At 33.6% G+C, this 72,089-nt stretch overlaps 1 protein-coding gene across 1 annotated transcript; it reads right to left on the minus strand.

Moving 5' to 3' along the window:
- Positions 1-2,824: 2,824 nt before the first annotated feature.
- LOC110101781 (protein decapping 5) lies at positions 2,825-34,998 on the minus strand. Its single transcript, XM_020829843.2, has 8 exons — positions 34,730-34,998; positions 27,242-27,342; positions 23,838-23,906; positions 22,727-23,767; positions 13,378-13,443; positions 3,662-3,847; positions 3,413-3,520; positions 2,825-3,240 (listed from the first exon to the last, which is right to left on the minus strand). The coding sequence occupies exons 1-8, from the start codon at positions 34,872-34,874 to the stop codon at positions 3,094-3,096; spliced, it is 1,863 nt and encodes a 620-aa protein (XP_020685502.1). The 5' UTR covers positions 34,875-34,998; the 3' UTR covers positions 2,825-3,093.
- Positions 34,999-72,089: the final 37,091 nt, after the last annotated feature.

A 72,089-nucleotide genomic window follows, 5' to 3' on the forward strand; every position in this document is an offset into this window, starting at 1 on the left:
TTTTTTTTTCTTATTGTGCAAGTAGAAACGCATATATAATCCTCAGATTTTAATGCACAAAAGAAATATTTTAAGCATTTAAAATTGAGTTATGTTGATTCCATTCATTAGAACATGATTCACTAAATGGAAGTTCAATCTTTATCCCATTTTCTACCATATACGGTGGTGTGTGTCCTATCTATACTAGGTTTCACATCCTATAGCCAAATGATTGTATGAAGATTGTCATTAACACTTTTAAAAGTGAAAAGCAATGATATTGAATAGTGGCGATCAAGTGATTGAATATCATTCCAACTATTCCAAATTTCATAATGTATCATAGTTGGAATCTACTTGAAATGTTTAACCCTATATAGAAAGCAACTGCTCTGATACCAATTAAAAATTTATGCCACACCCAAGAGAGGGCTGAATTAGAGTGTCTTTAAAATTATAATTATTTTATGAAAGCTTAAACACTAATCTTAAGTCTCTTGAGAAAAATAAATAAAACAAAATTTTCTTTTGAATAAAATATATCATTTTTTCCAAGAATTATGCTTAAGGAATTAATTATGATTTGTCTTTTAAAATTAATTATAATTTTTCTTTTAAAATGATTCTTTTTGACACCAATTAAAAATTTTCTAGTGAGTCACAAATTTTCATCAGAATCATAATATCATAACAAAAAAGAGATTTCCACACGTTAAAGTGGTTCTGCAATGAATAAAAATAAAAAGAAAAAGAAACATAAATTGATTTATAGTGGTTGGAACTAACCGCCTACATCCACTTCCCGAGCCCTCTACTAAACCTTTTTTCTCCTTCAAAGGGAAATGAAGAAATCTTTTATACCACTCTCTCATTCTACTTCTGGCATGGTGGAGACACATCTCTCCTTTACGAGTAATGGAGACACCATTTACACCACTTTCCTCTTCAAAAAATATACAATCATTAGGTACTCCAACTAGTTCCATAAGATACAAAGGTCTCCACTATTTCTACAACAAGACTCAGGAAACTCTCTGCCAAGAGCTTCAAAATCTCAAATTAGAGGAAAATAATGATGTGATTTAAAAATATCCAAATTATAGCCTCACGCATAAATTTCTTCAAATGATTGAAATCTCAAAAGATAGAAAATTTCATACTAGTCTCACAAAAATCTCTTGAAAGTCTAAGAAAATCTCTCCAAGGTTTCTTAGATAAAAATATTTATAAGTGCTTCTTTAGAAACCCTAGAAAAGTTGTTCATAAAGATTATCTATAGTCTGATCCGTACTTTCGAATCCACAAATAATGCAGTACAATTAGTACAACCAGCCTGAAAAACATAAAAACCTCTTTCTACTCAATCAGATTGTATGATGTTAATCGTACAAAATGATTAATTATTTACCACTTCTATGACATACAATCAATATGTAAAGTTTTGGATCCTATTAGCATAATCCTTGTTTGTTTAAACTGTATAATATGGGTCGTACAATATGATATTTTCTTTATTTGATTTTAAGTGTTGTCCTAGATTCTTGACTCTTTGAATTTAACTAGTTAAGGAAAGAACATATACATGTTTATTTGATCTTGATTATAAATGATCATATGGTTCGACCATAGCCATACAATACGATTAATTTTACAAATTTAATTATATTTCTTGTTAATTAATGCATCTTGATTTTTCAAATTTGCTAAAAATACCATGCTTATTATAGAGTATGATCCAAGTCACATAGTATGATCTGCCATAAATTAATTATGTTAACTAACTCCAAATTTCTTCATTTTAATCTCTATGTACTTGGTTGTTTCATAAACCACATACTTAGCACAATGCAAGATGACTCAAACAAAAAAAAAATAAAAATAAAAACTAGTTGGTGACAGTTGACAAATAAAAAGCATTAATAGAGCTCGACTAATGATTATTATTAAAACCTAAAGTAACTAAGGGTTTAGCATTGCATTAGTGCCATTTTCACAATATAAGAGAAATATGCTAACCTCATTAACTTGCTAATAATGATATTGATCATAAACAAATAAATTAAAAACATAGAATGTGAACCAAACTTATTACCCAAAAAGAAAGGCTTCCACCTTTCATAGCCACCTATAGATCTCTGTATCTCTAAGTCTAAGAAAATATATGAAAGCTGTCTTTCCCAAACAATTGATAAGAATAATCTTCAAAGAGATCAATTGCCTTATAATATCCTAACAATCATAATTTTTATTATATATTCGCATACATCAAGGTTATATTATATAAATTTTTGCAAATTTATACGAAAAATTAAAAAGTTTTCAGTTCAAATCTGCTAACCATTCCACATTTTTAAATTAATAGCTTAAGATTTTATTTGGGACTACTTTTTACAATTTTTTAAAAGAAATTTTTAATACAAAATTTGTTTGAATTAAAAATTTTTATATTAAAAAACTGGTTTAAAAAGCATTAGAAAAGCCGCCCAAACGAAGCCTAAATTTCACCATTTTGGCTCTAATGAAAGCTAAAAGCTGAATATTTGTATAATACCCATCGCTACTACTTATACATGAAACGAACCAAAAACATAACAACTTAGCTGAAATAAAAGAAAAAGGCAGAGTTAACGTCTCGCATTTGAATAAGCTTTACATTTTTTTTTATGCGGTCAAAAAGTTGCTGATAGAAAATTATTTAAGCAAGCAGTCAATACCATTCCATCACAATTTTTTAATGGCTGCTCCTTTAAATAAAGATATCTCACTAAACAAAACTTTGTACTGAAAAACCTCAGCGATACCACCCAGCAAAGGAAAATTTATATACTTTTTACCAATCATAAAGCAAAAGAAAAATAAACACCATAAACTAATTCAAATATATTAACGTTTGACGAAGACATTCCACCAAATAGACCAAATTTGCAATAGAAATGCAAATCACAAACACAAATATACTCTCAGGCTTTTCTGATGAGATAGCCATGGCTAGCATTTATTTCAGACAAACATCTTAGTTATTTTGCTTATTTCCCAGTAATAAGATTAGAAATAGCACTTCAACCACTACTGAATAACAGGAAAGCTAACATAGAACCTGCAGTTAAGTTGCTAGTAGTCTCGGCTCGTACCAGCATGCCCCCTTCCCCTCCCAGAGTAGCCGTAGCCCCTACCATAGTAAGAGCCCCTCCCCCGGCCACCCCGAACACCTCGCCCTCCTCTGTATGCAGATCGGTTCCTCGAAAAGTTACCGAAAGTCTGAAATGGAAAATAAAAATATTTGATATTTGAGACAAATTGTTAATGCGGGGTGGGTAAAAGAGTGTAGGAGGAACACAGCTTGGGTTTGTTTGGGATGGATTTTTTACTGCTTCTTAAAGCTACTTTAAGAAGCAATAAAAAAGCCGTCTCAAAGGAAGCGTTAATGTACCTCTGCGTCAATCTTCAGCTGCTCAGAGAACTTGATCCTCCCATTGTTCGTTTGGTCGTTGCTGTTGGAAGAAAGGGTGTCGAAGAAGTCATCCTTCACATAAACAGGCTGCATCAATAAAACAAGAAAGCATTAATGGAAGAAAAGGATTCATAGTATCAGGCTTGAAAGAACTTCAAGCGCATACATAGGGAGAGAGGGGGACAAGGGAGTGACTAGGTTTGACTGCGTGAGAAAGGAAAGCATTACCTTGATATCTAGTTCTGAAGACTGCCCATTTTCTTCCTCGAAGCCATAAGCTTCATCATCTTCTTCATTGTTGCTCGAGTGGGGTCTGCTTTTGCCCAAATGGCCCCAAACTTCATCCTTGTTAAACTTTTCATTCATTGCTGTGAAATCAAAGTCTTCAGTGAACGTGGTCTGTGTGCGTGGATACTGCAAGTGATGAAACAAATGGATAAATCATTTCTATCTTAGTTATTTTGCATGTAGGAATAAATTTAGAATTGTCAATTTTGCATTGGTAATTATTTCAAGCAATTAATTAACTAAAGAGGTGGTTTATGCTGTTCAGTAGATCCAAGAGATGCTTCAAGAAAATCAAAACACAGAATCTGGATAAATTGGAGAAAAGATATAGCAAAAAAAACTAGCGCAATAAAGAGTCCATATTTCCCTATAATGTATTATATGAATGCAAGTGTGGTGACTATGAAGCACAAGCTCGATAAATATGACACAATGCATGAACAAGACATACTTAGAAACCCTCCTACATACCAAAATAGCTCAATGTAGTGATTTGGAAGAAGTTGAGGCCGAGTTCTCGCGGTAAGTTTAGATAGATATCTGAGGGTTCACATTCATCTCAAGCATAAACCTGGTGCATTATGATGGCAAATTAGTAATTTGATGATTTATGGATTGTTTTATTTTCTGCTGACATTTAAATTTGAAGTTAATTAGAAAGTGATTATGATTATGTTATCCACTAAGAACAGGATGTATTTGATACATAACTATATGTTCCCTTGGTTCGGTTAGATTGATTCAGGTTGCTAGAATTTTCAAAATTAATTAATGATTTATGCTGTTAGGATTATTTGTTTATGGCTCACAAGTTGTAGCTAAATTGGATCAATCATTAGTTCACGATTAGGATGTCATATAAACAGTAAATTTCAAGGCCAATAAAAATTGCTTTTGATCAATAAAGTATTAGATTCATATTTTCAATCTTGTATGGTTTTGTGAGATTTTGGATTCCTTCAAGTGACTACAAATATGATAGACAACTTTTAGATAGAGAGATTTCCTTGTATCGATATGGCACACAAATTGTCTCCACTGAGGTGACTTCTAAATCCTTTTTCTTTTCCCGTATTTGTTATTAGTATTGTGAGTCTATTCTTTGTCAAATTTGTCATAATTGCTTTCAAGTGAGGAAAAAACTTGCCGGCCCTGCGTAGTCAGATAATGGCTTGTTGTTGTTGTTGAACTTTTGTCTTTCAAATTTCTAGTCATTTTTTTATTTATTTAATCAATCATTTCATTTATTTTTTTGGTTCAATTTATCATATTTTTAAATATATAACCAACAGAAAGTGGATTCTGTTTATTTAGTGATATTTAGTCAAAGAACTTTCCTTTGTGCGATTTAAATCCAGTGCAACATCCTAGCAGCATTAGTAACTCTAAACCCTTGAGCATCCTACATCAATTTGACAGTAGAACTTATGGTTGCATCAACATGTTAACAAGAAATAAGGCACAACTGAATCAATAAAAAAGTAATAAATGATTCCAATAAAACAAAATCAAGTTAAAGTTCTAAACTAGTGTTCTTTAGACTACAAATCATAAGTTATTTTGTTTCCATTAACTATTATGATCTAAAGGATGATTTGCTTATGTCTATCCCTAAGTTGATATTTGATATAACCTTATCATACAATATGTTATCAATTTGCTTTTAGAGCTTATGGTTGCACCAAAATATTAACTAGAAATAAACCATATTAATTGAATCAATAAAAAATTAATAAATGATTCCCATTAAATAGAATCAAGTTATAGTTTTAGAGTCGTGGTCTTTATTTTATGAATCGTTTTTTTTTTTATGTGGTTTGTTTCATTAGGAACACTAGACCGTTAAGTGTCCTAAATCAATTTGATATCATAACGTGTGTTTGCATCAAAATATTACCTCGAAATAGGGCATGATAACTTTTTAAAAAACTAATAAATGATTCAACTTAAACAAAATCAATAAATTAAAGTTCTGAACAAATGCATTGTAATTATTGTGAAGTTCAAAATTGTACTCTTATATTTGATTGATGGTATGATTGTAGAAAATTTTAAAATTTGATCAATAATTTAAAAGATCATTTTGAAAAACATTTGATTACCAATGAGTTGAATCTTTAAAATCGAAACTAATAAATATGCAAAATCATTTTGGCAAGGTGTTCTTAATAAATCATCATGAGTTAATATAAAACATAAACTTCAAAGATAATACTTATCATTTCATGAGTATAAACATCTGTTAAATGACAAATTTGATGCGTTTGAATAATCTACAATGTTTCCAAACCTTGTAGCTAAATGTCACTTATATTTAGAATATTATACTGTGATTATTTATTTTATAAAAGGTCTTAAGCAAGAAATTAAATACAACAAAGCTATAATTCACCAAGGAATTACATAATGCCTTGTGCATATCCTTAGATATTGAAGAATATTATAATTATTTTCATAGAACTATCAAACATATGATTAATGTCCCTATAGAAAAATCAAATCATCTCCTCTAAAGCATATCACTTGGACATCAATACAAGAATCATGTATAGCAAAATCTAATCATATGGACAAAATTGTAGTTCATGAATATTCATTTTTAGAATATTTTAGACGCAAAAGATGATTTGCAATTATTATATGAATATATACAGTTGATGATGAATCTAAATTTCCATCTACATTGGAAGAGATTCATGAATTTGATCTACATGTAAATAGTAGAGTTGAAATTTTGAGTCTCAAATTAAAACTGGCATAAGATCAAATCTACTTGTGAACTTTCAATAGAAATTAAACTATGAGTGAACAAAAAAACTGAAAAAATCATATCTACTTTAGTTGATGAACTGAAAGAGCAATCCATTATTACAACCATTGATAAATTATCTTACAATATTGTTCGTATAAAAATTTATCCTATTTAAATTAACATCATTTTTTTGTTCATGATTCCATGATGCACTAATTCATAAAAAACAAAAAATATTACGCAGAGATAAGTTGCCTCAATACTTTAAAAATTTTGTTAATGATGAATGTCTTAAACAAAATGTGCAATTTAAAACTACATCATTTGGCCAATTCTAAAGGAACAAAATTTATCAAAATTAATATTTAAATTATTTGAATTAATTTTCTTCAAAAAAGATCCATAAATAACCTTTTAAAAAATTAAATGGAAGAAAGGCAAGGTCATTTAAAATATTTGAGTGCATTGAAACTCTGAGAGGGAACAATATAAGAAACAATAAAGAATTTGCTGAAATAAGAATTTCAACAATCTCGCCAATCATATTCTAAAGATTTAGTGGAGGAAAATCCAACAAAACACTCTTGATTTAATAGTAAAAAGAAGAAATTAACAAGATACAAGTGATCCTTAATCGAGAGGAGGATCTATCTTCTTAAAATCTCTAGACATCGCTAGAGCCCAAAACCTAAGAGAGATCTCAAATTTAAGCCAAATTCAAGATGCCCTAACCCTAGCAGAGCATACTAATACATAAAATTCAAAAGGAAATCTCTAAATAGCCCCTACTTTGAAATTTCCCTCCTAAATCCCTCCAAAAACTTTCCCAATTCCTGCTGCCAACTGAACAGAGTGTGCGGCTCTTCTGTGTCCGCCTTTATTACATGAGTTGGTTCTGTATGGACTGGCTAGACCTGTCCAGGGACCGGTCTAACAATACCCACCTCCCAAAGACCCACCTTATCCACAAGGTGGAAAGATGTCATGCACCTCAGCTTCCTCGTCATCACCAACAGTGAGAACCAGAAGAGTTCGGTTCTTAGATCTACGCCCCAGTGTACACCTCTCCTCAAATTTGAAATAGAGCCCCTTTGATATCTTCTTCTATAACTCAATCTTTGTGAGCTTCTTGATGTTGTTCCGGGGTCTTCCACCTACAATCTTCCCCTTTTGAGTCTCCCGAAGAGTATCCGGTGTCGGCTCCTTAGGTGTCAAAAAGGTGGTGGTCATCCTGTACGAGCTTCCAGAGTTGTTGTCTTTTGCTCCTCTCTAGGTGTCTATGTTACTCCAAAAATGAGCTAGCTCAATAACCTTTCCTAAGTCAGGTGGCCTCATCACTCTAAGCGTTGCTCAGATCTCTAATTTCAGTCCCTTCATGAAGTTCCCCTCTAGCATGGTCTCATGAAGGCGGTCCAACTGGATAGCAAGGTACTCGAACCTATCCTGATACTCTATCACTGACCCATCCTATGTCAAGGCGAAGAACTGCTCATAGAAGTCTCCTCCCCTGCCGGTTCGAAACTGTTACAAGAAGCAATCCTTGAACTCCCTCCAGCTCCGTATGGTTCGTCGCATATACCTCCATTGATACCAAGCCAAAGCCTTCCCTTCCAACCATAGGCCAGCTGTCGTCAGTCTCTCCTCCGTCAACCCATTGATGAATAAATATCTCTCTACCTTGTAGATCAACCCGTGTGCATCCTCCCCCTGAAAGATTGGCATCTTCTATTTTCTCACCCTCATATCTCCTCCATCACCCCTATTTCCTCCAAAGTTTATCATTCCCAAAGGGAGTGGTTCCCCCCAGTTGTGCCAATCATCCCTTCTCCTCTCGCACCCAAATCTTTCATCGCAAGCCCACCTCTCTTCAAATTCAGCACCCCTTCAATCATATTATATATGCCCCTCCTTTCAAATTCAACACCCTTCCATTCATGCCTCCCCACATACCCTCTACCCGACTCCTCCCTAAGAATAGGCCCAACGGGAGGCATTTTTTATGTTCCCTCCAAAATCTCCACCTCTTAATCTTCCCTTCGTCAGATTGCCTTAGGATTTTCCCCACTTCCCTGGCTGTCGGCGCCTTCCCTCACCTCCAACGGTGATATTTTGAATTGTCCCTCAAGCATTTTCTTCAACATCTCCTCCAGGACAAAAAAATTTGAATCAATCTTTATCATGGATGACTAAAATATCCTTTTTTTTAATCTGAAACTTGAATTTTGAGATTTGAAATTTAAGATTTCATTTGTCCGATCTCCTCTTCTAATACTTCTACCTTTCTTCCCGTCATAAGTCCCCGGATCTTTATTAGGCTCGACCACCACAAAAATAGCAAAAATTACAGCCTGAAATATATTTTAAAAAAATTGCTATAGGAATTCTCCTAAAAAAGCCCAAAAACAGTCTGAAAACCGCTCTGATATCAATTTGATAAGGAATAATAGAAGAAATAGTAAAGAATTGCTTGAATCAAAATTTCAACAATCTTGCCAAGCAGATTCCGAAGATTTAGTGGAGGAAAATCCAACAAAACACTCTTGATTTAGTAGTAGAAGGAAGAAAATAACAAGATACAAGTGATCCTTAATTCGAAAGGAGGATCTATCTCTCCCAAATCTCTAGACGCCGCTAGAGCTCAAAAACTAAGATAAATCTCAAATTTAGCCAAATTCATGATGCTCTAATCCTAGTAAAACATACTACTTAATACATAAAATTCAAAAGAAAATCTCTAAACAGCCCCAACTTTTAAATTTCCTTCCTAAATCCCTCCAAAAACTTTCCAATTCCTGCTGCCAACTGGACAGAGCGTGCAGCTCTTCTATGTTCGCCTCTATTACGTGAGACGGTCCCATATGTACAAGTTGGATTGGTCCAATGACCTGCCTAACAAACTCAAGCATACAAATTACAAATTCTAGAAAATTCTAACATTAATCCAAGTTTCAATGTGCTTTATTTAAACTTGTTTCATTTATCTACTATCAATTTCTTGAATTATTCTCTTTTTCCATATCCTAATGAGTTCAAACCCAATACTTCGCTAGACAATTTTACACTGCTTGTTTCTAAAATTATATTAGATTACAAAATTGTGTCCACTATTAATGATAGATTCTAAAGAAAAAAAATGTCTGACTAACATAATAGATGTATTTATGCTGATTCTCGGAATACAATACAAGAAACACAATATTTATGTCATGATTTGCATGAAGAACATTAAAGATCAATTCATCAGAGTTGAATTCTTTCCAAGTTTGCCATATTTGAATTATATTTGAAGTTTTACGCATACCACAAAAGTGAATCTAGTGTGTTGAGATGAATAATAATAATTTGATGATTTAAAGACTATTTTTTTCTTTTGAAATTTAAATTTTCAACTTGTTTAGTGCATGCCTATGATGATGCTATCTACAAGAATGAGATGTGTTCTTTACGTTTGAAGTCATAGTGGTTTGTTTGGATTTATTCAAGTTGCTGGAATTTCCCTAGGTCCATCGATGGTTTTTGCTTGTTAGTTCATGAGCTATTGGCATACAAGTTTAATTGTTGGTTTATGATTTGGATGATTCACGCTGTTGTATTTTTTTTCCTTTCTCTCCCACCGGTGCTATGTTCTCGTTGCCAGTTTCTTCAGCGTTGGTACAATCCTTGCCATGCTCTCATTCTGGTTTCCATTGATTCTATATTATCTACCTGGAACCTCAAATGTAAACTTTTTTTGGAATCTCTATCGTGCCTATGTATCGAACTTCATGCAGAGCTTCGACGAAATTTCAACAATTGTTTCAACCAAATTTCAACAAATGTCGATCTTAGTGTTTGATGCCTTATAAATAATAAATTCTGAAACATGTAAAAACCGTCTTTGATTAATAAAACTTTAGATCATTGTTTTTAATTTTATGTGGCTGTTTAATGGAGATTCCTTCGAGTTCGATTAGAGTGGGATTAAACAATTAGGAGAAAATATATCTTGCATCGATGTGAGACATGAATTTTCTCCACTTTGAAGACTTATTATATTTTCTTCTAAAACATTTGTTATCGATATTACACCAATCCTAATTTAATCAATTCATGACAACTAAAATATTTGTTATCGATATTACATCAAATGCCTATGTTAAGAAAAGTAGAGATGAACCTAAAAAGGCTTGGCAAGAAAATATTAGAAATGATCTTTTTATTAAATTTAAATAAAATTTGACTCTTAACAGAATACAATGGAGAGAAAGGATTCATATAGCTAATGATCCCACGTAGTTGGATAAAGCTTGATATTAATGTGTGACAAAAAATCAATTACTCGTTAAATTTTATATTTCAAATTTAATATTGATTTCTTCAAATTTTACTGATTGGTGCATTGTCTTTTTCTATCAAATTTATTATATTTCTTTTAAATTTAAACATGAAAAGTTTTTTTTTTTTTTTGCATAAATCAATAAATCATAATTTCTTTTATATGATCTGCCATCTATTGCATCATCCTAGGTGCAATAGTAACTCTAGACTCCTAGATATCCAGAATTAGAATTTCATTGAATTGAGTTTTAATGATATTCGTTTGTTTTGCAAACGTGCAAACGTCTCACACATTCGCCCAGATAGTAGTAGGACTCATTTGAACCCATTCCAAACAATTTAGAAATTATTTTTTTATTATTTTTATAAGGGGAAAGAAAAGCATTCCAACTCTTTCTAATTTCAATTTTATGTTATTTTATCAAGAATTAGAAAGCAAAAAACGAGAACTAAAACATCTAGCTTTAGCGAGGCAAAGCATAAGCCTCAAAGTGAATTGAGGCATAAACATCAAAACAAAAACATATAAAACTCATAAAATTAAAATAATTCATAAATATGACATGTTGACATATTTACTTAGTTCATCATTATAACGACATAAACAACAAATCTCAATTTTAAATGTTAACACAACTTATCGCTCTCAATCAAATCCCGATATTAATATAAAACCACAATACCAGGCCAAATTTTCAACAAGATGAAGATCCAAATAAAGAAATAAGAGAAAACCTAAAAAAAAATAAACTTACCTAAACAAAGAGACTCCTGATTGAATTTCCTCCCACTGTAGATCGACTCAAATACTCTTGCACTTAGCTCGACCTCTCTTTCCTGCAAGAGACTCTCGATAAGCTCATACATGCTCGGATAAGATGAAAAGTATGACTCGCTCTCTTTGCCAAAGTCCTCACAACCCTAACATCGAGCAGATATATGATACGCCAAGGGGGGCCACAGCTAGGCTGGGGGAGCTATTATTTATTATGTAAGGAATTAAGGGGGAGTTGTTTAGGAAGGTTCCTAATCAAGAGGGAGTTGTTTAGGAAGATTCCTAATTAAGGGGGAATGTTTAGGAAGGTCCCCTAATCAAGAGGTAGTTGTTTAGAAAAATTTCCTAATTACGTTTATGCTATTTATAAAGTGTTTAATTGTTTAGGAAGATTTCCTAAATTATGTTTAATTGTTTAGGAAGATTTCCTAAATTATATTTAATTGTTTAGGAAGATTTCCTAAATCATATTTAATTGTTATAAAAACAAAACTGAAAAAGGATTTCAAGCCTGAATAATTGAAAAGTTTGGAGCACACTTATCACCTTCATGGAGGGAGTTCCAAACACTCATTGATTTTCAGCAAAACAAATACTTGAACACAATTCCAAACATAACTTTCAACCACTTTCACAAGCATACTCAAGAAAAGGCATAAAGTGCACCTAATTTTTGATCCAGCATAGGGGAAAAGCAGAAAAAAAAACGCAATAAAGCAAAATGAGCACAAGAGAATAAAAATGTTGCAATTATGAGACAATAAATAGAGATGCAATAGATGGAAACAACAAGCCAACATGTAGAAACCCAAAAAACGTATGGAAAAATCTGTGAAATAACAAAGGAAGCGTGGAAATGTATCATAAAAGATAAATTTGTTGAAGAGTAAGAGAATCTCAATAACTTAAACCAACAGCAAAAGCTCCTAGTTAGGTGAATTTGCATCTAACGAAAGAAGCTAGGATTCATGATATCACCTTGCATCTTTCCAATTAAAATAAAGCTTGCAGAAGAGGAATGTGTGGCTGTGGTTGGCCTTGAATCATGGACTACTTTAAAGTAACAGCCCCAGCCGACTCATGGCATGAATGATGATCGAACCAACTATTTACTGGCCTAAATCAGCTACTTCAATATTAAATTACCAGTATAATGGGACAATATATGGTTGGGTTATTTCTAGGCATGTCACGACAATTCCGGGGTGTCCATAGTGTTGTTGGGGTGTCCCAACCATGTCTTATTTAGTTCTTTAAAATAAATACTGTAATTATTTCTTTCAAATAAATGTGTTCAACATGATTGTAAGCTCATCAAATGTGTTGGAGGTATGTTCATGTCTGACATAGATAGATTGGCCTTTTGAATAGTCAGTTCTTTATAATCTGGTCATAACCAAGGCATTTAACATCCTCAATGTGGTGAAAGAAGTTTACAGGTAGAAGAAAAAAGGTTCCAACACATTTGTGATCAACAAATAAAATTTTAAAAGTCTATTTTCTCAACCTTTGATGTTAAGAAAAAATGCTTGAATATTTCCCCAGCCCAAACAAACAATATGCACGCCCCAATATTAAAGCAAAAAAAATCAAGAATATTCACAAACCCAAAAATTAATTAAGACTAATATTTTAAAGACCCTATAAATATCCAAGTTAAGAAAGTTCATGCAAAGAACGAATATGAGACAGTCAAACATTTATGGTAAGAGGGCAAGTCAAAGGATACCAATTTACTGAAAATGAGAAAACATTATTCTGAAACTACATAGATGAAAGTAAACAGATGCAAGAAAAAAAAAATGCCAATACCCCACTTCCTCTTCCTCTTCCACGCCCCCTGTTGCCTTCATGAGTGATTGAAACGGCGCCATTTGGCTGCAAATGGGCAGAAACATTTAAAAGTTAATTGCATATAGAAACAATTCTAAACGAATAATGTGAACTGCAATTAATCAATTTGTATACAATTATAATGTATACGAAATAAAGATGATGAAAATAAATCTAATTAAGAATTATTTCAGACATGAGGTATATAAAACATAATCATGGTTTAACATAAAAGAAAATAATGGCCCTTGGGTCAAATTTGTATGGTAACTAGTTGTTTGCGAGTAAGAGAGAGAGAGGCGTGTATGTAGAGTTCTTTTCTAATGAATAGAAAAATCTCCAAATATTTAGACAAGAGTTGTCACTTATTACTGCTTCAAATGAAATAAAAAAATAATAAAATAACTAACCTAAATGCACTGCCCACAGGATGACACAATGGCTTGGAGCTAAAAGACTAAGTTTAGATGATATGAAGCTTTGATGCACCGACACTATGTTTTAAGAGAGAATGTAGTGTCGGACACTCGTCTAACACGGCGGGGACATGTGTCGGACACGTCATTTGTGTGTCCTGTTTTGAAATAAATAAATAAATAAATAAGTCGGACATGCGTGTCCGGCTATTTGATAATTAAATTTAAAAAAAAAAAACTACTAATAAACACTAGTTCAATCCCGAGCCCAACACCCTATCCCGCAATTTGCATTCGTTCGAGCGATTGAGGCTAGCAGCGGAGGTCTTCACTGCAATCAGTTCCGAGGTTCTTTCAGTTGTGCACCCGTCGTCTTCCCCTTCCGGCCGTCCCGAGTAGTCCTTCCCATTCTTCCTCCTTTGTTTTTGCGTGCAACCGAGGAAAGTCATAGCCAAACCCCTTTTTTTTCAATTTTTGTACACATTCTACATAAGTCGTAGCCAAACCCTATAAGTTGATTTCGCCATTTTTTCTTCATTCACAATTTCTCTTCATTTCTCAATGATTTCGTGGAGATTTCTGTTCAAAAGAGAATTTTTTTTTCCAGAAAGTATTTTGATTGTTTTGGGTTTTGGAAAAAAACTACCTAAATGAAACCCTAGTTTGTAGGTTGTGCAGTTGTTCTTTTTTTTTCCTAAATCAAACCCTAGGTTGTAGATTGTAGGTTGTTCTTGTTTTGGGTTTTGGAAAAAAGTCTAGGCTCATGAGTTTTGTTCTTTATGACTTTCTTTCTTATGTTTATATATATATATATATATATATAAATATCCAAATGTTCTTCATAAGCTTTCTTTCTTAAGATGAAAAAGTACATGTAAATGATCTTCATGAGTTTTCTATCTTAAGGTTGAAAGAGTATATGTATGTTTATTGAGTTTTCTTCCTTAAGATGAAAAGGGTATATGCAAATGTTCTTCATGAGTTTTTTATCTTAAGTTTAAGAGAATATATGCAAATGTTCTTCATGAGTTTTGAGTGTTCTTTCTTACATTTGAGAGAGTATATATAAATTTTCTTCATGGATTTTCTTCCTTAAGATTGAGAAAGCTTCATGCTTTTACTAATTTACTTGCAATGTTATTTCCAAAAAAATATCTAATGTGATAGAGCTTTATGAAATCAAGTATTTTTCTTATTGAAATGAGTTTGAGGCAAATTTATTAAGCCTTTATTTGTTCCATTTAACCAGTGCATTTAGAAGCAAAATGAGCTCCAATGTTGATGGGAGTGGATTAGCCGAAGGTTCAAAAGAGTCATATGTAGAAACTGATAAGTCATTATGGAATCATGTTATCAAGTTAGGAAAAATATTTGGAGGAGGGAATATGTCATTCAAATGCAATTATAGTGGTGGCACCTACAAAGTATCATATTATAGGATGAAAGCACATTTGCTTTAGATTGTTGGCCATAAAATTAAAATGTGTCCTAAGATTACTATGTCTCAATAAATTGAAATGAATAGACAAGTTGATAAAGCGGAACCTAGGATCAAAAGGGCATTTCCTAAAGAGATACTTTTGTCATTCACACATGGTTCATCCCAAACTTCTTCCTCATTTGTTAGAGTTGATCATTCATTATCATTTAGAAGTGAAGGATATGAATCAAAGAAAAGAAAAGGAGCTACTAGTAGTTTTTTAGAGAAGGCTTTTAATATGCAACAGCGAGAGGAATTAAATGGTGAAATTGCAAGGATGTTTTTTTCAGCGGGACTTCCTTTCAACCTTGCAAGAAACCCTTATTATAAAAATGCATTCACTTTTGCATGTAATAACAACCTTACAGGTTATATTTCAACTAGCTACAATGAAATCAGATCAAACTTACTGGAAAGAGAAACAGCACATATTGAAACATTGCTTGAACCAACGAAAGGAGTGTGGAAAGAAAAAAGTGTCAGCTTGATGTGTGTGATGGTTGGACGGATCCTCAAAGAAAACCACTCATTAATTTCATGACCGTCACAAAGAATTACCCAATATTCATTAAAGTTGTGAATTGTGAATGAGAATACAAGGATAAATATTTCATTACCCATTTAATTAAAGAGGTGATAGTCATGATTGGACCTTCAAATGTTGTGCAGGTTATTACAGATACTGTACCGATGTGTAGAACTGTAGGATTATTGGTGGAGCAAACTTATCCTCATATATTATGGACTCCATGTGTTGTGCACACTATAAATCTTATTATAAAAATATTTGTCCAGCAAATAATATAGAGGCTAATGAAATCATCTATGTTAAATGTCATTGGATAACAATGGATGCAGATGATGTGGTTCTAATAAAAAATTTCATCATGAACCACTCAATGAGACTTTCAATGTTTAATGATTTCTCACATTTGAGAATGTTAGCTGTTGTTGAACTCGTTTTGCCTCTGTAATAATCATGTTGAGAAGATTCAAACAAATAAAAAATATTTTTCAATCTATGGTGATTAGTGAGAAGTGGTCTTGCTATCAAGAAGATGACGTTGGTAAGGCAAGGTATGTGAAAGAAAATGTCTTAGATGATTTGTGGTGGTATAATGTGGATTACATTTTAGCTTTCACTGATCCAATTTATGATATGTTGAGAGATTGATAAAGATAAATCATGCCTACATTTGATTTATGAGATGTGGGACTCTATTTTAGAAAAAGTGAAAAAAATTATATACATACATGAAAGAAAGTCACACGATGAAGACTCAAGTTTTTGGAGCGTTGTCTATACCATTATTGAGTATAGGTGGAGCAAAAGCAACACACCTCTGCATTGTTTGGCTCATTCATTAAATCCAAATTACATTTGTATTCATCTTTTAAAATAATTTTTAATTTCTTGTAAATGAATAAATAATTTTATATGCTTTATAATATTTGAAGGAATTCAAGTACAGAATGGCTTCAAGAAGACCCTCAACGTGTCTCATCACAAAAAGATTTAGAAGCTTTAAATATAAGAAATATATGCTTGAAACGATATTTCCCAAATGAGGAGAGAAGAAAGATTAATATAACTTGCAAAGTTCTTTGCATATTTAGAGGATTTTGGTGATCAAGAATCTTTGGTTGATAGATGGATGATGGATCCAAAAAAATGGTAGTTGATTCATGGAGCTTCAGTACGCTTCTTCAAACAATAGCAATTACATTTCTTGGTCAAGTATTATCCTCTTCTAGTTGTGATAGAAATTGGAGCACATACTCATCTATTAAATCGATGAAGATGAATAAAATAATTCCACAACGAGCTGAAGATATAGTTTATGTGCATACAAATCTTTGTCTTTTATCATGGAAAACCCCATTTTATATGACAGGTGATAACAAGATGTGGGATGGTAGATGGGTTCGAGTGCCTTGATGATATAGGATTATTGTAGGTTGCAAATCTTTCTCTAGATGAACCAGAGTTTGAAGCAATGTATACAATGATGATGATATTGAAGGCCAAAGACCAAACTCTGAATCTAATTCTATCATTCCCTCTATTGAGTAGTTGAACCTTCATGTTGTACTAAATGATTTTTTGCTTATATTTTTGTGGTTGTACTAGAGATTTTGTACTAAATTTTTTTATGTTATAAAATAAACAAGTTATCATGACATTGATTTATTATTACTTGTCATTTCTAATAAGATGTCACCTAAATTTTTATATATTATATTTAAAAAATTATTATGTCGTGTCCACGCCACACCTGTGTCCTATATTTCTAAAAATTCTGTGTCCCATATCATGTCGTGTCCATGTCGAAGTATCCGTATTGATGCATCATGGATAGGAAGTGAGAAAGTAAGGATTCAGGCAATTTGTGATATGATCATGACCTCAATAGCGCATATCCTTACTAATAAGTCTAACTACCAAAATAATGATCTGAATAATAGACTACGGATGCATACAATCCAAGCAAAGCCTAGGATATCTCATAAGGTGGTTGCATATGAATGTATGAAAAATAATGATATTGACCCAATAACCATGCCGCAGTCTACATGACAAAGCATGGTGAAGCAACGAGTGAACGGTACGACGTTGCAAAAAACTTGTCTGAAACTCAATGACCAAAAGTCACCATCACTAAAATGAAATCCATTCACGAAATGAACACCGCCAGTACGTTCGGGACAATTGAAATAGCTAAGATCAATATCCATATTGGCAAAGGTTTTTTATAGATAAAAATCAAAATTTTAAGCGCGTGAAATGAGGCAAAATTCAAGACGTACAAGCAACGAAATTTTAACGAACATTTAAAGCAGATATTTATCTTCCTATCTCTCATGCCATCGCCAACTTGCCCTAACTGTCAGCCCATCTCCCCCTTCTTACTCTTCCACTTCCTTCTTTCTCCACCAAATCCCTCCTCTCCAGCCCTTACTCTATCACCCTTTTTTTTTCTCACTAAAAATCAAAGAGAAAACATTCTCTCTAAAAAAATTCAAATAAAAAGAAAGACAACAATAACATCAAACATTTATCCCCCCTATATGGGGTTGGCTACATGAATCATTTTTCTCTATTGTATCCTGTTAAGAGTCATATTCTCATTTAAATCTAGTAAAAAAATATCATTTATAATATTCTCTAATCAACTCTTTTTAGGCCTAACTTTATCTTTACATTAGCCAAATCTAATATATCTACTCTTATAATCAAGTCATTGTAAATACAATGTTTTATGTGTCCAAACTATTTAAGGCGACTTTCTCTAAGCTTATATGCCAATGGAGCTACTCCAACCTCTTCACGAATATACTTAATTCGCATTACCTCTAAGAATGAAGCCTTATCCACCTGCGTATCCTCATCTTTGCAACACTTAATTTCATACTTCTCTTTTATTGGCCAACATTCTGCGCAAGCCACTAATCCACATTGAGCATCCTCATCTCTGCAATACTTAAGTTTATGCTTCTCTTTTAATGGCCAACATTTTGCATCACAAAGTATTGTCAGTCTCACCACCATCTTCTAAAATTTTCCTTTAAGGGATGTTTTTCTATCACCAACAGGCCTGATGCATTACTCAACTTCAACCATCCAACTTGAAACTCTACTAATAATATCGCCATCTATTTCACCATCACTTTGAACAATAGCCCAAGAAATCTAAAATGTGTACTCTTATTAATGACTTGATCGCCCAAATCAAAATCCCCCATTAAATCTATTACTACTAAAATTACACTCTATATATTGGTTTTAGATCTACTCAAACTAAAACCTTTAAACTCTAAAGTTGACATCTATAATTCAAGATTTCCTTCAACTCTCTCTCTAGTCTTATCAACAAGATGAACATCATCAACAAAAAATCATACACCAGGATACATCCTCTTGCAAACGTCTAGTATGAACATCCATGACTAAAGCAAAGAGATATGGGCTTTAAGTTGATCCTTGATGTAATCCAATAAAAAGAGGAAAATACTTGAACAAACCACCTTGTGTTTGAACAAAAGTACATATCCTTAATGACATGAATATAAGCATTATGAACTTCTGTTCTAGGAATGAAAAAGAGATTGCACGTGTCGAATGAATTAGAGAAGGCAGGGTTCCCTTACAAACAAGAATAAGAAACTCTCCAAAGCACTTCTCTTGAAACTTTATCATATATCCTCTAAATTAATAAATATCATATGGATATCCTCCTAATTATTTCTATACTTCTTCATCAAATCTCTCAATAAATGTATAGCTTCCAAAGTAGACCTACTCGGCATGAATCAAAATTGATTTTGATAAATAGTATCATGTCATAGCATATGCTCAATAACTCTCTCCCATAATTTTAATGTCTGACACATTAACTTAATTCATCTATAATTTGCACACTCTTGTGCATCACCTTTATTCTTAAAATTAGAAATCAACACACACTCATTCTCCACTCATCTGACATCTTACTATAAAATAAAAAAAGAAACGAAATACATATATATTATATTTTTGTGTTAACTTACTTGTAACCTCATTGGCACCTCACTGTCATCTCACTTTCATGTGTGCAAGTATATAACTCCTCTCAACTTAAAAACCCCCCAAATTCATCGATGACGCATTTGACGCAGCGAGTGGACCCTCGTACACACAAGTTTTAGCATTGCAAGAGGAAATTTTTCAACAATGAGCACAATATAGTGGGGTAGCCCCCCGAAACCCACGGCAATGTATTTAGTGTGAGAGTGGAGCGCAATACACCTTTTTCTTAGCGTGGGGAGATGAAACTCATTAACGACATTCGCAATGCCATAGGTGGACCCTATTAGCGACTCATTCGGGGTCGGCAAGGCGAGTGTATCACTGTACACATTTTTCATAACAAGATAATAAATTTCATCGGCAACTTCGCATTGTAGAAGATGGATCTCGTTAACAAAGAGTTCAATGCTATGGGTAGAGCCTCACATACATTTTTCTTAATGTTATGAGAGAAAGCTCGTTAGCAGAGTGCACGACACCACCAGGTATTTTACATGATGTATTTTGTTGTGTAGCCGTTTAGATATCCCATACATGCCTTTTTTGGCATTGTGAGAAATTTTGAGAATTTAGATCACAATGTTGTGAGACACCGGCCGTACACACATTTCTTGGCCTGATAGTTAGTCCTAGACTCTCCATAGATTCCTCAAATGTGGGGGATTCGCCAATAAACTATGGAAATTCCAACTGATTTAATCTAAAAATCTGCACTACATAGAACCTAAAACTAAGAAAAATGCAATTCATGTAAGCAATGAATCTGCAAAATTAAATACCAAAAATGCAATACAAGAAGCAACAAAAGAACAATATGCGAATGATGAACAAAAATACATTTACTCGTAGGGAGCTTATAATGAATTTTAAATCTCACCGCCAAATCTGCAATACTACATGCAAGGGAACAAAAGGCGTAGTCTAATCACAAAATGGAATATTGTCTTTTTAAATGACACATTTTGCACAAACAATAAAATTCAAATATTTTTAAAATCGCATGCGCACTAAAATGTAATTTTCAAATCTGAGAAAAGTATGCAATGTTATGAGAAGCCTGGAGCAACCTCAAGAAACATAAAATTGCATGAGAAAATGCTACTACTTTGAGAAACACTTTTTCAAATCAAGTACACAATGCAAAATAATTTTCAACCTCAAACATAACACTTTGAAAATCATATAAATGCACCATACAAGAGCATTAATGAGTGTTCAAATGCATTATATGAGTGCATTGAGCAAAGTGCAAATGCATCATACAAAAGCATTAAGGAACATACAAATGCATCATGCAAGTGCATTGAAAAGTAAGCATGTGCACCTCAAAAGTGTGTCTAAAGTGGATAGATTCAAATTTATCCCCTTACACAAACATTCACCTCAAATCTATAAAGTGCCATTAGACAAAGCAACCCATGGCTTCCCACAAGAATCCTTCAGCCAGGTCGGGTTAGCTACTTCCTTTAACTAATTAGACTATAGACTCTATGACAACCTGAGACAACGTAATCATAGGATCTTGATTGAGCTTTGTCATCATGCCCCCCACCATTTGCTTTAAGTATACGATGATAAATTTCAAATCTTGTAAGTAAAAGTCCAAATTAAAAAAAAATTTGCTATTATACACCAGTCACTTAGTGTCCATCTAGTGACTAGCCTTAATCAAAAGTTATCTCTCGTCATTGGGAGGAGAAATTAATCATAGGTGTTTTCGCCTATTGGAAACCTGAACTCAGTTCATAAAATCATTGCAAAATGAGAACTAAATCTCTGGGTAATGTCTTTTCTCAAATATAATGCCTTCTGAAAATTTGACCCAAAATCTAATCAGTTAAAACTCTCCTCTTCAACAAAAAATCATGGAGAGGTTGGGGTGCAATTTTTTAGAGCCCATAAATCCAATTTAAAAATATAGCATATTCCTCAATTTTACAATGCAGTGGTCTTAAAACTAAATTCCAATTAGCAATACTTCACTCTACAAGTATCATTTACATTCATCATTGATGGCATAATTGTCACAATATAGAATCCTTCGTCATGTCACAAAGTTCAAGTTTCAAAGCCTCAATAGTATAAGCACAATCCATGGCCATATTATTAGAAAGTTCAACCAATGTCATTTACGGCAACCAATACATTTATGGAAGGCATAAGTATCACTGATTATATACTCACAAATGGCTGTGAAATATTACTTGGAATGGCTTACACACCAATAATTGCAGACTAAGAAAAGCATCAGTATGAACACTTGAAGCAGATCCTCATTTCCTAAATATCAACTTCTCCATCAATTAAGCCTGAAACTAGCTTAAAACAAAAGGATACGATTGATCTCCATAGGAAGAAGAGTGCTTCATTTTAAAAGTGTTCGAACACATAGCCTATTCAGTACTAACCTGTGTTTCCATTGTATATATTTATTAGCATTACTATCTATGAACCGGATCAAATATCTGATCATGTCGTGCCTTAACAAGCAACAGTGACCGAAAAACGATTTTAAATTTTATACAATAATAATAAGATAACAAAAACAGCACAGTGCTACAAGTATAAATTAATGAGTAACTGTTTTTAAGATCCAATAAAAAGTTTCAGTTTTCCTGATAAAAAGATGTCGGTTAATATCTGCTGCCCCGCCACTAGGCTAGGAGAATAGGAAAAAGGAGTTCTCAGTGTCTCAAAAGGAAAACAAAATGAAAGTAAAAACATCTGCATTGGCAATTATGCAAGACTCCAGCACATACTATAGTAATGCCATTAAAATATATTTGATTAATAGCGTATGTCTAACAGTTCGTAACAGTTCTAGGTAAGTGTAATCCCTATATCGATAAGAGGAAATGGCCAAACCTTGTGATAAACAGGAGTAGGCAGTGGCAGGATTGACTCCTTCACCACAGCTGGTGACTTAGCTTTATTAGCTTCTCGTTGAAATGCTGGAGGCTCAGGTAACAGTGGTTTACTCTTATCTTCCTGTGGTTTAACCTCCACTGCTTTTAAGGTCTTCTCCAATGTTTGTGAGGAAGGCAATACAGAAGAGTTAGGCTGCACTAGTTGACCAGGAGTCAGCAACTTATTAGACGTTTCAGCTTGGTTTGAACTGGATGTACCAATGGTGGACGGAATAGACTGAGTTTCAGTCTGATGAGCCACAGAGGTAGTAGAACTAATCCTAGGCTTTCCACTAAGAACAGGCGGTATATTTTGTGACAAGGGTATGAAATTCTCCATGCCTGGAGTTAATGGGGACACAGATGGCAAGCTTCCACTTGGGTTCACCGAAGGAAGAGACGTTATGGGACCCTTAATTGAAAATAAACTCTGTGACACTGATGGCAAGCTTCCACTTGAGGTCACCGAAGGAAGAGCAGTAATGGGGCCCTTAATTGAAACTGAACTTTGTGAGATCTCAGGAGAAAATGACGTAGCTTGGAAAGCAGCTAACGCTGATGGAATAGAAGTAGAGTTTAAACTCATGTTGCTGTTAACAGTTGGAAACAAGGGAGAGAATTCTGGATAGCTTGGAGCGCCAGAAGATAAAGAGGCATTCATGCCCTGAAACTGCAGAGTCTGCTGCATTGGAGGCATAGCAAGCCCAGGCAGTGGCCTCATTAGAGGAGGTTGCTGCACATGAGGAAGCCCTCCTGAGGGTGCATAGTATCCTTGCCAAAACAATGGTGGTACTGCAAGCCCAGAACCATTTGCAGTTGGTGGAGGTGGTGTGGGGCCCCAAGACCCTAGGTTTCCACCAGTATGATATGGAGGCAAACTGCCTTGAAAGGTTGGATGGTGAAGTCCCACTTGTCCTGAGTGGGAACTGAGCTCCTGTGTGGTTCCAGTTCCAAGAGGCGGCAGACTTGAAGAGGCAGCGTGGGGTCGAGGATAATGAGACTGCACAAAAAATTGCATGTCAATGATTAAACGCTCTTCAGAAGATTCACATTAGCCAACTCTGCATCACCTGAATAATTGCGGGATCATTGTGAGCAGGTGTAGTTTGAACAGGTGGTGAGGTCTTGACCTGTAAATCCTGGAAAAAAGCAATTGAAATGATTCAGAACATAGAAATGGTAGCATTCACTAGAATCTATGAACCTCTAATTGCAATAATTCTGAAGCTGACATCAAAGGGAAATGCCTATGTTGAACATAAGCATCACTAATGAAACCACATGATTCAAGCCCTGACAAACTAAAGGCCAAATAAAAAATAATAAGTACAAAAAGGAAAAAAAGATGGAAAGACCAAGAAGTTGTTAACCACACGAACAAACATTTCTTGTGAGCTCAATTTTGATGACAACAAATGCACATTAGAAATGGTTGGTTGTTTGAGCTCAGTCCGGGTACTGAAGTAATTATCAATGGATAAATCCATCGGGCCATGGCATCAACATGAAGCAAGCTTTAGACTTAAACTATTTTTTTTTTCTGCATGTGTACAAAAATTATGAATGTGTTTAGGACCACTTAAGCTCATGCTCTAATAATTCTAATTCATATAGTTTTTGAAAAATAGCTTATATATATTCTACACTATATCCTGCTAAGGACAATATATAATAGCTATTTTGCAAAGTAGTGTACTCTACATACTTTAAAATCAATAAAAACAATATTTCGGCTTGTGAGGCACTAATAATTCTTTAATAAACTGCTGCTAACTTAACAATCCACTTTTAAGTGTTTGTGTATCTTTGGACGGATTTATCGGACCTCCACTAACTTAACTGCTCATTGTTAACATTAAAGAATCTTTGCTAAGAGGCTATGGTACTGTAACGGTTCTATTTCCTAGTTGTTGTTCTTTGAACATGATGCTTAGAGATTTCATTGGAGTTGTTCGATGTTGTCTCTTAAACCCATGGCTATGAAACTAAATAAGTTTTAAATCACAAGGATTAATCTACATTGCAAATCATTTTTCTCTCCATAAAATAAGAGCTTGAGTTCAGATTTTTCAAGGTATAAACACGCTTCAACATTCTTTTTTCCACACATGGAAAGTGTGTAAGATGTCTTCAATCGTGTAACTTTTTTATTTTTTCAGTTTTTTATTTCCTTTTACAAGTCTCTTGGACAAGATGTAGAGGTGTGCCCTTGTTCGCAATCAAAGTTAGGCGCTCTTCCCTGGTAAAGTAAGAAGCAGTGTAAGTGTTTCTTCACCAATGTGCGAGCAAAAGAGTTATTGGGTTAGGGCGCTTGGCATGGACGTAAATAAGTTGGGAACAAACCACTTCAAATTGCATGTGGGTTATCTTTATTCTTTGCACTATCCTGAATTTATGCATTTTACCACTACACTTTTTTACCACATTAGCACATTTAATATGTTTTGATTGTAGTTTCTACCAAAAAGTTTTGGCACCCAACCCCATGGCAAAGCATAATTCAAAAAGATTCCATCAAATTATCACATCACTTAAAACTTGATTTCAGCCAACAGCTTCTAATTTAAATCATAGTTTTTGTATGCACATGATTCAGAGCTCTTGAAATAACTTGAAGAAAATCATCGCATAAAGCTACAATGTGCACGATGATGGGTGCACAAATGGAGGTTAGGATCAAATAGGCTCTTCAGTGAGATGTCATGTATGGCTCTTTTGCTTCCTCTGATATAAGAAATGCACTTAAATGTATCTAAGTGCATGTTTGTAGTCCTTGTCTACATTCTTTAATCACTATTCTAAAAAGTGAAATGACCTGGAGGTATGAAGAGAAAACAAGGAACATACTTCACCGAGAAGGGAAAAAAGTGCAAACAAGGAACATACTTCAACGAGAAGGACAAGTGCGCTTAATAAGATCAGGGGAAATTTCTATATATGCTGTTATTTTTTACAACAATTGCAACCAGGTCCCTTGGTTTTTTTGTCGTGCTCCAACACCACTATTCTAAGGCACCATAACCTCAGGTCCCTAGTATCATCAAACTCCAAAACATACTTATTAACAGCAAAAGGCACACTATGGCCAAAGTTTCCCATAAAGCCATAGCTCATAGTGCACAACATGACACACGTCATTTTAAATATGATGCACAATATTAAATAATTATAAATAAAATATATATTCATGTAAAATATTATTAAATAAAAAGATAAATCATCATGATATTAAAAACATTCAAATTGATGTTTAAGTTCAAGTAATCAATAACTCGAAAATTCAAAATATTGTAATCATTTTTCAAGTCTATTTATTTTGTAATAAATTAAACTAATCTTCCTAGTAATCGCCATCATCATCATCAAATGTTAAAAAAGCATCATTTCCTTCATCAATATCATCTCCTAGTTCATAATCCACTTCATTTACCACAAAAATACACATCATACAATTATTATCACATTCATTGGTCAATCTTACATATTTTCATGCAATATTGGTTTAAACTATATGTGACATTCTTTCGAATGCCCATAAGCAAAATGTATTCAAACATTTTATCTTTATTATAAATGTGTGAATGAAATGGTGAATAACATATAACACAAATGTGATATCACTTGATTCGATGAAATGTAAAAGATATTTCATAAATAACATAAGCCGTCTTTTTTAGAAATTACAGCACATTAACATGAAATGGCGGTACTATTAAGTTATTAAATAAATGATAAATTAATAAATATAAATATTAATGTTAATTTCAAATTTAAAACCAAAAATAAAGCACACGTCATTTAGGTTTTGTGTCATGCACATTGCTCCTGTATGGTGCAAATGGCATTTGCATTTTGAACATAAGCAGGCCAACTAAATGGCGTCGAGGGTGCGTTGTGTCGAGCCATGTCGCACGCTACTTTGTGTCATAAAAATGTATGCTCCAAAGGCCAACAAGAATGAAATCCTCACAAGATGGAACCCAAGACTGCTAAAATAAATGCATTTTGCTCATTCAAAGTTCAAACCTGCCACATAATAAACTAGTTACAAAAGAAGCCTGCATTGCATTGTTAAAAATTGAGTTTGCTATGAAGATTCAAAAATATTAGTCTAGTTAAAAGCTCTGCCAAAAATGAGCAACTGCATAAAAATTTCCCTAAAATCATCATGGCAGCTGCTGGATGATTGGGTCATTTCATTTAACCATAATTTCAGCTATTAAGTTGACTGTGATTAGAAGACAATAGGTTAGAACATAATAAAAAATGCAACAAAATGCTATAAAAGAATTACAGATCTTTGATGCTTCTTGATCAAAAACAAGTAAAGGAATATAAATGGAAGTAGAAAATACTCCTAAAACTACATTTTCATCACTTCCAGATTCATGCTGTTAATATGATGCAATACATTAACTACATCAAACAACTTCTGTTCCCAAACATGTTTGCAAGCCATCATTGTTCCATGTACCTTGATGTCACTTCCTCGGAAAAGTATGTATTCATAGATTTTATCACTAGCAGGAATTTGTGATCCATCTTTCTTTCGTCCTTCAGTTCCAAATGATCGAACTAAAAGAAGGTAGCAAATCAGACCAAAAAATTAGCTAAATCTCTTCCTGCTACCGTAGAAAAATCCGCAGAGAAAAAAGGAATGCTTTATAAAAATATATATTCACAAAGATAACTACGATAAGAATATTCCTTCGGGTGCACTCCCAATAAAAATATATGAATGTCTATCTCAAGGAAATGGATTCTGACACAGCAAATAATAAAAGAATTTCAAAAAAAGAAAGAGCAGAATATTCCTTCAGTAGCGCCAGAGTTTTAGGTAAAACTAAAAGACATGGAAGAATTATATTCACGATTTACGGTCCAATTAAAATTTGGATTATCCACATATATATAAATTATAAAACGAGCAAATAAAGGATCAGCAAGAATGACAGTGCAAACTCATCAATTAATTTAGATTTCATTCATTTATAACTAAGAATGTGAAATATGGAGTAATGAGAAAGGCTTATTTTGATGCCAAGTAAAAAACGATGCCAAAACCATGACTGGAATCTAAATTAGGAACTGACACGAAGAACAATCTTGAAAGGTGGCCAAAAATAGTCACCGTAAGGTTCATTAATAAGGTGCTGGATGGTGATGTTTTTTTAGGAGTAAAATTAGAAGATGTGCCATATAAGATGATAGATCTTCTCGCCATGATTAACTACTTGACACAGTTATAAATATCCATGCATAGACGAATAAACACAGAGATGAACTTCTCTTCTCCTATGAGGAGAATTATATTCTCCTTCCACGTTTGTTTTCATGTTTGCCATCTTTTACAGTTTCCAAGCACAAGATAAAACCATCCATGTTTATCAAATACTAGAAATTTACTAAGGATTAAAATTACATCAGTTTGATAAAATATAATCATTGAGATAACTGGATGAAACATGTAGGATCATATAAAAAAACTCAAATAATAAAATAGAATACAGATATCAATATTCAAATATTCAGTTCAATACAGAGCCCCCAGAAGTAATATTCATGCTGGGCTTGTTTTTAAGTGGCATCACTGCAAGCGACCACACCATGAGCATAATTCCAAAAACAACACATAGTTTAAGAGCTGGTTTTGTAAGATCATGCTAAAGGGTACCAATATGTCAACAGATACGATAACTAAATCCACTTTCAGGATCATGACAGCAGGACAAGTTCTGCACAAAATATGAAATACAAGAGGTTACTTATAATGACCATTATAATCAAGCCACCACTCTTTGAAAATCATTAGCATAATAAACTGATAAAGTTTTAGAACTTAAATGTGCAATTCATAATCAAATTGCAATATTACTTGATTAAGAAATACCTTTTTTATAATAATTTTTATAATAACTTCCACCTTTTCAACACAATATAGCTAATATGTGCAATGTAACTTTAGACTGGCCTAGTTTGAGGTATATATAGCGTGGAATGGTAGGATCTGCTTAGGAGTATTAAATGCATAGATGATGATGCAAGAATTATAAGTTGATGTATTATTAGAGCCTGATCATCAGTATATTGATAGAGAGAATTGAAATCACATTGATGACTTCAAAGCACTCAAGAATAGAAGGACCTCAGTGGGTGGAAGAAAAAACTTCCACAGACTTGAAACAGGCCCTTGACAGTAAAAATTATAAGCCAAAGATGGCCGAGCTTGAAGGAATAAAGATAAAAATAATAAAGTTGACTAAAACAAAACTAAATTAATATTGAAGAAATATCCATGATCTCTGAACAACCATCATATCATCTTCTTCAGTGAAGGATGTCATGATATCGATGAGGTTGTCATTGGTTCAAGCTATACTGAAACATGTAATCAGGCTGCCTAATCTACTCTTTGAAAATGAGCTCAGAATGATAAACTAATCAAGTAATTCGTTGATACTATGAAACCAGGCTTCGAATCATAGAAAATCTACAGTATTTAATTTGATTAACTTGGCTGGGCTTTCAGCAGGGCCCAAGGAAAAAGAATTTCAACAATTTCAACACACTTTAGCTCAAACAAATAGCTTAAAATAATTTCCAGTTGGGTAGGTTGAGTTCTATAACATTAGGGATGATTGGATCTGCCACAAGATAAAAAAAAATGTTGCGGCATGAATCATATGTTGAATACGTGGAGTCAAAGCAGGAATTTCTAATAGGAACAAAAAGGATCCTATCAAGGTTAAAACTTCTTCGAGGAGGTGGGCATGATCTCGAATATAGGATGTACAGAATACTTTTGGAACCATTAAAAACTTATTTAGAACAAGAGTGGTTCACCACAATCTTTTAATGTGATGATGCAAGTTCACAATAAGAAGAATGGTTGAGATTTCTTGCTAACGAGGAACTCCTACCTAATTTTGTCGTCTAATAGTTGTTTGCTACAAAAATCATGGTTTGTTTAAAGACTCACAGTCAGTCCAATAAACACGGTTGCTATATTGCCCCAAAATTGCTACAATACCCATAGAGAGTAAGATGGGAAATCTTACGGGAGAATTAGAATTTCTTTCTCTATTGCAAGAACTAGACTATGTATATAGGCAAAAAATATTAAAATAATAATAAATTAAATTAAATTCGGCTTTATATTTTCATGAATTAACTCCATCAAACAAGAAAAAAATCTTATAATAACTCCACAAAATAATGAATTTCAAATTTAAATTCTAAATACAAATTTATCCAAAATAAGTTCAAAATTATAAGCTTATCCTTTTCCTGTGGAACTTGCCACCATCCAACAATCCAAATTTATTGATTCTCAAGCTTGATCTTCAGGCATCTAATTGATGATGTCTTTACATGTGGACTCTTGATGACTTAATCTTCCTATCCAAATTTGTGATCAGAAAAAAAACTCAATAAGATTCTCCCAAATCACGGCTGGCTTTCTATTTTTGCTCATTTATTCATGCAAATGAGATCTCTTTTTCTTTTTGTCCACTTAACATTATTCTTTCTTTTCTTGTAACCATAAGCTTTTGTATTTTATGTGATGATTCATCCACCTTGAAAAACTGTTAACATCAAATAGGATCGTATGTCTTGTGTTTTTTATCAAAAATAGAGCTCTTGACCACTTGTAATTCTTTGGTCATGTTGTCTTCACCATTCCCACTGAGGGTGGAACAATGGATTGACTAATTCTATAATTTTCCCCTCCTTTTGCAACTTTGCAAGCACAAATTGTGTTGTCTTCTATAGTAAATAACATCCATTCCTACAAATATGAACTACACAAAATTACATGACACACGCCCAATATTACAACTTCACATATTATTTCAGCAATAAAATCTCTAGAGAAAATAAGCATAAGAGTAAATTGTTAAGGGACATGAGAAACATTATTCTATTGAAATCAAATCACATAATAAGGTTTGGAATGTTATGCTATGACTAACAACAATCTCTCTAACGAATATGCAGAGATAAGGATCTTTTCACTACCTAGATCCAAAATGGAATCAACAATGGTAGATTTCACATGAAGATTAATACGGAACAATTCTTTAATAACCTCCTCGTGGGTAAGTGAATGCAGCATCAAAGACAATATAAGATATGCCTTTTCCACTCCTGGCTCAACTACTTCTGAAGTAGTAGTAAGGTTCCTTTTCTTATTTTCTTCCAATGTTAGCTGCTTTTTTTATATAAACTTGAATAATCCTTAAGTTTGTGCCCTAATTTTTTGAGTTGTGATGTGTCAACTATCCTACTCCCGTATAACTGAAGCTTTAGTCTTCTCCTTCCTCTTCATATGTCCATTTTTCAAACTCAAATCGAGTTCGAGTTCAAGCAATAGTTTTTGTGCGTAACCTAGAAATAGAAACTTGTTTTTCTTTTATTGACCTAACCATTCAAGCATTAGTTGAAAGTCAAACTCTCTTCAGATCAGTTGAGATTTTTTGACAATAGTTCTTAGTCATAGATGCAAGAGCTTCTTCCACAAAGATATCAAGAAAGATAATCATGAATGAAGGAAGAGAAATGCATAGATAGGAGGAGGAAGCAAACCAACCCAGGGATGAGAATGAAAGGGAGAAATGATCAAAATGATTGAGGAATGAAAGAGAATTGTGGCCCCTTTATCCTAGAGTACATCATCGGATAATAATATTAGAATAGGCTTTCAAGGTTCTTCCATCTTTCAATTGCAACTTGTAATCTAGCGTTCTTGCCCAATGAAAAGAGTTGTTTTTTTTCCTTAAGTTTTATTTGTTTGTGCTACCTGAAGGCATTAAGTTTAAGCTACATATTTCATGAAATCCTGCTCCACATAAATACATATTTTTCATCAATGATATATTTGAAGCAATTGCATGCCTTCTAAATTTTGTCGTGTATTCTTCTAAAACCATTTGTCTATTTCCTCAAATTAGTTGTTCCATCATAATAACTAGTAAGGCATTCATAGCTTTGCTTCTACCTTTAAGGGAAGATCTTCCTCTCCTTTTCATATTATTCTCAGCTGCTTTACTTGTTGATGAGTTCTCCCCATTAGGTTATTGTCTTCTATTGGTTGGCTCTCATTCTATATGGACAAGTGATAGTGGAGCATATATTAATGGTGCTACCTTAGCAGCAAGAGTTTCAAAGAAACCATCATTATGGACATTTGCTCCTTCAACCTGGCGATTTGATAAGACATCTGCGGTCTGCCTGGCTATCTTTTTCTTTCCTTGCTGGTAAGACATTCAATATTTTATAACCTCATAGTCATATTCCTTGGGCTCCATTAAATCACCAAGAGTATCCTTCTCAATTCTTTTAATTTAACCATAAAAGCTGTTTTCTTATGGGCTGGAACTAGTAACTTGATACCAAATTATAAGTTGGAATTGAATGGGCATAAGACTTTTGGAATCAATACGAATTTTTTTAGGATGAAGGTGATTCAATGCAGTACTTTTTATGTGATGAAGAGAGTCCACAATATGAGAATTGATCAACTTTCATGTAGTAGAACACTCCTAACTGACTTTGACCTTATACTCAATATTTGCTACCATATTTGTATATATCTCGCTGCAACATCCACAGTTGCTACAGCACCCATGTTGAAGGTTCGATTGTTGAGTAAAGAAGACGAGAGAGGAAATCTTTTGGAAGAGTTGTAATTACTTTCTACTATATGTAATAGCCTATTTATAGGACAAAAAAAGCAAAATAAATTAAATTAAATTTGCTATTACCTTCTCCCAAACTAACTGCCTCAAATAAGAAACAATCTTGTCCTCGCTTCACAACAGAAGAAAAGTCAGATTTAAATTCAAAATACAAACAAAAAATGAAACAATTTCAAAATTAAAAAATCATCCTTATCATATTCTCATTATTGCCATCCAACAATCCAAATTTTTTACCTTCATCAAGTGCCTGATTAATGATTTTTCTTATTTTCCCATAACTCCTAATGGCTTGAACTTCCTATCCAACAAAAAAAATCCTTTCAATAAGATCCTTTCGAATCAATACACCTCCATTTGATTGCTTCATAGACATCAAAACTCAAGTGCCTTGTTATTGGATGTAAAAAAAAAAGTCTGCTAGCTTTGATTAAAAAGGTCATGAAGGGCACAATTATTGGTTAATTATCATAACCAAAGATGATATTATTATCTTGGAAAATTAGATTTTGATTCTTGAGTCATAAAAATAGCCTCTCAAAGCTAACCTTATCTTGAAACACACTAGGATCTCTGCAAAATTATCATAATCAAAGATAATATCAACTTTTCTTCAGTGATGGATGTAAGAATATCCCAGTTGCACATTATTGGGCCAAGACATGGTAAAACTGTATTAAACTCTAAAGACAAGTATTTAAGTCCAAATTTATTGATAGTTTAGAGCAATTGATAGCCAGAAAAAATTTAAGGACCTACATCCAAAGGTCCAAATTATCAAGAATCTATAAGCAAACGACAAAACCTAGGTAAAAAAAAAAGAAGATTTACATTTAATAAAGCTTTTTAAACTGAAAAATCATTTACAGTGTATGGATCTATAACTAAAAGTGTCGAATTCTTAGGAATCAACCGATAAATGACTTAAAAGAAGAAGCAAAGCAAAGGATTGCCCCATATTAAAAAAAAGAAGAATCAAACAAGATTTTGCACAACCTTAGGTAGATAAAGCTCAATGCATGGTCGAGGGAGGGTTTAATGCCCAAAACCCTAATTGTGCATTATAAAGAGGCCTTTTTGTGATTCTCATTCATGAATTGTAGGTCACAGTGGAGGAAATCTAGCAACAAACATTGCCCAAAATACATGCTATAATAGCAAATAACGACAATCATATAAATGTTGTGACCAATTCTATCAATAGCTTAAATTTGATAGGGAGATTAGAATAAGAGAAGATAGAAAGAAATTGAAAAGTAAATATTTAATTGCTCTTGATTGGAACTATAAGACAAGCAAAAAAGAAAAAAAATATGGAAGAGCATTTTCTTAAACAGCTCCCAATTTGTTCTACAATTTAAAGCCACACGGGGAGAGAAAAGACTATAGATAAGTAAAATTTTCGTAATACCAAAACTAGCCTTCGGTTTATGAAGGAACAGTTATTAAAATGCCCCAAATTCTAGGCAGGATCATACATGTCAAGAGAATTACAATGTAAAGTGACAATTTAGTGAGGAATACTTTCTGGGACAAAATAATTGTGCGAAAGTTTAGCTAAATTGAACTAAATTGCTTGAACTTTATTTAAATTTTATTAAATATGACCAAAAAAAGGGTAAATGGACATTGGAATTATTTCTACATCATTCAGCCAAATCTTCAACACATTATCTCTTTTTTTTTAAAGTAAATTTAATTGTAAACTCACATACAAGTATACATATGGCCTCAGACTCATGATCTTCTAGTTAAAAGCATAAGCTCCCAACCAATAAGTTAAGATGAGCAGCTCATGATCTCATCTTGGAAAGCATTCCTCTAACTAAATATTTATTTTCCTTTCTTCTCTTTCAACTCGGATTCTAAAACAGAAAAAGTCTTTTTTCTTTTACATCCTAAAAAATCTCAAGAGAAAGGAATTTCACCATTTATTCTCTCCTTCCAAAAACCTTATTTTCATCCCTATACTCCCAATAATAGTGTAAGTAAGAGGAAAATTACCAATAAAATATAAAATCAAAGAAAAAATAAAAGTCAAAAGAAAAGAAAGGCAAAATACCGTGTGATTTCAACCATTCAAACAAACAACAAATATAAGCAAATAGTCCACCCTGCGAAGACAATATCCCGTAAAGAAGACGGACATATGTAAAAACCCACGACCAACCCTAAAAAACCCGACTTTATTCGAATGGCAAAGAGACTGAACAAATACATAGAAGCTTTTTCTAACAAGCAAGGGTGAAAACGAGGAGGCTTACCGTTACGTAATCCGATGCTGGATTCTTCGGTATTGATGTTGTAAAGGATACCCTCGTATCTGATTTCGCTATTAGACGTAAGAGTGATTAGACTCCCGATGTAGGAGTCAGGCGATGGGCTTGACCTCGACGCCTCCGCTGCCATGGTCTTGGGCTTCTTGTAATAGCAGAAGAAGCCGAGATTCCTGAGTTAAACTGTGCAGAAGAATGAAGAAACAAACCTAGAAGAGAGAGAGAGACGAACGACCACAGGACGAAGGTTAATCGATTTATTATGCTTTAGATTTTCTTTTATTTTTTTGGCTTAATCGTTATTCGTGCGATGTTATTTCCACTCTCAGTTAAAACCTTTTTTACTATTTTAAGGAATAGCTAATTTTTCACTTAATAAGTTATATATATATATAGGTAAATTGTAAATATGAGGGCCAAGACATAATTTTATTAAATAAATACATTTATTATATGTGTGAAATAAAAAATCATAGAGATTTAGAGGGGGCTTCAAATAGGGTGGAATTATTATATGCGAACACTGGATGTTATTCGGAGGACAATCAGGACGCGTCATGTCACCAATTTATTTTATGTCTTTATTGTGTATCATTGTATATCAAGTGATGTGATGTATTCTGATTGGTCTCTAGATGGTCAGATTAACACGTAATAATTTCTCTCAAATAGGAAAAAAACAAAAAAATATTGTAGCACCACCAACAAGATTTGCAAGGCTCAGGAAAAACTAATGTAGAACAAAAGCTTACAAAATCTTATAAAGAAAATTGTAAAATTTGGATGTATAATGCAAAATGCTCCACTCAATCAAATAATTGATGATCAACCCAAGATTTTTGCACTCATGGTTGCCAAATCGGCCATCCAATTGAGTGCAAATAAGAATTGTAGAATGAAAAAGGAAAGGGAGGAATCATTCATCATTGTCCTGTAACTAAAAATCCTCATGTACTCGCAAGCTTGAAAAGCATTTTACAAAGATTTTTCTTGGGAAAGCTTACTGCTTCTTAAAGCAGCTTTCAAGTAAAAATAATTTTAAGTTGTGTACTAAAAAAATGCTTTAAAAATAGAAAGAAAACCGTCCCAAATGAAGCCAAAATAAGATGTATCTCATTGACCTTTCTCCGTTCTGTAACTTTAGATCTTATAGCCCTAAAAATTGTTAGTAAATTGAAGAAAAGTTGTTGGTAATGTGGCCAAAACACACACTATTTCTTTCGCGTCATAAAAAGATATATCAGGCAACAAGCGAAAAGATAAAAGATAATAAATTTTTTTGACAAATGTCAACTTTCAAAGAGACATATTTGTGCTTATACCAAAGGCAAGGCATATTGTCAGAGCATATACTTCTCCAAATAAGAGAATAGCTAAGGCCATAAATGAACCAAGCCGATCAAGTGATTGTTCAAGATTGAGCTCGTTTATTATCAGATGGTTTAAGTTTGATTCGAGTTTAATTCGAGCTTTCATATTTATGTGCAATCATAGTTTTATTTTTAAATAATAAATATTCATAATTGATTTGTTTTGTGCTTATTGAGTTTTAAACAAATGAGCTTTATCGAATTATTAAGGAGCGTTAATTTCTAATTTTTTTTTAACTTAACAAATAAGTCTTATCGAGCATGCCAACAAATAATTACTTAGAGCTTGTTTATGAACATATCTAGTGAGTATTTTGAGTTATCAAAAGAGCTCATTCATAAACATATCTAGCGAGTATTTTCAAAGTACCAAACGAGCCCATTCACGAACAAACGAGCTTAGAAAATGATTCTTCTTATAAACAGTCTTGCTCATGAACACTTTAAATAAACAATAGAATAAAAATGAACAAGTACCCCTTATTCATAAACAAATTCATTCTATTGAAATAGAATAATATTAAAAAAAAAACAAATTTATTTTTTTATAAAATAAGAGTAATATACTAAATAAAGATTTATAACATGATTTAATCAATTCTTAATGAGCTTATTCACATGCTTTGTATTATATATTAATCGAGCTTTAATCAATTCTTAATGAGCTTTAATTGATATTATTCATGAACATAAATGACTCAAACACAGTTATTTAAGCTTGTTTATTGACCAGAATAATGTTATATGTGGATATACTATTTTTGAGGAAATCAACATTGGTTAAGATGTATAGTATATGACATAAGAAGTATGAGCCTGCAGGCTAAAATCTTTGTAATAATATTTTAGAAAGTATTGTATAGATATATAGATTTATAATTAGAAACATAGCTAACATGTTGGGTCTTGGGAATGAGGGTATATTGGTAGCTTTAGCTTTCTAAGGAAGTTTTTTGCTGCTAAAGAAATGTCTAGCAGCAGAACAAATATAACTGGCAATTACCTCCCTAGAACTAAAGTATAATTTAAATATAAAATCATTTGGGGTAGGAGTGGTAAATTTGGAGGTAGAGAAGTCAATGGACTTAATTTCCTTATTAGTTATGGGAGTAGTCATATTGGCTAAAAGATTTGTGTAAATAGAGACCCCAGGGGGAGAATGAGAACTACTATGGTACATAAAAAACAAATTCTTATAAAATAAAAATATTAACGTTAAATTTTATACAAAGCAAAGTTTGATTAAAATGAAAAGTAGAAACCACAACCAATCATAAAAATGAGAGGAAAATATAGAAAGATAAGAGGCAAAATATTTTTATGTAGCAAAATTGGTCTACATCTACACGTAGCCAAACAATGGCTAGGATTCCACTAAATAATCTCATAAGATTACAACACTTTTATGCCTTCCTCCTACAAGGCGAGTATAACCCCTCACAATAAATAAATCATGTACTCTCCTACAACAAGTGAGTATAACCCAAAAGATTTAAAATACAAAAAAATTTACAATAATAATATTTGTCTCTCAAAAGTTTCAAAATAATTTTGCTCACACACAACCACCATTTGCAATAAGATGAAAAATTAAAATTTGAACACAATAAGTTCTTTAAGAAAATATTTGAAAATGGCTTTTAAGTTAAAAGTAAAATATTTACAATATCGCTAAATTCAAACAAAGAGGATTATCAATGTGTAAATATTTTCATCAACATGAATCAAAATTTTAAACCAACCAATATAAATGCAATGATTGATTTTAAAAGATATTATAAAAGATAGTTAAATCAATTTTGGATTTAACTAAATATGAAACAAAAAGATGATTAAAAAATTTCTTACTCAATTTAAAACACAGCATATTTTGATTAACTTCATCTTTTAAAAAGATGAAGAAAGAAAATATCTACTTAATCTTCCAAGTGAATGCATTGAAAAGATTTTGAAAAGAGAATGTGCCATAGGATTTTTTTCAAGAGAGAGAGGAGAATTTGCTAAAGAGAGAGAGGAGTAGAAACAAATTTTGGCCAAGAGTGTTTTTGGTGGGATGTTGGTTTTTTTCAATTTTAAAATTTTGAAATGAAAGATTTTTTCTAAACAATAATATTTGTCCAATGATATTTTGGGAATAATTTCAAAATGCAATAATGAGAGGAGCCCCCTAACACCAATGCGCAAACTCTTATAAATTTCTACGTACAGCTTAACAACCAATTTGAGATGGACGCAACACTCATTATGAGTTATCAATTGTCGATATGATGCTTAGCATTAAGATTAAGTACAATATTCCTCGAGAGTTCTTTAATGAATTCATAGGTCTGCTTAAGGAAGTCAATCATGTGGATAATTTAATTCCAACAGACTTATATAGAAGTAAGAAATTAGTATACAAATTGGGATTGATAGGTACAAAATTAGATCCTTGATCAATAATTGCATGTTGTACTATAAGGGTGACTTGGCAGAAATAATATGCCACCGTTGCGGTGCACCTTTATACAAAAAAATTGAAAATTGTAGGATATTACATTTTTTTATTTATTTTGTGCATCATTTCAAGGCTTCAAAGATTGTTGACATCAATGAGCTCCACTTGGCACATAAGATGGCACCATGAAAATATTTCTCAACCATGTATACGTAGTCATTCATCAAATGCAAAAGTCTAGAGACACTTAAAATAAACACATCCTTCTTTCATTGTTGAACCACATAACATTAGATTAAGATTATGTGCATATGGCTTTTTTCTTACAATTAAGCAACTTCACCATATCCAAGTAAACAAAGAGATAAACAAGATTGGCTTATTGTCATTAAAACTAAACCTCGTGGTACTTGTTGAGCAATGAAATGTGATGCAAATTGCCCATCAAAAAGATAAAATGTCCAATTTTAGGGAACCAGTCAATGATGTTTAGTAAAATGCCTTCCTTATTAGTGAGACATGGTTGGATAAGGTTTATAGTTTTAGCAATGTTATAGTGAAAATGAAATAGCTAATGAAAAAATTTTGGACTCAAGTGAAACCTCCTCCAGCAAAGAAGAGTGAATGCTAAGTAAGTAATTCATTTGTAGTTTTCTTTTTTCTTTCTTTATATGTAAGTTTTCATTTATAGTATAATGTTGTGTTTAATTATGATTTTTTGAAATACTAATTATCTCTTATTGTAATTTCAGATGGCTTCTGAAGATGAGCCTCCTCATAGATCTATCATGTCTATGTTTTGCTAACCAAAGAAGTTGACCACAGTTTCAAATAGGGGTATACCAATTGAGGGACAATCTAGTTCTCACCCAATATGCATCCACATACAATTCTAATTTTTCTACTAATACCTATCACACTAACCCATAATTCCCTTCTTCAAATCCTCACTTCCCATCACTGGATCCAAAGTAGATCACCCCTCTTTATCCATATTACTGCCCATCACCATCCCAAACAATTTTGTCTACATACCCATATTCTCCATACTTGTAGCCTTTCTATTACTATCTATTCAAACCATTACACCTCTAGAGAAGATGACTAAAGGGACTTTTCCATCTACATATGGCCAAATATATAGAGCTTGACATTGGCATGTATGTTTATAATGTTTTCTTTATTTTTAAGCTAGTTAACTTATGCTAACATGGAAATTTCAATTGGTATTATAGCTTTAATCCATTTAAACAGCTATACATAAGATTAGATATGTCATCAGGAGAAAATATGATGCTTCATATACTTTTTGGAAGAAAATTTCATAAGATGTTTGGGATATATGGTTTAGGGAGTTTGAGGTATATTAGAAATAATAATAATAAATATGCACTTTAGATAATCTAAATAACTTCTTTTGCATTGTCTATGTTAAGATGAAAGATTTTAGGTGGTTTCCCCAACATAATGATAAGATAAGAAAAAATTTTCAGAAGTGAGGTTCAAATCAATTACAAGATATGTTCATAGATATTCACAAGTTAGAATAGAAACCTCTATGTATTGGTGAGAGTGGTTTGGGTGATTTAAATGGAGCTTGGGGCACCCCTAATTATACCCGGAGGAGGGAGCAAAATAACTTGAATAGATCTTTCAATTATGGGGGAATGAGCAGATCCATCTATACTGGTGGTTCAATTCCTCTCTAGAGCATAGACGATATTTAGTACAGTATGACCCCTTAGTGTAGAAACAAGTTGACCAACATATCAAACATATATTTTTCATTTACTATTTTAAGTTAATGTATTTCTTTATAGAAAGAAGCACTTGATAAAGATTTGACAACCTTGGAGTGTATACTCATGCCAGTTAACTCTAGTAGGATCACTAATGGGTTGGTCAAAGATCAAAGAAAGCTTATGTTAGTCCTATAATTTGTATAATAATAATATTTATAAGTTACATTTATAAGTTTTATTTTATTAATTTCATATATTATACGAGGATGTTGTATGACTTTGTAAGATTCAAGCTACAATTGGTAAGGGATCCTCTACGGGATCAACACAGTTCTCATATTGTAGTATGTAATCGCAGGCAGTGTGAGGCATGTATAAGGGGAGAGTTTACATAATAAGCTTGCATGCATATGCATATGAGGCACATTCATCCCATTTAGTACCCTACTTAGATAATAGAGTTGAGAAGATAGAAAAGAAGTGGCTAGCAACTCTTACAAAGGAGTTAGAGTGGATGTTGTAAATTTAAGCTCATATGCTCGTGCAACAAAATCAGGTGCAAGCAAAGTTAAGGGTAATTAGGGAGCAACATCATAAACAATAGGCACCAAAGGTTGTGGAGAGGGAGGAGATTGAGGAAGCATAGTTTTTGTTTATGTTGAGACTATTTTGATGCCCATTTATATCATTATGTATGCATTATTTGGGGACATATGAATTCGTTCAATTAATATATTATGGTTTTCCAATTAATGACTAGTTTTTATTATAATTGTTGGTAAAATTAATTGGTTTAGACTTATATTGGTTTTGAGTTATATTAGAATGATATATTATGATGATAATATATATGGTACTTCATACTTTGTATTTGTCCTAAAATTGATTGAAAAAACATTTTCTTAATTTTTACTATAGGTTTCCAATGGAATTCTTGAGGATATTCTGCTATAAGTGATTGAATGAGAAAATAGCATACATTTTGGTAGCTCTACCTGTCGGAATTTCCAACAAAAAATACATCAAAATGTTGTCAGTATCTTCGACGGAAATTCGATCCTTTTCCCCTCTTTCTTGACATTTTGGGTGTCAGTGTCACAACTCAAACTCTAAAGTGAAAGATATTCTTTTCTTTCCCTTAATTTTCTTTTCCTCTCATTCTATTTTTTTTATTTCTTTTAATAACCATATCAATTTGACATCCATAACTAATTAATTATATTAAAAAAATATAATTCGTATTACTATAATCAATATTTACATTTTACATCTAGAGACCAAAATAATATGAGTAATATCCTTCATAGGCTACAAAAGAATATATGTAAACTAGATAAACTGAAATAAAATTAAACTAGTAGTATGAAAAGAAAACTATGCATATCATACAATGCCTACTGCCACATGGTCCTTACCTTTTCTTGTAAATATATAGAAATCACATAATGAGTATAAAAGCCCAACAAATAACTAAAACCTTACAACTGAAATCAATATAAGGCATAAGAGAAATATTATATTATAAATCATATAAGAAAATTTATGAATCAATATATGATATCTATATTGGTCACCTGTATTAATCAATCATTCATTTTTTCTTTATCATTTAATTAATTTCACTCAATCATATCATTTAATCACTTACTCATATTATTTAATCATTTTTGTCAGTCTATCAGTTATGCAGTTAGTAATATCAATATTCGTATTTAGTAATAATAAGCAATAACATGAATTAGTGTACATAAGGTTAATGTCCACATAATATCAATAATAATTGTCAATATCAATTATTAATCAATATTAGTTATGAGTAAGAAGTAATCAGTAATAATAATAATTAGCATTAGTAATCATTATTTTATTAGATATTCAAATGAGGTATCTTTATAGTATCTTACTCATGCACTTATAACTCCAAATTGGTCTACTCTGTATAACTCCCCTTGAATCTTGTAGATCAGTTGTCCCGACTCTTTATAACTCCCAATCAATCACTAGCTCCTCATAACTCCCATCGATGAATTAATGAATTTTGAGGCTATCATGTGGGGTTATCATATATATATCCTTTTAATCAGATTAGTATCCCACATTCTTTCAGCCAGATTAGTATCACCGTATCCTTTCGCTTAGATTAGTATCACCTTCCAGTACATATTAGTCCTACTAATTATTTTAGAATGTATTACATTTTAATATTATCATATCAAATCATGGTACATCACTTTAAACCCATTTCAGTACAATTTTTTCATCATTTTACTCAAAAACTTCTATACACATATTTAACCGATGAAATGTAATATAATTTTATCAAATTATTTAGAATAATCAAATCTATATGATATCAAAAGTTATATAATGAAAGCTTATATAATCAAAATATAAATTATTTTTGTCATATTTAGAAAATAAAATGCATAGAAATCAAAGTCATCCTTAACAAAAGTAAAAGGGTAGTTACTTACAATAAATATAACACCTTTTGTAAAAGAAATGGCCAAAAAAATGGCCCTGATGGACTATAGTAAGAGATGAGAAATATGTTCAATCAAGCATTATTTACGAAGACTCTATCAAGTTTGATATGGATAAGACTTTAAACTATGTTTTTAAATCAAGAATAAGAAAAAAAAGCTAATTCCTTAAGCTTGGCATAAAAAAATCATAGTATTAAAGCACTAGAACTTACTATTAGGTATAATGTTTACTAAGATTTTAATGAAATATGTAATGTTTCAAGTCTCTAATGATACCCAAGGGGAAGAAAGGTTCTCCTTGATATTCCTAGAATATTTTTTAGATTGGATCTCTCTATGTTCGTGCTAAATGTATAAGCCATGGAGATGAGAGAAAGGCAGTTAGCAAACTACATTATCTCATGAATCACCTGATTGTCAAGAATAACAGAGTTGAGGATAATTTTGAGGCATTTATTTTATCTAAATCCTTCTAACATTATTATTAATTAAGTTCTTACAACAAGTTCCATTGTCAAAAAGCTTGTGGTAATTGGAAAGTAGAGAGTAGAACATGATTTTGTTTGCTTCAAGTACATGTAAAAGGATAGGATAAATAAGTCAATAAGATTATTAAAATTAAGAATCATGTTAAACCCATTAAAACATTTTACATTCCAAGTAACTATCGAGGAGGTGGAGCATGGTGATTTTATTGTGGCATTGGTAACCTTTTTGGCTTTATTGTGTTTTGAAGAATTGGAAGGGTTTGGAGAGGAAGTCAGATGGGCCATGCTTAGGTTGTTATGAGAAGTTCCTCATTTTTTATAATGGTGAAATGGTTAAATATCATAATTAGAATAGGATATTTTATTTTTGGGATGTTGGGATCATTAGTTGGGGAAATGAGGTATATGACTATAATGACTACCATTTCTAAGCCTAGGTAATTTAGCTGACCTCATGTAAACATTTACTTAATCTTAATTTGATTGTAATTTTATAAGTCTTGTAGTTTCCAATTAACCCTAAATGGTCTTAGAATTGAAATGGAGAAGAGAAACTATAAGTAACCAAATACTACTTAGAGTGCTGCGCTGCTGGAAGGTACAGCACCATGGTATTAAGCTCTCTATTTGGGAAGAAGATTGAATGGAAAATATTCAATAAGTTTTTATATATGTAAAGTTGCATACTATTAGCAATTATAATATTTCATGCATTATCATAGTCATGTGTTGAAGGCTTAATAACTTACTATTGCATTCAAATGGCATTATTCATGTCATGGCATTAGATGTGTTCTGATATCTGAAATGTGATAAGTGCACTCTAAAAAATGATACAAGGGCCTTATATATTATGTTCTATCCCATCTGTCCCATGTAGATGTAGAAGAGATTCTAGGACCGCCTACTAAGTTCAAGTGTGGGAGGTTACTATGTTATATTATGTCTCCACTTGCTATATGCAGGTGTGGTAGATTAAAGGGAGTTATAAGTAGCATTAATGCTATAAGTAGACATCGAAACATGTGTATTATACTTGTGTATTTCATATTCTGATAACATAATAAATTGATTATAAATGATATTATGATTAGTTATTGAAATTATGAGATGCGCCAAGAGGTGGGGTGAATTATAAATTTGTTGCAATAAAAAGACAATCCTAAATAGGAGTTTTAATTTTTTTTTTAATTTAAAAAAGAAAATTAATTAATACGGAAGAAAATGCTTAAAACACAATTTTCAACAAAGATTTTCTCCAAACAATTTTAACAAAAATAAAATGCAGAATGAAAATAAAATGCAGTAAGGGAAAAATCATCCGAGAGATTTTATAGTGATTCGATCACTTGAACAATGTCCACTCCTCGGAGTCCTCCACTCTAAGAATTTCACTACTAAACAATAATTTTCCTTTTGCCCCGATAGCAAGATGTTGAAGCCCTTACAAACCTCATTTTCACCAAACCGGCATGGCAAAGAGCTAAGCGCTTTGTCACCCTCCTGGTGACGACAGCGTACCTTCTCATTTTGCTTATGGAGAAGGCAGAGTACCTTAGAGGACACAGTAGTATAAGAATCTCCCCCTTAGAGAGACTCTCACAAGATCTTCTCGGGCCACAGTGGGAGCAAAGTGCAACAAGCTTGGAGCAACCGTGTGATCTCCCTCACACCTCTCTCATAAAGCCCATTTTCTCCTTCCTCTCACAAACCCTAAAATCTTCTCAAGTATTTTCCACCAAGGAATCCCTCTCTAATCACGTTCCTCTCTCACAGCCACTCACCAAAAAAATAGAAGTTTTTATACTTAAAACAGACTCTAAGAAACCCTAAAATTTTTAATTTAGCCATTATGATCGTACAATACGATCATATATTGTACATTACAATCAGTACAAAACAGCCTTCGTCCTTATACGAAGATTTACGAACAAGCAAAAATTCTGAATACTATCGTATAATACAATATAAACCCATACAGTACGATATGTAAAATCCTTTTGTTCGTACAGGACGATTGCTAGCACGACAAAACTTGTCTCTATACGTCGTATGATATGAACCACTTCGTACAGTACAATTAGTTCAAAATCAAGGGATTGTAATATGTTGTTTGAGACGACCAAAAATAGCCTCGGTTGATCGTACAGTATGAATGGTATCGTATAGTATGATAACTAATCAAAATTAATCCTTGATTTATGCACTAATATCGGAGTTAATTTAAGTAAGTATTAAAAAAATATCATACAGTACGATCAGATCGTACAGTACAATTAGTTCAAAATTTTCGTATTAAACTTACTTAAATTAATTTGATGGCTAGGGTTTTTTAATTAGAATCACTTCGTACAGTACGATATGCATCGTATAGTACGACTTATTTACAGACAACCATTTCAACCAGATCAGATCGTACAGTACGATTGAAACTAGTATAATATGATCTATATAGGAAAAAATTCTTCATTTTTTTAAACCCTCTCCCTCTATGTGTGTGCATGGTTGCTCAGTCTTGCATACAATTTAGAGGGAAGTTCACCAAAGAAGAATATCTCTTTGGTGTCAAAGGACCCGGCTACTCCGCCGCACAAGGGAAGGTGGAAGTGATTTTGTAAGGGCTTCTCCGCCTAGCTGTGGGGGCTAAAGGAGAGACACTGAGTTTAGTGCAATACTCTGAGGGTGCCTCCGAGGAGTGGATGTAGGTCAAGGTTTGACCGAACCACTATAAAAATGGTGTGTTATTTCCTTATTATTTTCGCATTTAATTTTTTGCACTTTGGTTTTCGTAGTGGTGAATCTTGATTCTGGTTTTAAGATTGTGTTTATTTTAATTACCAATTCACCCAACTCTTGGTTAGCCTCGGGCTAGTTCTTAAGGGCTTAACTGTCATGACCCAACCCGATCAGAACGAATCCATTCGCGTCGGGCCGCGACAAATGAAAAATTCATGATCTAATTTTGGAATTTACTTCAGACTTTCTTCCAAATTTCAGACATACATAATAGAAAACATAGAGCTACTATAACTTCCAAATATACACAACAGTTTATCTATCATTTTCTTCTTCCATCAAAATAATCATGTACAAAATAGTGCATGGCTACCGACAGAAAGAACAGAAAAGCCATGACTGTACAAAAATCAAAAGTACAAAATACCTAATCACTGATCAGACACAGAACTGCTAGTCCAAGATCTCATTCCCTTTCCTAGAACCTGAAAATCACGCAGATAACAAGAATGAGCTAAAAGCTCAGCAAGACTACACTTACCAATCAAAATCTCCAGAAGCACACATCAGAAAACAACTCAGAAGCAATTATTCAAATAACCGTACAGAATTCAAATAATCATACAGAAACCGTATAGTCAATAAAATACAGATACTTGATCAAACCGAAATCAATCCACTAATACAGTATAAAGGAATCCTATTCATATAATAGAATATACAAGTCAGATTTAACAGAATAACAGACGCGTACAGAACAATAAGAAATCGTACAGAACAGATTTTCAATCAGATAAAATCACCTTTCAATATCATATCACATATCATATAACCCTGACCCTGACAGAATCTCGATGGATTCTGGCCCCTTATGCCTCCCTTCCCTGACACTGATAGAATCTCAACGGATTCTGGCCCCTTATGTCTCCCTTTGTGCTTATAGCACAAGAACAGCATATATATACATAATTTTTAGAACAGAACTTGTTTTTAGATTTCCCTGACTCAAACAATGGAATCATAAAGGATTCCGACCCCTTATAACTCCCTTCTGATATCACAACACATAAAAAAAAAATCAAATCTGAAAATCGGATTACGTCTGAAAAATCGTCAGCGACATAATGGCAGTATATGAAATTTACATAGAATTCACAAATTTAGAAATTTACCAAATTACCACATATAATACAAAACAGTATTGTAAGACTTTCATTGTACTGAGCAATATTTTTCAACATCCTGATAATTCATTATGCAATTAAAACACCGTAGAATTTAAAATAGTCGGTGAAAAAAATCTTCTAGAAAATACTCAAAACGTGCACAAACATCATCTCAAAAATATACTAAAAGCTACGCGGTAAAAAGCTCATCAGTGCGAAACGAAAACAAATATTCGCTAATGGAAATAAAATCTGAGATAGAAAATTTGTCAAAATTCTCATTTCTAAAAATTGAGAAAGGTAGAATGTGTCTTATCTCAAGTTAGTCAACTTATTCAACTACAGCGACGGACGAAAATGGATCGAAGTCGCCCAAAAATCACTTTTTCTTCTTTTTCCTTCAATTTTCTCTCTCATGGGCTTTATCTCTCTTCAAAAAGATCTCAAACCATTATATATGATTGCAGATCATCCCGGACGAAGTGTAATCATCCCGAGACGATTTGCCCTCTGGACGAATTTCGTCCAGACGAAATAGTTGTCGTTCCTGAACGAGTTTCCCTCTGGAGAAATTTCGTACGGACGAACCCTACTTCGTCCTGGGACGAATCTCCCAGTCAGCCATTCCTATACGGATCATCCCAGGACGATCCAACTTCGTCCTGGACGATCCTGGAAGGAAAGCTGGCTCTCACAATCTCCCCGCCTTCAGAACAATGTCGTCCTCGATATTTCCAAAACAAAACTGAGTCACAATAGATGCAGATATAACTGTCTCATATCCAACTCCTTCGCCCAAGTAGCTTCTCGTGTTGTTCTGTGTTTCCACTGAATCTTAACCATAGGAATCTATTTACTTCTTAACTTGTGAACGTCATAAGCCAAAATCTTTTTAGGAACTTCCTTGTAATGCAGATTCTCCTGAATCTCCACATTATCAGCAGACAATTTCTTTTTAGAATTAGACATCCACTTTCTCAAAGAGGATACGTGAAATATGTTATGTACGTCAGACATCTAATCAGGCAATAATAATCTATAAGCAGCTTTTCCAATCTTTTCAATGATCTCAAAAGGTCCGACATACCTTGGACTGAGCTTGCTTACTCTTCCAAATCTGCTAACATCTTTCATCGGACTGACTTTGACATAGACAAAGTCACCAGCTTGAAATTCTATAAATATGTGCTTCTGATTATAATACTTCTGTTGCCTATCTTGTACAGCTTTCAATCTTTCTTTAATCAGATTGATTTTTTTAACAGTTTCATTCACAAAGGATGAACCCATTTCTTGTCTATCTCCCACTTCAATCAGAGTCAAAGGAGTTCTACACTTTTGACCATACAGAGCTTCATAAGGTGTCATACCAATACTTGACTGATAACTGTTATTATAAGCAAATTCTATCAGTGGGATATGATCTTCCCAACTGCCTCCAAAATCTAAAACACATAACCTCAAAAGATCTTCCAATACCTGAATAGTCCTCTCAAACTGTCCATCAGTCTGCGGATGAAAAGCCGTACTGAAATACAACTTTGTACCCAAGCATTGTTGAATACCTTCTAAAGTCTGGAAGTAAACCACCTATCTCTATCAGATACAATCACTTTTGGCACGCCATGCAATCTGACAATTTCTTTCTCATATACCTGAGCTAACTTATCCACCAGATCCGTCTGTCTGATCGAAAGAAAATGTGCATACTTCGTCAATCGATCAACAATCACCCAAATTGCATCATGTCCTTGCCTTGATCGAGGAAAACCCATAGTAAAATCCATCATTACCTCCTCCCACTTCCACTCAGGGATAGGCAACAACTGCAAAAGACTGCCTGGTCGCTGATGCTCTGCCTTCACTAACGGACAGGCTTCACATTTCGAAACAAACTCTGCTACATCCTTTTTCATTCCAGACCACCAAAACAAACTCTTCATATCTCCGTACATCTTACCACTTCATAGATGAATAGTATAGCCTAAATGGTGAGATTCGTGCAGAATCTCTTTCCTCGGATCTCTAAATATATGAATCCACAGCCTATTCTTACAGAAAATAACACCAGCATTAGAAAGTCGTAGTTCAAGTTTCTTACCAGATTCAATCTGACCAATCAACTTCAAATAGTCAGTGTCTGACTTCTGAGCTTCATGGATCCTCTCTTCATATCTGAGTCAACACACCATAATCCGAACTAGTAGAAGAAATCACCTCTAACTGTAATCTCTCCATATCTCGCATCAAATACTCATCAGAAGTGAGCTAAATACCTGATAATCCAGAAGACTTCCGGCTCAGAGCGTCTGCTACCACATTGGCCATACCAGGCTGATACTGAATTGTCAGATCATAATCCTTGATCAATTCAAGTCATCTTCTTTACCTCAAATTCAGATCCTTCTGAGTAAAAATGTACTTCAAGCTCTTATGATCTGTAAAGATTTCAGACCTGATGCCATACAAGTAGTGACGCCAAGTTTTCAAAGCAAATACAACTGCAACTAATTCCAAATCATGTGTCGGATAATTCTTTTCATATGGTTTCAACTGTCTAAAAGCATAAGCAATTACTTGATCATGCTGCATCAGAACACAACCCAAACCTTTCAGTGAATCATCACTGAAGACCTGAAATTCTTCCGTACCTGACGGAAGTGCCAACATTGGAGTAGAAGTCAAACAATCCTTCAACTTCTAAGAACTAGCTTCACACTCTGGTGACCAAATAGAAGCTACTGACTTCTGAGCCAGTCTTGTCAGAGGTGCAGAAATATGAGAAAATCTCTTTATAAACTTCCTATAATATCCGGCCATATCCAAGAAACTATGTATCTCAAATACCGTAGTAGGACTTGGCCAATTAACAACAGCTTGAATTTTCTGGGGATCAACAGAAATACCTTCGCCGCTCACCATATGACCCAGAAAAGAAATGATATTCAGCCAGAATTCACACTTGGAGAATTTAGCATACAACTGATGCTGCCTCAAAGTCTCCAACACACTCTTCAAATGTCTGGCATGATCTTCCTCAGAAGCATAATATACCAGAATATCATCTATAAAGATGATCACAAACTGATCTAGATACTCCTTGAATACTCTATTCATCAGATCCATAAAAATAGCAGGTGCATTGGTTACCCCAAATGGCATAGCCAAAAACTCGTAGTACTCGTACCGAGTACTGAAAGCTGTCTTCATCACATCTGCTTCCTTTACCTTTACTTGATAGTATCCATATCTCAAATCAATCTTTGAGAATACAGAAGATCTAGCCAGTTGATCAAACAAATCATCAATTCATGGCAATGGATACTTATTCTTGATTGTGACTTTATTCAGATCTCTATAGCCAATGCACATACGTAGTGTCCAATCCTAGAGTTGAACTTTCAACTCCGAAAGTTCCTTCGATGCCATCCTGCACGGAGCCTTAGATATTGGAGCCGTATATAAAAAAACATCAATACAGAACTCAACATCTCTATCCAGAGGTAATCCAACCAACCATTCAGGAAATACATCTAGAAAATCTCGTACAACTGGGATATTAGAAATAGAATCCGAATCTACATTCATATCTCGTACTGATGCCAAAAATACCTAACAGACATTCTTCCACATTCTCCTGACTTCCAACACAGAAATCAAATAGGACAAAACTCATCTTAACCCTTGAAATACATATCTTTCACCATTCATAAGCAAGCTCACTTGTTTCTTCAAATAGTCATTCTGAGCCTCATAAAGATTCAGCCAATCCATACTCAAAATCACGTCATACGAAGAAATTGACAATAAAATCAAACACGACTTTCACTTCTTGTCAGAAATATCAATTTCACAAAAACAAAACTTTCGGGCAATCAAATATTCCTAGCCGGCAAAAGAACGGAAAGAGAAATCGGTATCGTAACAGAATCCAAATGCAAAACATCAAAACAACGCTAAAAAATAAATGAGTGACTAGCTCCAGAATAAAATAAAACACGACAGGGATGATCAAAAATGTAAACCGTACCTGTCACCACATCCGAAGCATCTCATGCCTCTTGCTGATTCAAACTATACACACGTGGCTGAATTGAAGCTGAAGCTGCAGAACTACCAGACTCCGTCTGATTACCAATAGGTGGTCTCCTCGACACAAAACCTGAATAACCAGCTCTACCAGATGAGTATTCAGAAACAGTACGTGGAGGAACTGTCCTCAGTCTTCCTGTTGATCTAGCAAAGCTCTCCGATCTGGACTCAGATCGCCGGTCAAATCCAGCTTGTGGACACTCTGTAATCTGATGTCATGGCTGACCACATCTGAAACACTGACCAGTCATCCTATAGCACTGGCCAAAATGTCATCGTCCGCAAGTTTGACACACAGGTTTCCCACTGACTGACCCATAATTGGTCACACTGACACTACCAGGAACTGTAGTGGATCCCGACTGTCCACTCTTCTTGAAGTATCCAGAAACAAATCTCTTCTTTCCAGAAAAACTACTGCCAGAAGCATCACCACTGAATCTCTTCATAATAGCAGTTCACCGCTGCTGAGTAGCCATCAGATCATTCTCTATCAGATGAGCTCTCTCAACAAGCTAAGAGAGATTAGAAATATGAAATGATACTAGGGGCTGCCTCAGACTATCTCGTAGTCCCCTCAGAAATATATAGCACTTCTTAGCAGAAGTATTGACCAACTGTGGAGCATATCTGGCTAAAGCATTAAACTTTGCCTCGTACTGCATCACTGTCCTGCTCCCTTGAACCAACCTCAGAAAAGTCTCCTGCATTTGCTATCTTGCAGAAGGGAGTACAAACCATGATCGAAATACTTCAGAAAATTCTTCCCAAGTAATCAGAGAGTTCAGTTTACCTTCGAATTTCTCCTCCTACTGGCCCGTCCACCAGCGCTCTGCTTCTCCATCCAACAGAAAAATAGCTAACGATACCTTCCTATCCGGAGGACATTGCATACCGTCAAATGTCTTTTCCAATCTTCTCAACCATTCCTCAGCTACTCTCGGCTCAACAGTGCCCTCAAACCTCGGAGGCTTCAATCTCAGAAATATTTGTAGATGTTTATCTACATCTTCAGTTCTAATAGTAGATGCTCTATTCTGAGTCTCACTCATCATCTGAGCAACCAACATAGCAAACTGTGAAACTATATCAGAACCAACCACTGGGACAGTACTGTTCACAGGAGATGCCTGACTAACACTCTACCAATCAGTCATATCTGAATATGGCAGATCCATTATCACATAGAATGCAACTATGCACATGCATATAAAAAAAATAATGAAAATCCAAACAAATAAAAACTACCCCGACAGACTTACAGATCAATTACAATAGCTCTGTCTTACAATCCAAATTCTAAAACCATTGCTCTGATACCACTAAAATTTGTCACGACCCAACCCAACCGGAACGAATCCTTTCGAGTCGGGCCGTGACAAATGAAAAATCAAGGATTTAGTTTTGGAATTTGCTTCAGACTTTCTTCCAAATTTTAGACATACAGAATAGAAAACACAGAGCTACTATAACTTTCAAAAATACAGAACAGTTCATCTATCATTTTCTTCTTTCATCAATATAATCATGTATAATACAGTGCATGGCTACCGACAGAAAGAACATAATAGAAAAGTCATGACTATACAAAAATCAAAAGTACAAAATACCTAATCACTGATCAGACACAGAACTGCTAGTCCAATATTTCATTCCCTTTCCTAGAACCTGAAAATCACAAAGATAATAAGGATGAGCTAAAAGCTCAGCAAGACTACACTTACCAATCAAAATCTCTAGAAACACACATCAGAAAACACCTCAGAAGCAGTTATTTAAATAAACGTACAAAATTCAAATAATCGTACAAAAACCGTATAGTCAACATAATACAGATACTTGATCAAACCAAAATCAATCCACTGATATAATAAAAAGGAATCCTATTCATATAACAGAATATTCAAGTCAGATTTCACAGAACAACAAATGCGTACAGAACAATCAGAAATCGTACAGAACATATTTTCAAATCAGATAAAATCACCTTTCAATATCAGATCACATATCACATAACCTTGACCCTAACAGAATCTCGATGGATTCTGGCCCCTTATTCCTCCCTTCACTGACACTGACAGAATCTCAACGGATTCTGGCCCCTTATGTCTCCCTTTGTGCTTATAGCACCAGAACAAAACAGATATACATAATTTTTAGAATATAACTTATTTTCAGATTTTCCTGACCCAGACAACGGAATCACAAATGATTTTGACCCCTTATAACTCTCTTCTGATATAACAGCACATCAAAACATTTAAATCAAAAAATCGTATTACGTCAGAAAAATCATCAGCGGCATAACGACAGTATACAGAATTTACACAGAATTCACATATTCAGAAATTTACCAAATTATCACAGATAATACAAAACACATTGTAAGACTTTCATTGTACTGAAGCAATATTTTTCAACATCCTGATAATTCATTATGCAATTAAAACACCGCAAAATTTAAAATAACCGGTGAAAATCTTTCAGAAAGTACTCAAAACGTGCATAAACATCATCTCAGAAACATACTAAAAGTTACGCGGTAAAAAGTTCATCAGTGCAAAACGAAACCAAATATTCGCTAACGGAAATAAAATCCGAGACAAAAAAGTCATCAAAATTCTCATTTCTAAAAATTGAGAAAGGCGGAATGTGCCTTACCTCGAGTCGGTCAACTTTTTCAACTACAGCGAAGGACGAAAACAGACCGAAGTCGCCCAAAAATCACTTTTTCTTCTTTTTCCTTTGATTTTCTCTCTCGTGGGCTTTCTCTCTCTTCAAAAAGATCTCAAACCATTATATATGCATGCAAATCATCCCGGACGAAGTGTAATCGTCCCAGGACGATTTGCCCTCTGGACAAATTTCATCCAGATGAAATAGTTATCGTTCCTGGACGAGTTTCCCTCTGGAGAAATTTCGTATGGACGAACCCTACTTCGTCCTAGGACGAATCTCCCAGCTAGCCATTCATGTACCGATCATCCCAGGATGATCCAACTTCGTCTTGAACGATCCTGGAAGGAAAACTGGCTCTCACATTAACATCCCTAACGAACTTTCAACAAATACAAGCATACTAAAGAAAACACAAATCTAGAACCTAAAAACTTGGAGAGTTATTAATTATCAAAGTTTTAAGTCCAAAATGGACCCATCACTTTGAAAATTCTCTCCATATAAATCTATTAGATATCTAGGCCTAGGAAAAATGCAGAGGATGCATAACATACCCAAATCAATTTCACCAAAATTTGTGTCTAGTATGGCCACTGGATTGTGAGAAAATTGATAAAATTAAATTATAGACAAAGTGAAATAACTCATAATTCACTGGTCAAAATAATTTAATTTTAGTTTTAATAAATACTTAACTTAAATACCTTTCAAATGACATCAAAATTACTTAATTTAGTGAAAAAATTAACTTTTTTGTGAATTTTAGAAGTTTTTTCTATTTAAATTGAATTTTTAATTCAATTTTATCATTAATTTGGTGAGTATAGTTATTTCCAATAAAAATTAAATTCAAATGTTATGGTTCTTTTATTTATGCTACTTGTTTGCACTCGGGTAGAGAAATCCTTTATTAAATGATGTTTCTACTACTGCAAACTCTCCTTGGTTTTTTTGGTGGGGATTTCAACACTATCTCTAATCCTAATGAGAGGAGTAGGGGCAGACCTCCTAAGCCTCATGCTATTGAAGATTTTAATAACATAATTATGTAGTATAATTTACATGATATAAGTTTTTCTGGTAGCTCTTTAACTTAAAATAATTTAAATATGTTGAAAAGGCTTGATAGGATCCTTTTAAATGATAATTTGATTTCTTTTTTTCCTCTGACCCACATTGAGCATTGAATAGAATGCTTTCTAATCATTCTCCTTTATTGCTCAGTATTAATTTTCAAAAGCATCTTGGGTCTTCTTCTTTTAGATTTCAAAACATGTGACTTTTAGATACTTCTTTTTACAATATTGTTGAATAATTGGCTATGTCCTTTGGTTGCTATTGGTAATATTAAGGGTATGAATATGCTTTGGTATAAATTGAAAATATTAAAGTAAAAGTTAAGCTGGTGGAACAAATGTGTTTTTAAAAATCTTTTTTTCCAACATTAAGGAGGCTAAGCTTTCTGTCAATTATATGGACAACCTCTACCTTAATGATCCTTCTAATGAGAATTCAAATTTGCTTATGAGGTCAAAGTTAAACTATTCCATTTATAAGAGATGGAGGATGTTTACTGGAGGTAGAAAGCATCTTCTAAATTTTTAGTTGAAGGGGCTAAGAATTCTAAATTTTTCCATGCTATAGCTAATCATAAGAGGGCTACTAATCATATTCATAAGATTCATTTACAAGATGGCTCTACTTATGATGAGAAGGAGTTAATTATGGATTCTAGGGTGGAGTATTTATAAAGCATCTTTAACAGTAATTTTGTCTTACTCCTATCTTCAATGTTGTTTATATTCCTTACTTTATTTCTGAAGAGGATAACTTTCTTCTTAATCAAGTTCTCACTGAAAATGAAATTCTTAACACCATTAAAGGGATGAACTCTAACTCGGTGACTGGTTCTGATAGCTTTACCACCAAATTTTTCAGAAGATCTGGAATATTATTAAAGAGGATGTGGTAGAAGCTATTAAATATTTTTTAATGGTACACCTTACCCCAAGTATTTTTCTTCTTCTAATATTGCTTTGATTCCTAAGAAAGAGGCCACTAGTTACTGGGCTAATTTTAGGCCTATTAGTTTGTGTTCCTTTTCAATAAGTTGAATTCTAAGATCTTGATGGGTAGGTTGACACTTTTGTTTCCTAAAGTTATTTCTCTTGGGCAAACTGGTTTCGTCACGGGTCATGGCATTTTTTATAATGTTCTTTAGGCCCAAGAATTGATTCATTACATTAATATTAAGGTTAGAGGGGGTAACTATGTACTCAAGCTTGATATTACCAAAGCCAATGATAACCTTAACTAGAAGTTTGTCTATGATATTTTAACTTAGTTTGATTTCAATGATGTTTTCATAAACCTTATTAAGAATTGCATTAAGAATTATTTCTTTTTTGTGATCATTAATAGTAAAAGCCATGATTTTTTCAAGTCTTCTAAGGCATTAGGCAGAGGAATTCTATATCTTTTGCTTTATTCATTATTACTATGGAATTTCTCTCTAGGGGTTTAGATCATAACCTTTTCAATCATCATTCTAATTTACAATATAGTATTGATGGTGGTTTTCCTATTTCTCATTTGTGCTTTGATGATGATTTTATCATTTTCACTGACACTTCTATTTAAATGTTAAAAATTGTGTTTAAATTTCTTTCTTATTTTCAACTTTTTAGTGGGTTGAGTTTCAGCAAGAATAAAATTTACTTCATACATGAGAAATCTATTTCTCACTCTAGAATGAATGCTATTAACAACAAAAAATTTTTTTTCTAAAAATCTCCCTATTAAGTATTTGGGTACTGCTTTATATAAAGGTAGGAAATATCTCACCTTTTTGAAAATATCTTTACTTCTTTTCACAAGAAGCTCTCTTTTTTTGGCTTATAACTTTTTATCTTTTGGTGGGAGACCTGTTTTAATTAAAAGTGTGTTGCACTCCTTGCCAATTTACATTTTTCACCCTATTCAGATTACTAATAATATTTGTTCGCTTATGGAAAGGTTGATTAATAATTTTTTTGGGAGTTTAAAAATAACTCTGCTTGTATTCTTTGAGCTTCCTAGAAGAAGTGTTGTGGTGTGGTTGAGGAAGGGGGTCTTGGCTGCAAAAGTATTACTGATATGTCTAATATTTTTTCTTACAACCTTTAGTTTAATTTTAGAGCTAATAAAAGTTTATGGGCTAAATTAGGCTAAATAAAGATTGCATTGGTAAACATCCCCTTATATGTAATTGTAAAGGTAGTGACTCTTTGGTGTGGAAAATGCCTTGTTCTATCAAATGAGAGGATGAGAACTTTATCCAATGGGGCATTGCTGATGGTAAGTGTTCATTTAGCAAGGCAACTGGATGGGTTATTATTCTATTGACTCTTATTTTAATACTCATTCTACTACTTTTACCATAGTTAGTAATTTCATTATGAATAATAATCAGGATGATAACAAGTTAAAGGATTTTGTTCCTGATATCTTGGTGCAAAAAAGTGTTAAAATTCCTCTTTAAATTGACTTCAAAGATTAATTTTTTTTTAATTTATCTATATCTTATTTTTTTTCTTTTAATAAAGTTTGGGTGGTTATTAAACTATCTGTAATAAGTCTATTTTATTTTCAATTATTTGGCATAACAACATTCCTTTATCTTATTCAATTTTAGTTTGGAGAGTTCTTAAGAACTTTTTGCTGATTGAAGTTTAAATGATGAAAAAAGGCTTCTTTATTCCCTCTAGATGTCAATGTTTCTTCCACATTAAGAAGTTAAATCATGTTTTTTTTAAAATATACCTATTGCTGCTAAAGTGAGGAGTTACTTTGATGATATGTTTAGCAGTAATCATTTTATTAACAACTCTGAGATCTACTCTATTCTTCATGCTTGGTTTTTACCGAGTAAAGGGAATATAAAAAATCTTATTCATGTTCTTATTTTGTGGTTCCTTTGGGCTGAAAGAAATGACTCCAAGTATAAAAATACTAAGATGAATGCCATTCATATTATTTTTAAAATTAAAGCTAAAATTCATCATCTTCATATTGTTAACTTGCTCCATCCTAAGTTTTTTAGAAATTATCAGTTTGTTGTTCATAAATTTTGCTTTAAATTTTCTTGTTATTCTAGGGATTTAAATTCTAAGATTGTAAGATGGATTAAGCTTGAATAGCACTTTGTGAAATTGAATACTGATGACTCTATAAATAGTCTCTCAACAGGTTATGGAGGGATTATCATAGATCATTTGGGTAATATTTTGAATAATATGCCTCTTAATTCCTATTCTATTTTAGTGGTTGAACATAAAACTATTTTTTTGGGCATAATTTATGCATTGCTATGGATATTAAGGATGCTTGGATTGAAGTGGATGCTATGTTGGTGTTTCATTTTTTGCAAGGTAATGCTTATGGTAATCTTGAAATTTTTTTGCATTAATAAAGAAATTAAGCTTCTTCTTGATAATTTTAACTACAATGTGCCACATATTTATAAACAAGCCAATTATTGTGCGAATTGGCTGGCTAAATTTTGCAGCAATTTAACTTGTTTCTTTGAGTTTTTGGGGTTGGATCTTCCTCACATGTTAAGAGGTATGATTGTTTTGGATAAATTGGGCTTGTCGTATTTCAGGAGGTGAGGTCTTGATGCTTTTTGGTTTGAGGTTTTTTAGTGTTGTGTTGATTTTTTTGGGTTGTGGTGTTGGGGTGTTCTTAGTCATTTTTTTCCTTAATGCTGTTGCTATTTCTGGTTATCCTTGTTTTATGTGTTTTCACTATTTTTATAATTATTTTCATTAATCTTTGGTTGGATTGTTATGATTAATGATTGCATTAGAAGTTTTATTAAAATAAATCTTCATTATTTCTCAACTTTTCCATTACTGCCTCGGTTTGGGATCAGTATTGATGTGGGGGCTTTTGTGGTTTGGTGATGTTTAGGTGTTGGCCACTTTTTTTAGCAGTTATGGATACAGTTTGGGAAGTTGGTTTGTAAGGCTTAGGAGTGTTGTTCAGATGCTTTTCGTCTAAGTAGTCTTTACCTTTATATGGGGTTTTTTGTCATCTGGTGGTTTTTTGTTAGTGGTATTCTTTACCGTACTGCCTCTTTGGTTGGCTAACTGGTGTATCTATATGAGTTCTCCCAATTTTATTCCTATTGTGTCATTGGGGTTCTTTCTGTGCTGAGTGGTCATTCCCTTGTTGTGCTTTTTTGTTACGAGATTGGTTGTTTATGGATTGGTTTGGAGCGGCTGTGTGGTATTATGTAGAATATTGTTCAGGTGCTACTCTTATGAGCTTTCTAAGCCTAACCTATTCCAGCCAATTAAATCCATGGTGCATGCTTTTTTTGGATTTGTTTTACTGCTGATGTTGTAGCTTTCCTTCAAAGAGTTCTTTATTCTATTGGTTGTCTGTCCAATTATTTGGGTTGGTTCATTCTCTGTTTCATGGTTTGGGTTTTCGGGTTATTTTGTAGTATGCATATTATGTTTCTTTTTTGCTAGCTCTGAGTTGATGTGATCACTAATAATCTTCCCTTAATGGTTTAATGCATAATTTTATTATTTGGTACTTATTATATCACTTGTTGAACTGCTTTAGATGTTGCATGTTTTAGACTATTTTCAAGCAGTGTGCTGATTAGATTATTTTGTTGTATGTTTGTGCTGAGAATTCTAGCCTTCCTATTTTTGTGAAGCAGTTTTTGGGTGATTCTTTTGAATATCAGTTTTGGAGGTGCTAGATTTATTATGATAACTACAATTTCAGTAGTTCTTACTTTTGTAGGAGGTTTTGGCTGAATTTCTTTATATAAATCTACATTTTTTGGGTTTGGCTTCTAGTCCCATAGATTCTTCACATATTTTTTTTTTCTGGTTCTTATAATTAGTAGAGATCAATTGCTCCTAGGTTTCTTTTTTATTTTTGATTTAGCGCATTGGAGCATAGTTAGCAGTTGATCTCCTTTTAGGACTTATAATTAGCTTTTTACTATTAATGCGTAGGCTACTATGTGGATTTTAACCAAAAAAAAAAAAAAAAATCAAGATAGGAGGTTGTTAATTTGAGATTAAAATCCATTAAGTATCCTCTGGCATCATCCTTTGCCATTTAACCAATAGCTGCTCTTTTGGGCCATCATCCTAGAGTCGTGTGCACTTGCTAAAATTGCTACCGAGCAAACAAATGGCTATCCTTAGTGAACTGCTTGTGGGATGGAATGTGGTATCTTCACAAAAAAATTTGAGGCGAGATATGCGAAATACCGGATGTACCTTAGCAGTTTAGTTTGCTGAAAGGATGGTTGGCTGTAGATGTTTGCCTATCTTGTTGCAATTTAACCAAAACCAAGTTGCCCGCATCCAATTTCATATCTTACTCTATTTATAGAACTTTTATTTTATCCAGTGAACGTACGCTCCTCTACGTTCGGATCTAGGCAAAAAAAACGCAATACCGAGTACCGAGTACCGAGTTGTACCGAGTTTTTTAAAGGCACTAGGTGTTTCTTTGTTAGTTATCTCGACAAGCTTAAATGAACTAAATATGAACCAAACACAATCCAAACATGAATATATATTCTCTTAAACTAACCAAGCTTGAACAAAAATAAAAAAGCTCAAATCAAACTCGAACCAAGCTTGAAGAAGGTAATAATAAATAAGCTCAAACATGAACAACTACCTACTCGGCTCGGCTCAGTTCATTTGTAGCCCTACCCAACAAGGTTGTCACCAGGGCATGTGTGCACTTCATCTTCTATCCTTATTTAAAATGACTGATTATCTTCACATAGGAATGCTCGAATTCTCCATTAACAATCTTGATAAAAATATGTAGCAATAATATGTTTCTTAATGGCAAGTGATTGGAGAGCATGCTTGAAACTTGTTGCATCATTAAAATATGTGTCAACTGCTATATCTATAACACTTGTACTTGGACCACTTGAAATACCTTCATTATAAGTAATGGAACATTTTACCATCCATTCACTACTCACAGCCTCCATAAGATTTGAATTTGATTAATCTCCATCAACTTCTTGAATTGTAATAACTATCCCAGCGCACAAATTTTCATTAGATTGTTTAATCAACTCACTCATGTCAATATTAGAAGTGATAATTTTGTATTCCTTAGATGATGTTCTGTATATGTGATAATATATGTTATATTAAAGCCTTTTAAGCATAGAAATATTCTAGCAATCTATGTTCTAAGCATAAAAATATTGGTATGTTATTTTTAAAAGCTTAATAGTCCTTTGTTTGCCTCCATTATTCCTCTTTCAAGATTTTGGCCCTTTGTTCCGACCCAAAATCATCCAAATTCAAATTTAACGAAAATATACTATTTCTTAATCTCTACATAAAGCAGTTTCAACTTTGTCACTATAAACCTGCATTTATAAAGATAGAAGTACATTTCTAAATTTATATAAAGTCATATAAACTTGTATTTGATCAACACTATTAATAAATGGATTTTCCATATTCATAAAAAATGAAGGAAAAATTATATCTCCAATGACATTTATTTACCCATTGCAACTTTTAAATTGTGAGATTTATCATTAGAGGCTTCATTTGAAACAAATTTTGATATTACTAAAGTTTCTTTAAAGTCATCTTCTTAAAAATATTTTTTGCCAACTGTGTTATGCTAAACTGACTTTACCATTGATTAACGTTTCGTTTGGGATATCTTTCTTACTGCTTTCTAAAATAATTTTTAGTACAAAAATTTCTAATTAAAATTTTTTTTGTAACAAAAAATTATTTTAGGAAGCAGCAAGAAAGTTGTTCCAAATGAAGCCTAAAAAGCTTTTAAATGAATTTTATAAAAACAATGCTCCGTAGAAAGCATGTTATAAACTTACATAGCTGATTTAACTATTTAATAAAATGACTAAAATTAATTGGAAAGAGAGCATCACTTGAAAAGCTATCTAAAAAAGCTTACTCAACTAACAAAATAATGGAGTTTTTACTAAGCCCTTTTTAATAGCAAAACAATACTAATGCCAAATAAGTAAAAAAATAAAAATTCATTCCTAAAATAGAAATACGTAGAGTAGGAGGAAAAAAAAATTCATTCCAATGGAAATCCTTTCGCACTGACAAGCTTGTGACAAAACAAAATTCTGGGAGATTATCTTCGACAATTTAAAATAGCCGTTATCTAGAGATTGATCATACAGGGCAGGAGGGAGGAGGAAAACCTCAATTGGAGAGAGAGAGATCTAGAGAGAGAGAGAGAGAGAGAGAGAGAGAGAGAGAGCAACAAAGCATGTTAAAAGTTGGTGAGAGAGAGAGAGAGAGGAATAAAGCATGCGAGAAGCTCCATTTAGCAGGAGATGCCCACGGATCATGTCGTGAGGAGACGGAGTGTCATATCTGATATTAAAATAATCTCTGTGTTAGAAATTAATTATTAAAATTTTGAATCTTAGATATATAAATAGGATGATATAGATTGGTATGTTTATAAATCCCATGAAATAAATGCCATTAAAGAACTTTGGAGCAAGATGCTCAAGAATAGTAAAGGAAAAGAAATTTTCCCTTTTTTTCATTATCCTTATTCATTGTACTAAGATTTCCATATAAAAGCATTTGCAGTCTTTGGAACCCATGAGAAAGTTAAACCAAATACAATACTTTGGGTGATATCTGGCTCAAAATATAAATAATGAAAGAAAAAGAAGAGTACGGTTCTCATAGTGCCTGCGTAATATACTCGGTGAAGTTCCCATTAGAAAGCTACTTTAGTTGTATTTGATTGACTAATAAAATGGTGTGCTGTGTATATGATAGTAAAGTACTGCGCATTTGAGAATCAAAACTAAATAGGAGCTGAGTGGTGCGATTCTTTGGAATCCTTTGGGTTATCATTCAATGATAAAGTATTTACAATTCCTTAATGCTGTACTGATTCATTTGAATCATAAATTTACTGCCGAACAAGTATTGGAGAGATTATTTTGTGCGGAGTCTGAATTTGTCCGGAGTCCAATTCAGACGCGCCACGTCACCCAATACACAATGAATTGGATGATTTGGTGCATCCACCGCCGGTCTAGTAGTAAATCCGAAGAGATGCCAACCGTTTCCCGCTCTAGACTGCAGGTTGCAATGCACGCATCAGTCTCAACCCAGCCGGCCATAACAGTGGCTTTCAAACTGGAGGTCCGGCACGTGTATACCTCCTCACCCAAGCCTACCCCTCGCACGTGCTTCTCAAGAAGGCAACGGAAGCCATTGGAAGACACCGCAAAGGCGCACGTGCTTCGATCCAGTTGTTCGCAGATAATCCTACCTGTAATATCATAAGATAAGCAGAGCACAAATATTAAATATTTTTATATTAGAAAAAAATAATTAAAAATCAATGATAAATAATGCATATTAATGACCGAGCACGACTGTGACGAAGAGCGCGAAGGATAGAAAGAGGCAGACGAACTGCTTCGAGAGCAAGGTGGCCATTAATGATCTTCCCTTTCTACTGCAAAGAAGTTCTTCTCCTGATAATCAGATATTGAATAACAAAGTGTACTTATATCAAAGAAGGTCGGGCCGAGAGATTTTCGTTAATATTTTAACTGAATATTATTATCTTCTCCTGATCGATGAAGAATTGTTCATTTCAACTTCAAGTGGGCAATATATAGATATTAAGAAAACCGGATGACCCCATTCATTGGCACTATATAAATATAATATATAAAACATATAATGGGCAAATGTCCAACCTAAATACATATATATATATATATATATAAGGGATATTTTGAAATATTTTGAATATTTTGGGTATTTTGCCCCCCTCAAAAATCATTTTTACATTTATTTTATAAAGGTACACAATGATCCAGAGAGTAACATGATGGTAGTGCAGAGGGAGAGTTGAAAAGTAATAGGATGGATGGTAGAGCTCTGTTCTCCCATGAGTTTGATGGTTTTATTGTTTCAATTAAGTTATATAGCTAATTCTTTGTAAAATTGAACATTACAATGAGACGAACCTAATGACATAAACTTTAGTTCAATCCGAGCCCAAATGAGCCTAAATCAACGAGTCGAAACGCTCTTGGAAGCTCCAGAACATCTATTGGATGAACAAATGAAATCAAAAGCATTAGGATTAATGGATTCTATTCAATGAGATGAACCATTAGGATTAATGGATTATATTCAATAGTGTAATTCTTTATTTACAATAGCAAGCTTGTATTGATCCAATTAACTTATACATGGACCCAGTCACTAAAAGCAATTGGACTCCCAAAACAACTTCTACACCCTATTCTGGAATAAGATAGCAACCAATATGAAATTCTGGAATACCATAGTCGCAAAATGTGTTCTGTGGAGAGCTTTAGGGTTTTCCATCTTCATCCGCGTTCGAATACCATAGTCGCAAAATGTGTTCTGTGAAGAGCTTTAGGGTTTTCCGTATTCATCCGCGTTCCGAGGCCGCCATATGAGTAATCTCGTCATAGTTTCACTCGGTTTTCTCATGTTTTATCTTCCTCGTTCATTTTTCTGGTGGATATGGCTGTTAATCGGCTTGTTGATTCCAGTTTTATGGATAGTAAGGCAAAATCTCGTTCTTTCTGGGAGGTTATGTCGAGGTCTTCTTCCCTGCCAGAATTTCTTGGTCTCAAAATCACCTCCTGTAATTGTCTTCATTCTCTCTGGATTTCTGACTATGAGATTTTGGCCTTGGCTGCTCCGTTTGAGTTTGTGTTGATTGGGAAATTTTCTAATCATCGTCCGGCTCTAGATTCAATTCGTAAATTTTTTTCTAGCTTAAGTTGAATGGAGATTTTTCTTTTATGATGCTTAACTCGAAGGATATTTTGATTAAGCTCATGAACGACCTAGACTATTGTCACTTTTTTTCACACTGATCTTAATTCATTAATAATTGCTATATGAAATTGTTTAAGTGGTCTCCCCATTTTGATATCAATGTCGAATCCCCAATTATCCCTATCTGGGTCTCTTTCCCTAATTTACGTCCGCACTTTTTCTCCCCTCGTGTGCTTCATGGTCTCGGTACCTTGATCAGTCGGCCTCTACGTACCGATAATGCCACATCAACTGGAACAAGGCATTCGGTCGCCTGCATGCTGGTGGAGTTAGATGTTACCAGGCGCTATCTAGACCATATGTGGCTTGGTTCTGAGAAGATGGGATATATTCAATAATTGGTTATGGAAGATATTCCATTTTATTATTTCCATTACAAAGCCTTGGGACACTTTAATGCTGGTTACCTGATTTTAAATCCCAATTTAGTTGTTAATCCAGCAGTTACTGTAGATGTGTTACCTGATAAGATTTTGACTGTTTCTATGGGTAATTTGTCTATTCCTGAGGTTAATTTGCTTGAGAATGTTCTTTCTATTTGTTATGCATTGTTGCATGTTGAACCGGTTGCCCTGTCTCCTGATGTGGTTATCCCTTTGATCGGTAATGATGCTTCTAACTTAGTTTGTTTGGGTGCTCCTAAGGCCTTAAGTGAGGGTGGTTTTTGTACCATTCGTTCCCCTATGTTTGTTTCAACCCCTTTGGTCGTGGCCGGTTAGAAGGGAGAGGATTTTATTGCCTGTAAGTTGAATCGGGTTGTTGCCCAGGAGTCTTCTGGCTCGGCTCATTCTGTCTCTCACCTAAACTCTGATGCTTTGGCTGTATCTGTTCACCCTATCGATGAGGTTTCTGCCCGTGTTGTTGTTCCTTCAATTCTTACCCCGGTGACGCCTACTGTTCAATTATCTGGCCGTCTTGTTGAGGTTCTTTTTAATTTAATTTCACTTGAGGCTTTGGTTATACATATGGGTGTCAACTCGCAGGAGAGTGTTAGGATGCAAATAGATTGGCTTGAATGCTCTTCTGCTTCCTCTACGGAGGTTGATGAAATTGAATGTTTTGATCAGTAGGATGTGCGAGTTGGAAATGGGGTTGGTAAACATAGAAAGTGGAAATCAAAGAAATAACTTGTTTGTTATTTTTGTTTTGTAGTGTGTCCCTTATTGGCTTATTAGTTGTCGTTGCCTCGATTTTATATGTTCTATTTGGGCAATGATGTGGCTGGGGCTCACCACTCCGGATCCCTGGTTTGTTGGCAACCTTTGGTTGTGTTTTTTGGAGCTCTCCATGATGGTGGTGATTTGGCTTGTTGACGGTTTAATACTCTTTCCTTCCTCTGGATGGTCCGTACGTGGCTTTAGAGTGGCTTCAGAGTAGACCATCCAAACTCCGATTTTGGAAAGCTTATAGTAAAACTAAACATCTCAATAAGACGAGCCCAATGACACCAAATTTAGTTCAATCTGAGCCCAAATGAGCCTAAATCAATAGATCAAAATACTCTTGGAAGCTTCAAAACATCTATTGGATGAACAAATGATATCAAAATATGACATACTTATAATCAAATCGAGTGGCTTAATGAGACGAATCCAATGAGTCTAAGATCACTTAATTCTGACATCGTTATGACATATAATTATTCAAAAAATGCTGATCGAGGGGATTAATATCAGTCATCTGATGTAACACTTCAAACTTACCCTAAACCTTCTTCATATTAAATGAGCATGCCACTCCCCAAAAAATATAAATATATCCCCATTCTTCATATGAAGGGGTCGATGAATCCACACCACCAGGCCGCCTCTGCTAGAGATATGCCCAACCATTGCAACTGAACCTTCATCTGGCTGCCACAGCTGGGCATTCCTTTTACCAATATCAGCCGCCAATTATGATCCCTCCGACATTCATCTCCCACCGATTACAATCCCTCTGACCACTGCTGCTCACCACCTACTGTCCCTCTGACCACCATTGCCTATCGACTACGATCCCTTTGACTACCGTCTCTTGATTAAACTCCTTCTAACCTCGATCATCTACCTATTATGGTCCCTTCGACCATCATCACCCAACTATAATCTCTCCAACCACCGTCTCCCATTGACTGTAATCCTTCTGACCTCTCGTTACTCACTGACTACAATCCCTCTAACCCCCATCACCCACCGACTACGATCCCTCCAACCTCCATTAATCATCAACTATAATCCCTTTGACCTCCATCACCTGTCAACTACAATCCCTTCGACCTCCCATCAACTGCTAACTATATTCTCTTTGACCTCCGTCACCCACTATGTATTCCTTCCCCTACCTTAGTTGCCCGCTGAGTACGGTCCCTCCAGCCATCATCCCTTGCTGACTACTATTACCCACATACTACAATTTCTCTAATTAACATCGCCAACCGACTATGGTGCCACTAACCACTGTCTTCTACCTACAATGGTCCCTCCGATCACCACGATCGATCAACTACTATCCCTCCAACCACCATCACCCACTACTACAGTTCCTCCTACCACTATTTTCTATAAACTATGATCCCTCCAACCTCCATCGATCATATACCACAGTTCCTTCAACCTTTATCACTTGTAAACTACTATCCTTCTAACCTCCATCACCCGCCGATTATAATCCTTCTGATCTCCCATAGCATACCAACTACGGTCTCTATGACCTCCATCGCCTGCCAATTAAGGTCTCTCTGACCTCTCATCACTTGCTTACTATGATCCCTCTGACCTACATCATCCACTGATGATAACCCCTCCAACCTTCTTTGCCCATCGACTACTGTCCCTTTGACTACCTTGGCCCGCTGCCAACTACGGTTCCTCCAACCTCTCTCGATTGTTAACTAAGGTACCTCTAACCTTTGTAGCCTTTTGAATATGATTCCTTGATCCTCCCTTAGCCCGTCAACTACGGTCCCTCTAACATTAGTCAACCGCCGACTATGATCCCTCTGGCCTCCATCGCTCGCCGAATACACTCTCTTTGACCTTGCATTGATCATCAATTACGCTCCCTTTGGCCTATATAACTTGTTAACTATGAGCCTTCCGACCTCATTCGCATGTCAATTTTCCTTTCGACCTCCATCACGTGACTACAATCCTATTAACCAAATGAACATACCAAGTTTATCTTAAGAATGGCTCTCATAATATTTGTTTCATCCAACCTCAACTATGTAATGTGATATATATTTTATACATTGAGCCAACACCGTCCTAGATAAAGAGAATCATTTGTAATCAATAATGGATATTAGTGGATTCATTTCAATGTCTCGGACCTCTTGATTTTTCCCTCTTTTCAGATTTTTTACATAAAAATTATGATATCTCTTATGACTCTTGCACCTCCTCTCTTTGTATATATTAGTATGATGGATTTTCATTCAAAGCTAAGGTATTAAGCTCTTTATCTTTCTATTGTCACAAATATTACATGATGTAATAATACTAATTTAAAGCCATACTATCCATATACCAAGGTGATGATAAATTATTATTCTTCATACATATCATAATATGAAAAAAATCGATCTACCTTAGAAAACCAACTTTGAGGATAATCTCCATTGAATCTTGGCATATCCATGATAATAAATTAATGTGGTGGTGAGGGAATATGAGAAATTTAAATGTTTAAAAGAATCTATTCAACATTGTTGAACTATCCTAGGTACACCAAGCTGATTTAATGTACCACAATTTCATTGGAGTCTTGACACAGAGCTACATCTGACTACACACATAATAATTTCTACTAGAAGTGGGAGATCGAGCTACTTGAAGTGCTCAGTGTCAAAGAGGATTTCATCATCTTGTAATTTTGCTGATCTTTCTCCTTTGCACTAACCCAGTTTGTACAAAATAGGCTTCAACCATACACCCGCTTTCCATTCTTATGGTATCTTATTATTTCCATAATCATAGTCGATCATTCCCTCTCTAACTAAGAATTTTAGCCCTCTATCCTCAGTTTTCCCTTCATCCTAGTGACAACAACTAGAGATTTATTGTATAAGAGATTTCTGAGAATTTCTAATTGTAAAAGCAACATCGATTAGTATATGATCTTCCACCCTATTTTTATTTTTTCTTGGCATCAATGATGAAATCCACATTTCATTCCAAGCTTCTATGATGGCATCCACTACCAATTTATTGATTTTGCCTCATCATTTAGTTGCTATGGTGACCCCTATTTCACCCATGGGCAGTACCCATTATATATAATGGGTAGTGACCCAATGACCCGACCCGGTCCAAGGTAAAAATTTTAAAAGATGGGGAAGCGAAGTGGGTTGACTTTACATCTTTCAATAGGAATTGCTCTCCTTTCCTTCTTCAATTCAGGCAAAACTTCATCTTCTTCAATTAAACATCATTGAATAAGATTAAGTCCATCATTCTCATTATGTTCATCTTCGAATAAGGATCGCTCTCTGATCCAATAGAAAAATTCATAAAGTGTATTCACAAGGTTAGATTTAACTCAAAATATTTTTTAGGGTTTATTCCATTTGCTTGTAGCCTATTTTTAGCTACTGCGAGCCTCAAATGAATCCCAAATATAAACATATTTTGTGTTTTTCTCCACTATAAGCATTGTGATTACTGCAAAAGGGCATTCAATTTGAAGTATGGTTGTACTCTCACTGATACTTAAAAACTAATGAAGGATATTCAATTATTTATTTCAGATGTGTACTATATTTTAAAAGCGAGGATTTAAAGATATCAATGGTCAATGTGTTATTCTTTTAGAACATATACATTGTGTATTGACTTCGTCTTTCATTTTAAATGTAATAACTCATTTTTGAACCTAGGTAAATAAATTTTTTTCTATATGGGTTACTACATTAAAAGCCAGGATTCAAAGATATCAATTTATGTGTTATACATTCAGAACTTATACATTATGTATTATATATCTATATATTGATTATATATTATTTTTTTATTAAATTTGCATTAACTGTGCATTGAGTGTGTATTAACTATGTATTGACTATAAATTCATAGTGTATTGACTATGTATTGCATTTTAAAAGCTAGGATTCAATTATATCAATTATTTATGTGTTGTACTTCTCAAACTTATATATTGTGTATTAATTATGTATTGATACTATATTGACTGTATACTGACTGCACATTTACTGTGTATTGTATACTGAATTTGTGTTGATTGTATATTGATTGTGTACTAACTGTGTATTGATAACATATTAACTATATAGTTATTATATATTATCAGTATATTGACTGTGTATTTATTGTGTATGTACAGATCATGTATTTACTATGTATTGCTTGTGAAAAGTTAAGATATAAAGATATAAATGGTTTATGTTATATTTTTATTCATTTAGTGATTATTTTTAAATTGTACATTGATTGTGTATTACATATGTACATCATTACAAACCATCAGTATTTAGAGCTTTCTACGATTCTTTGGATGATATTTTAGACAAAGAAGTTGAAGACACCATGACGAAATTACACATATATAAATTTATGGAGTTCACTACAATCCTTTAGAATATTCCCCTTATATATAAGTGCCTACATTATGGGATATTCTCCATCAATGCTTCATCATCAAGGGGCATAAGTTATGATTCAAGGTAGATGAAGTGGATCTGCTAACAGGTTCACCAAATAGAGATGCAAATATTAGTTGGGAAAGCGAGCCATTAACACGTACACCTCAAACAACATAAAAAATGAGATGAAATTTATCAACAAATCAACTAACTCATCCATTATTTTAAATAAATTTATCATATTTCTATTATCTATTTTTCCTCTTTAATAAATATAAAAATCCAAAAAGGCTCATTAGTGTTGCATATAATATATACGATTTCTCATCTTTTAACTAGGTAAGGGCCATTATGAATTTCTCAATTTAACGGGATGTCCAAAAGGCTTATGTAGAAGAGCCCACTAAGTTATATAAATAGATTTATATCTTTGTTAATTGTGAGTGCTAATAATATCTAAGTATTTTTCTAATTATTAATTCAAATAAAGAATTTATTAGCTATTATAACATTTAATCTTATGCAGGCTTGGTTCCTAGAGAATACTTCAATTAATTCCCTGAAAATGGGTAACTTAAGCCCCTGTTTCTTTCAATGGGATAGCCAAATTATGTATTCTTCCAAACATGTCTCCCAAATATTTATTGAGCTAAATGATAGACAAGTTTACATGTTAGTTTACTGACTTTATATTACCTGTGTATTAAATGTGTACTAAGTATGCATGTCTATGTATTAACTGTATATTGACCGTGTATTGACTATGTACATTAACTGCATATTGACTATGTATTGATTATGTATTGACTGTATATTGATTGCATATTGATTGTGTATTGATTGTGTATTGACTATGTATTGTCTATGTATTAATGTATATTTACTATATACTAACTGTGGATTGATTGTGCATTATAGATTTTTTATTCCCTCCAGGGAGTTACTCAGAAGAAAGCAGACCTCCTGCTATAAAAGTATTATATTTTTAGCCAAACACCACATCCCATCTGCCCTAACTTCATTGGTAGCATAGCATCCACTAATACAAAGTTTGATACCATCTATGACCAAGTGCTGACTAAAATGCGCAACTTTTGTAATTCCCTGATCAGATGTTGAAAAGAAGCTTAGCTCAAGGCTTGGGCAGCTGAAATGAAAGTTTCTGCCATTTAAGAAAAGTAGTTGTAATATGTTGCTGAATTTAAAGCTGATAAAATGCAACCTCTTGCAAATTCATTCTAAATATGGTTAGAAACCCCCCATATACTACAATTCCTCAAGCTAATGGCATCAATGAGGAAGCCCCAGTTAGCATAATTTCTCTAGTTGATGACACCAATGGGGAAGCTCTTGCTGATGCAATTCCCTCTATTATCGATGCCAATGAGGATGCCCTTGCTACCATAATTTCCCCTATTGTCGACACTCAGGAGGAAGCCCTTGCTACCACAATTCCCTCTACTGTCGACACTAATGAGGAAGTTGTCAACCTATGATCTGACATTTGTTGCAACTGTGAAAATAGCTATAATAAGAAGAGTGAAGAAAAGGAAAGAGTGACTTAAGAAGATGGTTAAGTCACTATTCACAGCTAGTGACAAGAAGAAGAGAGGTAACCTGCAGTTGCTGCAGTCATTAAGGTTGAGTCATTACTAGAAGTCATTGTACCTACAACAAAA

This window comes from Dendrobium catenatum, unplaced genomic scaffold (genome assembly GCF_001605985.2).
Source record: "Dendrobium catenatum unplaced genomic scaffold, ASM160598v2 original_scaffold_67303, whole genome shotgun sequence".
Classification (NCBI taxonomy): Eukaryota; Viridiplantae; Streptophyta; class Magnoliopsida; order Asparagales; family Orchidaceae; genus Dendrobium; species Dendrobium catenatum.

Excerpts from the sequence above, each read along its gene's own strand:
- LOC110101781 (XM_020829843.2), bottom strand. The coding sequence starts at position 34,874 with ATGGCAGCGGAGGCGTCGAGGTCAAGCCCATCGCCTGACTCCTACATC. Across the intron at positions 23,907-27,241 it reads TCCGAGGAAGTGACATCAAG|GATTTACAGGTCAAGACCTC; the intron begins GTACATGGAACA and ends GCTTTTTTCCAG. Across the intron at positions 3,241-3,412 it reads AGCTGAAGATTGACGCAGAG|ACTTTCGGTAACTTTTCGAG; the intron begins GTACATTAACGC and ends TTTCCATTTCAG.